This window comes from Saccopteryx leptura, chromosome 3, assembly GCF_036850995.1.
Source record: "Saccopteryx leptura isolate mSacLep1 chromosome 3, mSacLep1_pri_phased_curated, whole genome shotgun sequence".
Taxonomy (NCBI): Eukaryota; Metazoa; Chordata; class Mammalia; order Chiroptera; family Emballonuridae; genus Saccopteryx; species Saccopteryx leptura.
This window is the reverse complement of record NC_089505.1, coordinates 318,079,708-318,151,796: the sequence shown is the minus strand read 5'-3', so window position 1 is coordinate 318,151,796 and position 72,089 is coordinate 318,079,708. Positions and strand designations below refer to the sequence as shown.

The 72,089-nt window shown below is 40.8% G+C and overlaps 1 protein-coding gene and 2 non-coding genes across 3 annotated transcripts; all 3 read right to left on the bottom strand.

The window, feature by feature from the left end:
- Positions 1 to 9,922: 9,922 nt before the first annotated feature.
- Positions 9,923 to 10,055, bottom strand: LOC136401589 (small nucleolar RNA SNORA42/SNORA80 family). The gene has a single exon (XR_010750614.1). It is a non-coding gene; the product is annotated as a small nucleolar RNA SNORA42/SNORA80 family (small nucleolar RNA).
- Positions 10,056 to 35,656: 25,601 nt separating this feature from the next.
- On the bottom strand, positions 35,657 to 69,944 carry SDR16C5 (short chain dehydrogenase/reductase family 16C member 5). The gene is given in 6 exon segments (XM_066379026.1): positions 35,657 to 36,674; positions 40,246 to 40,375; positions 41,045 to 41,191; positions 54,189 to 54,282; positions 68,756 to 68,886; positions 68,889 to 69,944. Coding segments are annotated over 6 exon segments (870 nt in total). The 5' UTR covers positions 69,088 to 69,944; the 3' UTR covers positions 35,657 to 36,505.
- Positions 41,538 to 41,613, bottom strand: TRNAG-GCC (transfer RNA glycine (anticodon GCC)). The gene has a single exon. It is a non-coding gene; the product is annotated as a tRNA-Gly (tRNA).
- Positions 69,945 to 72,089: the final 2,145 nt, after the last annotated feature.

Below are 72,089 nucleotides of genomic sequence, written 5' to 3'. Positions count from 1 at the left end.
AAGGGAATATGGAAGAGCTCCCCAGAATTATCAGTATTACTTAAGTCTTAAGGAATAAAGAGAAATCAGGGCTGAGCTTCATTCCAGGTGGGGAGTGGTATGAGCAAAGGAATGGAGGTGAGGCACGTCCAGGTGTGTGGGTGCTTGTTGGAGCACCTCAACCTTTACGCTACCAGAAGTTCTCAATCCTGGCTGCTTGTTAGGTTCACCTGGGTACCTTCTAGAAAGTGCCAGTTCCTGGCTTCATTCCTAGATAGTCTTTAATTTTTCTGGAGATGCCTGGGTACTGGTTTTTAAAAACATTTTTTTCTAGGTGATTTCACAGGGGTAGGAAACTCTGCTTTTGTTGGTGAGCGAGGGAGTGACGGCACGTGAGCTTGGGGAGATAAAGCTCTGTCTCCACATTTTACATTTGAGATGCTTCTTAAATATGTAGCTGCTGGGCCCTCTCCCAGGAAATTTAGGAATTTCCAAACGAATCTGGTAAACTGGTCAGAAAGCCACATTTGAGAAACACCAGAATACATCAGGGACACTTTTAAGAATCGTGCTAAGGTGCTTGGGCCTGTTGTCAGTGTGGTCCCATCAGAGGTTTTATTTATTTATTTGTTTGTTTGTTTCCAAGGCACAGAGATGGTTTTGGAATTGCTTTTGAGAGAAGCCACTCCAGGGTCCTGTGGGAAAGAAGGATGGTATTTTCAGGAGACAAGGAGATAACAAAAAAAGCCTTTGTAAAATTCTGGGTGGAAGGAGAAGAGGCTGACGTGGGGGGCGGTTAAGGAGGAGGAGGGTTGGGGGGGCTGTGGGACAGTGGGAATGCCGGAGGTATTTAGAGTGCCAAATTGTCAGAACATGGTGACTAATGGGGCAAAGAGAGAAGGACAGGACTAGATTAAGCTCTTTAGGGACCCTAAGTATTAAAAATAATTATATTGCCTCATTATACATTTTTTTTAAAAAAAGCTATAAGGGACCGTATAATGAATATAAAAAAATTCAGCAAAGTTCTATTAAAATTTTTTTTTCCTGTAGTGAGTTTTATGTTTGTTTTGTGCAATTACAAATATTACTTTTTTTTTGGTGCCACTCTGTTGCTGGTGTCTTGAACACCAACTAGACCTGATGATGATTGGGAAATTCTGTAGTACTGAGGGAGAATCAAAGATTAATTGAGTGGCAGGTGGTTCCAGCAACTGCCACAGAGAATACAAGGGGAGGAAGGTTCTGTTTCCTTTGCAGGAATGCATTAGTGCAGAGCCCATTGGGCTTTTGAATATCCAAGCTTATGGGCAAGAGCTGTACCTCTGATGCTTACTTGGGAACTGTGGGCATCTTTATGGTTGCTAAAGAATAAGAAGGGATGATTTTTTTTGCTCTTTGTTTTATGAAATAGACTGGATTGTCTATCGAACCAAGGAAGGTGGCAAGAATGAAAACCACAGTGACATAGGGAGGAAACTTCGGGGGGCACTCACATTTCAGAAGTGGCGAAGAAGATGTGAAGAAGAACAAAGAAATATCAGAAAGGTGAAAGTAAAGATTTTTAACAGGAGGCCAGGTGTTAGAGGAGGTGATAAAGGAGACAATTTTACTAAGTAACAGACTTTAAAAAATGTTCACTGATGATAGTGTTATCATCATAGGATGGTGACGAAGGTATGGAAGGAACCTGCTAAAGTAGGAGACCAACATGTAAATGTGAGTGAGTTAGAGGGACAAGAGTTTGTAGTTAGAATGGGACACTGAAATTTAAGACACCAGGGGTGAGGGAAGCAGGTGGCTGAATGTCTTAGCTTGGGCTGCTATAAACAATATACCACAGGCCCTCTATCCTGGTTGGCTCAGTGGATAGAGCATCTGCCCAGTGTGCAGACATCCTGGTTTTGGTTCCTGGTTAGGGCACACAGAGAAGGGACCATCTGCTTCTCTACCTCTCCCTCTCCCCCTTCTCTCCCTCTTCGCCTCTTGCAACCAATGGCTTGATTAGTTTGAGAATTGGCCCCGGGTGCTGAGGAAAGCTTGGTTGATTCGAGCATTGGCCCCAGATTGGGGTTGCCAGGTAGATTCCGGCTGGGGTGCATTTGGGAGTCTGTCTTTCTATCTCCCCTCCTCCTCTCACTTAAAAAAATATATACCACAGGCAAGAGGCTTAAACAACAGAAATTTATTTCTCACAGCTCTGGAGTCTAGAAAATCTAAGACCAAGGCATCAGCAGATCCCATGTCTGGTGAGAGCCTTCTTTCTACTTTGTAAATGGTCATCTTCTTGTTTTATCTTCACATGGTAAAGTTGGAGGGGAGGGGCTCTCTTCCACTTTTTCTAAGGACACGAATCCTACTGTCACATGGGCTCTATTCTCACAACCTAATTAACTCCCAAAGGCCCCATCTTTGAATACCATTGCTTTGTGGGGGTTAAGGTTTCCTTATATAAATTTTGGAGGAACACAAACTTTCAGTCCATAACAGCAAGCTACAGGAAATCCACAGACTGGGGGACCCGCAAGGAACAGTGAGGCTGGAGTATTGGATTAGTGGTGAAGTATAATGACCTCATGAACGAGGGGGGGGGGGGGCTAGGCTGAGGAAGGTGGGCAGGGATGAAGCCATGAACCAGGAAACCACGTTCAAATTTTTCTGTGAATGAGGGAAAAGTTGTAGCCATTGTTCAATATCAGAAAAATAGAGGGTGGTTTACATGGAAGAGTTAACTTAGGAAAACATTTTAAAATATTTAAATATGAAGGAGTAATTGTCTAGAAACTTGTAAACTAATATTTGTTCAGTTCTTCCAAAATGCTTTAGGTATGTTAACTTATTTGGTAGCAATTTTACAGGGTAGGTACTACCATTACCTACATATTACAGATGAAATAAAAAAATAATTTCTCATGGTCACAAATCATGTAATTGGTGGAGCCTAGGTTTGAGTTCGAACCCTCTACTGTGCCCATTCTTCTACCCACTTTCCTGTGCACAAGTGGTGTCACTCTGAGCGTCTGTTTTTTCTTTTTTCTCTACTTTGACACTTCTGGATCTTCACATTCCTTTTGCTTTGATGTTTACTTTTTTGTAGATTACTCTTTCTTTGGTTAAGAAGATAGTCTCTTTTCTCAGTTTACTGCATTCATTTTTAAATTTGATTATTATCAAATACTTTTTCTGCATATATTGTGATAACCATATAATATTTTTCTACTTCATATTTGCTTTCCTGGAATAACTTCAAGTTGGTCTTGATTTTTAAAAATCCATGGTTGAGGCAGTTTGCTGCTATTTTTGCTAAAAATTTTTGCATCTGTGCTAATCAGTCATAGTGATAGGACACTCTTATTAAGTGAAAAGACAACCCAAAGAATAAGATAAAATATTTGCAGATCACATATCTGATGAGAGACTTGCACTTAACATATGTAAATAACTCTTACAACTCAATAATGAAAAGGAAACTCTTAATCTAATTAAAACATGGGCAAAGGATTATTTTTTCAAAGAAGACTATACAAATAATGTCCTTCATAAGCATATAGAAATCTGCCCAACATCATCAGTCATCATAGAAATACAAATCAAAAGCACAATGAGATACCCCTTTACACTCACTGGGGTAACTATAATAAAAAAGTCAGGTAATTACTGATGGCTGAGATGTGGAGAAATTGGAACACGAATATGTTTGCTGAAGGTGGTGCAGCTGCTTTGGTAAAGTCTGGCAGTTCCCCAAATGGTTAAACATAGAATTACCATTTGACCCAGAAACACAACTCTAGGTATACATCCAAGAGAAATAAAAACATAGTTCCACACAAAAATTTGTATGTGGACATTCATAGCATTTTTATTCATAATGGACAAAAGGTGAAAAGAACCCAAGTGACCATCAACTAATAAATGGATGAACAAAATGAGAAATATTATCTGACCTTAAAGATGAATAAAGAAAACTCTATAGCATGTATGGATCTTGAAAACATTATAGTAAGTGAAACAGGTCAGTCACAAATGACCCCATATTGTATGATTTTATTTATATGAAATGTCTGAAATAGGAAAATTTATAGCAACTGAATAGAGCTTATTTATTGCCTAAGGCTGGGGCTGGGGGATGGGCTAACTGGGAGTAATAACTAAAGGGAATGGGATACCTTTTGGGGGTAATGAAAATGTTTTGACATTGTAGAGGTGGTTGTACAATTCTGAGAATAGCGAATATACTAAAACCACTTAAATTATACACTTAAATAGGTGAATTAGATGGTATGTAAATTTTATATCAATAAAGCTATTAGAAAAAGAGAGAGGAGGAGAAAATAAAGACTGTGCCTTCCAACTTGGGTTCTGTCACTTGTTCTCTCTCTGTCAGTTCCCGTGCTGCAAGGGAAGCGAGCTGAGAGGTTAAAGAGGCCTATGTAGTGTGGAACTGGTCTCTGGCTTACAGACAGTGAGAAACCAAGTTCTTCCAAGAACCATGTACGTAAGTAGATTCTCCCTTAACCGAGTGAACAATTTGGCTGTAGCTTTAGGAGAGACCTGAGTTAGGACCACCAACTTAAGATGTTTCTGGATTCTTGAATCATGGAAACGGTGAGATGGTAAATGTTGTTATTTTAATCTGCTAAATTCTGGAGCAATTTTTAGTACAGCAATAGATACCCGATATACCACTTGTTGGTTGCAATGTTCTAGAAACATCTATTAGATTAAGTTTATTTATTTGCTAATACTGCTCTTTACATATGTAAACAAGAGGCTATTCCTAGAACAGTAATGATGTCAGAGAAGGGGCATTTCACTTTTAAATAGATACCCTACAGATAAAGATGTAATTGGTTTTAATGAAAGAGGTTATTAACCATGATATTGATTGAAAATATATTTCTTTGGTGCTTGGAATTAAGGCCATTTTTATACTGGCTTAATATAGATGAAGGCTTACATTTATTTTATCCTGCTACATAATAACTTGCTTGGGGAAATTGCCAGGCAATAATTCAATATTGTGAAACATGTAACCTGAAAGGTAGCTCATTCCCTACACTGTGATTCCAAGGCTCAGAGTTTTAAACACCAGTAAATTAGCAAAAGAAAAGAATTTAATTGAGGTATGGAAATGTTTTTAGCTTTTCATTTTGTCAGCTAAAGACATAAAACAAAAACAGAAGACCAAATTACTCTCATTATATAAACACATTTTAGCATACAAAAAGCAGCAAGAACGTAATCTCAAATAGGAATAGTCACTTAAATAAAGTTTGTTAGCTTTATGGAAAAAAAGAACAAAAAAACCAGTATTCTACTGTTTTCATCATTTTTTTTTGTAAAGCTAACTAACTTTATTCGATTTAAGTGACTACTATCAACCAAATCAATTATTGAATGGGGTGCATCAAAATCTCCTACTGTTGTTAATGTTCAGGGTTTCATGAATTTGTATATAATTACAAAGTTGTATATAATTTCTGTTAGTTCTGCCAATTATAGCTTTAAATATTAGCTTTACATACTACTGTGAGAATACATTATTAGGTAGATATAATATGGGTATATTGAGTTTTTCTAGTTCTGAGTTATGTTGTTTCTTTTTGTATTCTACTGTTTTCATCATGTTTTTGGCTCATTTTAAAACAGAAAGCTATTGTTTTGACCCATTCTATTGGCATCTATTCTGTATGCTTCCAGTCATTATCTTTTTTTTTTTTTTTTTTTTTGTATTTTTCTGAAGCTGGAAACGGGGAGAGACAGTCAGACAGACTCCCGCATGCGCCTGACCGGGATCCACCCGGCACACCCACCGGAGGCGATGCTCTGCCCACCAGGGGGCGATGTGCTGCCCCTCCGGGGCGTCGCTCTGCCGCGACCAGAGCCACTCTAGCGCCTGGGGCAGAGGCCAAGGAGCTATCCCCAGCGCCTGGGCCATCTTTGCTCCAATGGAGCCTCGGCTGCGGGAGGGGAAGAGAGAGACAGAGAGGAAGGAGGGGGGGAGGGGTGGAGAAGCAAATGGGCGCTTCTCCTGTGTGCCCTGGCCGGGAATCGAACCCGGGACTTCTGCACGCCAGGCCGACGCTCTACCACTGAGCCAACCCGCCAGGGCCTCCAGTCATTATCTTAAAGGCTGTTATTTTCCTTCCTTTTCTTTTTTCTTAAAATAACTTTGCATAATGTTTGACCTTACAGTTTCTGTTGTATTTTTTAAATAAGAAATTAGCTTTTAGTGTTTTTTTTTTGTGTGTGTGTGTTTTTTTTTTTTTTTAAATTAGAAGGTGATTTTGTTTAGGGTAGCTTTCCTAACTTCGTAAGTCTCCTTTCTTCCTGGCTCTCTTCCCTCTCCTCTCTTTCCTTCTTTTCTATTGGTCTTATGCTGCACAATTTTGATTTCACTCCCGGAAATTTCTCCGAAGGGTTGTGTCCTATCGTGGAAGACAGCCCTGGTGGGGCAGCTTGTAGCTTTGTTAGGAGCTAGGTTGCTGCCTCCCCTTCAGTCCTCACCATGTATACATTGAACTCACCTTCCATAAAAGTGGCAAACTCCTTCTACATCTGCTGCTGTTGCTGTTCTTGATATGACCTGACACACTTTTGCATGCTACATGCTGGCTCTTTGGGGTCTTCCTGCTCTAAGATCTGTCAACATGCCCTTGTTTCCCTGGGCAATCTCCCTTATAGGAGCTGGGTACCATGCAGGTCTTGATGGCTTATGCTCCTTTATTTGTTTTCCAATTTTGTGGAAAATGTTATCTATGGGTTTTGCTTTTGCTATTGGGGCTTTTTATTTCCTTGTAAGGATTTGGATAAATTGAAAAGCTAGGTCACAGACTGCCATCTTTCCACAATCCTCTGACTCTGTATTTCTTGATTTTTTTCTCATTCCTAGGACTTATAGAATATCTTTTTTCATTTCAAATTTTTCCCTTTGATTAGTTTGAAAGTTACATACTATATTCTACTTTTTCTTTTAAAAAAACAACTCAAGCTATGTTAGCATATACATTTAGTTCTTTAAAACCTAAAATGAATATCTCCTCTCAAATAGTACAAAGACTTCAGAACACTTTAAATCTGATCATCCCTCTCCTGATTTATTTGTCATGGTTTTGGATGTGTTAATCTTTTTTCAACCTTTTAAAAGAATATATTCACCACCACAAGTCTCCTTCTATCACTATCTATCCCCTTTTCTACACCCCCACCTCCTTTTCCTCTTATAACCAACATACTGTTGTCTGTGTCTATGAGGTTTTTCTTCTTGCTTAATCCCTTCACCTTTTTCACCCAGTTCTCCAACCCTTTCCCTCTGACAGCTGTCAGTCGGTTCTTTGAATCTATGAGTCTGTTTCAGTTTTGTTTGTTAGTTTATTTTGTTCATTAGATATCACATATACATGAAATCATATGGTACTTATTGTAAGGTCGGTGGATAGAGGGATAGTCATGTGGAGAACTCAGACCCGCCCACTTTGGCTAGGACCGCCCACAATCAAGCCGGCCAAAGGAAGCTTCCCAGGAACCATTTGGAAAGAAGCGATCGTCTGCCAGCCAGTGAAATTTCACCACGTTGAAGTAGCTCCACTTCCCTAGAGGGACCCTTTAAATATTTCCCACGTGGTTTAATCTTTGCAACTTCCCTGACCTCCATCTCTCCTCCATCTTTCTTTCTTCGGGGCCAGGGAACCTTGCCCGGCGGGATGTGCGCTCTGTACTCAATAAAGCCGTCGGCTATTCCACACTTTGTGGCTCTGGCCCATTCCTTCCTTCTTGGCCGGGAAAAATACCTTACACTTATCTTTCTTTGACTGGTTTATTTCACTTAGCCTAATACTCTTTAGTTCCATCCATGCTGTCACAAAGATTTCCTTTACTCATGGCTGAGTAGTATTCTATTGTTTATCCACTCATCTACTAATGGGTAGATGATGTATTATAGAATTGTAAACCAATATAGTTTTATTAATCAATGTCACCCCAATACATTAAAAATAAATAATATATTTACTAATGTTTTATATAGTTAATATTTGTTTAGGTATACTCATAATTTACCTCTTTCTTTGCTCATGAACCTCTCTGGGATCATATTCTCTCATGTCTTGGGCACAGTGCTTTAGAATTGATTATAGTGAGGGTTTGCTGGTGGCAACTGCCTTGTTTTTTTGTCTGAAACTGTTTCATTTCATTTTCATTTCTAAAAGATAAGCTGTTAAGAAGGTACTTTAAATAATATAATATAAAGATAATTTAGTTCCCTGTTATTTTTAAAAATCGTCTAGAAGATATTTCTAAAAGTACTTTTGTACAAAGATATTGTGTAGAGTTTTATGCTGATAGCTGATTTTTCTCTTGTTGGAGATATTATTGCCCTCTCGTTTGACTTTATTTATTGCTTTTGAGAGTTCAGCAGAACCCTAATCTAGGTGTAGATTTATTTTTACTTATGCTTGAGATTCTCTGAACCTCCTGAATCTGAGGGTTGGTGCTCTTTCACCAGTCCCACCAGTGCTGGAATATATTCAGCCATTTGTTCAAATATTGCATTTCTTCCATGTTCTCTCATTCTTTTGAAATTCTAACATGACATTTATATTAAAAGTCGTTCCTCTGTCCTCTGTTCCTCTCAGTCCTATTTTGCTTTACTTTGAGCTACATTCTGGAAGATTTCTTAAATTCTATTCTATACATCACTGAAACTTTATTCAGTTAAATCCATTTATTAATATCTTAATTTTTATTGTTTCTTGAAAAATGTCCATAAATTCTATTAAGTTATTTTCAAGTACCATAAGCTTGCTTTAAAAAACTTGTTATTCTGTTTTAATGTCTCTTATTCCTTGCAGGAATATTTTTAATCCATTCTTTTTTATATTTTTATCTGAAAATTCTAAAAATCTCATGTATTTAGAGGTCTATTTCTTCTGTTTATTTCTCATTTATAATGTTTTGTTTCTTTGCTTATGATTTCTAACTGTGAGGTCCAGCTTCTTGGAACTTTATCTGTGAGACTTAACTGAAACTTGATTCAAAGGTAGATTTCTCCCTTCCATCCCCTACCCCTTAAAAAAAGTTTTGCAGTTGCACTGGGAGTACTTAGGACTTGCATTATTTTCAGCTAAACTCTTGCCTTAATATTTTAAAAGATCTCTTATATTGGATGCATTTGGACAACAAAATTGTATGAGGGTTAGTTTGTAGTTACTAGTTCTCAGGGGTAATTTTTTCTTTTCCATAAACCAAGCTTCATAATACGATAATATCCTTCCTATATTTTGGGAAATATATAGGCAGGGCCAAGTATTGGGAGGAGGACCATGAGTGATTTGAAAGTCACCCTTAAGCTGAGAGCATAGCTTTATGAGAGCTGCCTGCCATTTGACTATCCAACTTGTGAAGACCCTAAGGACTTTATTCATGAAAACCCAAGTGCTCTGCCATTGAGTTCAGCAAGTGCTATCAAGGAAAATGCCAACTAATATCTTCGGATTTCTATTTTTACTTAGGTTTTGGATAATTAGGAATCTGTTTTGGTCAGCTGTTCTATACATATCAGAAGATATTTTTAAAAAGTTTTAGATTATTTTTAGTGATTTTCATTGGTTAGGTCTGGCAAGGAAACCAGCATACTAAACAAAGAATATTTTCTCATTTAAAAATTTGTTCATATTATATTAAAAATATCAAATAATATAAAAGTAAATATTTCCCCCCAATCTCCTAAATCCTTCTGTTACCATTTTCTGCATGTGAAAATTTCTAGAGGCATTCTTTGTATAAATATGTGAATCTGCCCAAACCTACCCACTCCCTCACACATATTTCTTAGAAGTGCTAGTGTGTTGTGTACACCCAATTTTTTTATTTAGAATCCATGCTGAAAATTGCACACAGCAATACACACAGATACATTTTTTTCATTCTTTTTTTTTTCTTTTCCCACTATGCAGCCCGCTTCAGTACCAGCAGCCTATGGGCAGAGGCCGGGCAATGGTTCAGGGCCACAGTTTGCTCTGGCATGGGGCACTATTAGCAACCTAGGGGGACGGGCCAGCTATAATCCAGACCCATGCATGATATGTCATTCTTTTTAATAATTGCACATTATTTCTTTGTGTAGATATGCTGTAATTTTATTCCTTATTAAAGATTATTTGTATCTTGCCTTTAACTACAACCATAATTTCTATAATAAATGATCTTCTACAGTAATTGCCTGATTATGTTAATATGTCAGCAGTCTAAATTTTTCCTGTGAAGACATTACTGGGTCTTTTATAATATTACAAAAATTTGTAATATTATAAAATATTACAAATTTTTATAATAACTGTTATTGACAAATTACCCTCCAGGGATATTATCCCAAGCTGTGTTCCACTGAAAAAGGATGGGAGCATCTCTTTCCCTATGCCCTTATTAACATGGAGTAAGACTTTTACTGAGAGGTAAAAATAGGAATCTCATTCAAATTTTGTCATTCTTGTGCCACTTTCCTTTTCAACATAATTTACTGCTTTGGACCATTTAATAGGTCTGTTTTTTTTTTTTTTTTTTTAACAACTTTCTCATTCAATTCTTTTCTTCTTTTTAGTATAGAAATTTAGACATTTTCCATAGTCTTGTTTTCTATTTTTTGTCTTTCTGTAGGTATTTCTATTATTTCAACTAACACATTCACCCAGATACCTCAAGTTGATACATTTAATTTCCTGCTGACTTTTAAGTGTCCCAACATGGATATTGTATTAGTAAAGGTCTCTGCTCCCATGGCAGGTCAGTTCCTTTTTCTGACTTTTTATTTTCATTAATGATACCATCTCTCTTCAGGTTACTGAATACCTTACCTCCTTTCCAGTTAGAAATTTTAACTAAAGACTTCTGGGGGGCTTGAAGGAGAGAGAGCAGACAGTGACGAATTGCAATTTGATAGCTTGGTCCCCTTTGTGGTTGTGTGTTACCATGTGGCTAGGGAGTAGGAAGAGGGGTACAGTCAGTATAGGAGAAGAAATTATGGAGATATTGAGACTGAGGTATGTAGAAATGGTGACACTTTAAGACAGCAATTAAATATGTAGATTTGAAGTTAAATGTTTTTATCTTGGGCCGTTATAAATTAAATCATAATTGCAGCAATGAGACCACCCAGGGTCAATGTGTTATAGTGATACAAGAAAGGAGTTGAAGATGAGACACTGGAAACAACATGTAATAGACAGACTGATATGGACTGGACGTTTGTGTCACCTTTCCCCCCATTTATATGTTGACATTCTAACCCTCAATGTGATGGTGTTTAAGGGTGGGGCATTAGAAAGTAATTAGGTCATGAGAGTGCAGCCCTCATAAATGGGATTAGTGTCCTTATAAGAAGAAACACACGCCTGACCAGGCGGTGGCGCAGTGGATGCGGAAGACCCAGGTTCGAGACCCCGAGGTTGCCAGCTTGAGCAGGGGCTCATCTGGTTTGAGCAAAAATTCACCAGCTTGGACCCAAGGTCGCTGGCTCAAGCAAGGGCTTACTTGGTCTGCTGAAGGCCCATGGTCAAGGCACATATGAGAAAGCAATCAATGAACAACTAAGGTGTTGCAATGCGCAACAAAAAACTAATGATTGATGCTTCTCATCTCTCCATTCCTGTCTGTCTGTCCCTGTCTATCCCTCACTCTGACTCTCTCTCTGTCTCTGTAAAAAAAAAAAAAAGAAGAAACACACCAGCTCTCTCTCTCTCTCTCTTTCCCCTTCTCTGTCCCTTGTAAGGATACAGCAAGAAATTGGTTATCTGCAAGCCAGGAAACAGGTCTTCATCAGACACCAGATCTGCCAATCTACTTGCACTTTGATCTTGAACTTCTGAACCTTCAAAACTGTGGGAAATACATGTTCGTTTTTTAACCCTTTGAATAGTACGAATGTTCATGTACGTCCTCATGCCTCCTGATCATCCAGAGAACCATCATACATGTGTAAGGCAACATTAAAAAAAAGGAAAATGTATGTTTTTCTTGTTTCCATAAATTGATTATCAAACAAATATGATTTTAAGTTAATAAAACTTGAACTGGAACTAATTCCATTTTTTGAAAAAAAAAAACAAAAAACTCACTCCAAGAAGCCAGCAAGTATGAAAAAACTCACTACTCAAAGGGTTAAGTCACCTAGTCTATGGTATTTTTGTTACAACATCCAGAACTGACTAAGAAACAGGGTGAAGAAGTAAACTGGCATAGAAGACAGAGGAGGCTGTCAGAAAGATGAGAACATAAGGAAGAGTGATGTCCTAAAGGGATATGAAGAGCGATGAGTGGTTAACAGTCAAGAATTCAGCACTCGTGCAGGCTGCAGAAGAAATGTGCTTCACCTAGCAGAAGAGAATCTGGGGTAAAGCAGGAACATGGGAACTATCAAAAAACAAGCTACACTTAAAAAAAAAATGTTTTAAACTCTATTAAGCTCTCTTGGTTGTGTTTCTACATGACTCATCAATCGATCATTTCCAGGAAGTTTTTTTGTTATTTTGTTTGTTTTCTGAAGGAAGAAACACTTTACATGCTTCAGATTTCTGTATCCCAGGGATACAGAAATGTATCATTCTTAACGTATCCTCTCTTACTGTATCATGGATGGTTGCTAAGTGTGATTCTAGGCTATGAGGAATATTACAGAATATTGCCCAATTTACCTTGGCTCTTTCTTCTCTCAAGAGTCATACTTCTGCTCTTGGCAGCAGCAACCTTAGCTCATTCTTCTCTTTTGGGGAGTAACTGGCCACTTCCTGCATCCTCCTGGGGCTGATTTTATTTATATATTTTCAATTGGTCTTCTTTGGGCTAAAATATTCTTTCCTAATTGTTTCACAACTAGTGTCACATGCATATTGACATTGTGTTCATTACTTGGGTTGTGTTAGCAGGGGTCAGGAGCCTTTTTGGCTGAGAGAGCCATAAACGCCACATATTTTAAAATGTAATTCCATGAGAGACATACAATGACCTGTGTACATTAGGCATTATCCAATAAAAATTTTATGTTGTCCTGGAGGACAGCTGTGATTGGCTCCAGCCACCCGCAAGCATGAACATAAGCGGTAGGAAATGAATGGATTGTAATACATGAGGATGTTTTATATTTTTAGTGTTATTATTTTTTTTATTAAAGATTTGTCTGTGAGCCAGATGCAGCCATCAAAAAAGCCACATCTGGCTCATGAGCCATAGGTTCCTGACCCCTGTGTTAGGGGAAGAATATGGCTGTGGAACCCTTAAAGATGGAATTTGCTGGTGTTGGGCTGAAATGTTGCTGTAGATACCCTATAAGGCATAGAGTGAGGGCTAATCCATTCTTTAGGTTGTTCAGGTGTTCTGCACATGGCACATGGTAAATATCAAACTAAACAAATGATAATCTATGGAGCTTCAGTTTAAGAAGGGTCAATGTAACCTATAAAATTTTAGATTCATAAAACAGATTGTTTTCTAGGTGAATAATCTTGTTCAAGTCCTCCAGTGGGATTCTACATGTTTGGGTTTGACAGCTCACTAAGGTGAATGTCTTTTATCTGTAATTCTGATTAGATAATGTTGGTGATATTTGTAGTTGTCAGCTATTGCCCAATAATGCTGTACAACAAACTGCCCCAAAACTCAGCAGCTTACAAAGACAAGAATTTATTTTTTTCATATATATATTGCATATAAAGCTCTGTAGGTCAGTGAGGAACCTTTGCTTCAGGCTGTGAGACAGCCCAATGCCACGCCTCTTAGGCATCTACTCAGATCCACTGATAACATCATTTCTCTGTCCAAAACAAGATACAAGGCCAAGCTTAAGGTCAGAAGATCATACATGTGTACTCTGCCCCAAGTGGGAAGAGGAGGAAAGCCAAGATAAATTAATCCTTCTGAATTTATTTCTGATTAAAGAGTAATTGAATCTTTTACAGTGCCAGTGCTCAGATGAGGGACCTTTTTTGGTTTGAAATTTACCAGAATTTGTCCTTTAAACTTGTTTCAACTCTAAAGAGACCCCTGAGAAATCTCAAATCATTATTTTAAAAAAAGTGAATAGGTTATTTCTTACTTTTCACATCTAATAAAATGAGTAAACTGCTGGGAAAAAAGAAAAACCCAACCAAATACAAACGTAATCTAATTTATCAAAATTCTACTCACACAATTTTGCAATAATACAGTTACCAAGACTAGTGACATCTGTAACAATACAAAAATTATTTTTTTCTATTTGCGTGTTTTATGATATACTGGTGTTGCTTTCTAACCATCTGGGCTAGTCATGATGTACCACTGGCCTTGTCAAGATGAAAGAATCTAGTATAATTAGCTTGCCATCAAGTACCTGATTGGTTTTCTTAAAGGATAGTGCCATAAGTGTGAGCTAAAGGAGAAGAGCCATTGCAACAGGGGAGGATGACATGGGAGCCTGGGTGATCTGTGTGTGAACCTTTCTTGTGCTTTCTGGGCCTGCTAAAAGTTGATCCTGGATATAACACATTCATCTTTTGATAGATGGAAGTTGGATTTGCCTGATCTTATGTTTTGGTGAATCTGACAGTCCTCATCTCAAAGGGATATTCTAACAACCTAATTATTTGGTGCTCCACAGCCAGATGCTACCTCTGCCAGGGCCGAGACAGATGCCAGGAGCAGATTTTCTATTGCGCATAGTGTGATCTTGCTCCAGAAACCTTGAAGCATGCCTGCATCTCTCCTATTGGACTCTGGATCATGGGATCTTCTGGATCATGTGACCCAAGTAGTTGGACTGATTATACCTCAGCTTATACAGCTCTGCTGCAGAACCCTTTCTCATTTTGAGCCACTTAAAACTCCTAACCTTCCACATCACTCACTAAATGGGGCAGTTGCTACAAACTAGTCAGGCATGAGGGAAGCTTTATAGGGAAGAAGAAAGAACTCAGCTAGGGTATAGGCAAGTAAAATCTTGCTTTGACTGGACCTACAGAGGTGTAGGGGGCACTCTGCAGCTTAATTAATATCACTGAGTTGTTTCCCTCGTATTCTGAACCAACGAACACAGGCCTTTGGTGGGTGATCCAGTTAGGCAAGGAGGAGTCTGGGAAGAAGGGTAAGCAGTTGGCAGTCACACCAGCTGGGGTGGGTATATCAGAGAGTAAGGAGATCTGGATGGAGCACCAAGAGCATCTATGATATCACATCATCACCATTAGAAAGATATAAGAAAAAGAAGTAAAAAATAACCACCCTCATTTACATTACCATTGAGGCAATACCTAAGATATTTTTGGTGCATGTCCATAAGGTTTTCCCCAAATGACTTTAAGTGGTTTTAAGTTTCATTCATATAGTTTATTATACGTAATTTATTATTCTATTTTTAAATTCTTATTTCAATTGTCAGAGCACTTCTTAATCATCGCAAGAGTTTTAGAAATATAATTTTTAATACAATACGAATATTTAATCTCTTCTCATGACTTTGCAGTTAAGTTTAAAAGCAATAACAACCTCCAATCTCATAAGACATTTTCAAATATAAGGGTCTGGATAAGGCTTGTATGTGCATCAAGGGCGATAACTCTTACTGGTCAAGTCTGAGCAGATGGCATGGGTGCTGGACAGATAGGCCCATAAACTTCAGGACACGAAGCATCTGTGCACAGTGAGCATTACATTCCTGGGTGATGAGTTCATAATGACTGTGAAAGGACCATATTTACAGAAAATATTATACCTGGACCAAAAATTTGAATGTCTACATGAAAAGCAGATAACATAAATAGATGAGCATCAGGTGAAGGGAAAATGCGCTCGCCCAAAGGGGGTAATTGCTAGAGCGCATGGCCATGAAATACCTTCTGATTAGTCTAGCTAGAAAGCAGAAGTGTGTGTGTGTGTGTGTGTGTGTGTGTGTGTGTGTGTGTGTGCTTGCGCATGCACGTGTATAATCTGAATTTTAAAGGCTAGCTCACTTTCTTCAGACAGAGTTTAGGTCAAAGTCAGCAGTGAGTGATGGCTTCCAGTTGTGACACTGTACTAACTATCAGAGTCAGAATGCTGTCCTCATGTGGAGAGGCCTCATGTGCTGTTGTTGACGTGTTAAGAAATAAAATCGTACAATAACAGCCTCTAGCTCCCTAATCTCTTAATATCACCCCTCCTTTCTGAATTTCAAATATTTCTCACTTCAGTTTTTACCCTCAACCCAGCTTCAGATAGCCCTCCAGGCCTGACCAAGCTATTTGCTGGGGGGTGGGGTGGGGGAGCTCAACAGTGAACATTGTTATTTAAAAGGTGAGCTTGTTGCCAAATCCCAAGCTCTATTTATTTTTCTTTCTGAAATAAAAAATGTAGATGTTAAAATAAATACAGAAGCCTCCAATTCTAAGAAAGGCAATATGGTGTAGAAGAGAAGTGCTGGATTTGGTATTATTTATAATGCAGAAGGGAAAACAATTACAGAAAAAAGGATTTATAATTAATACAAGAGTATTATAAATAACTGAGAAAATCTGAATGAAGTGGCTATATTCCAAGAAAGAGATTTAATTTCAAAATTGATGTAAGAGGAAATAGAGAACTTGAATCAAGCAATAACAACTCAATATATGAAAATGATCAAAGATCCTCTCAAACCTGCAAACCCATGAAATCTTATGAGTACCTTTTATCAAATTTTCAAGGAAAAACTAATTTCAGTTTTGCACAAATTATATCAGAAATTCAGAAATTTGAAAGAATTCACACTTATTTATAATCTTAGTAATAAAAAACTTTTGGGAAATTAAAAATGCAAAGGAAAGCTGAGAGGTAATTACCATCAACTTATATGGAAAATTTTTTTGAGTGTTTCCAAACCCCCCAAATAACTTAACAAATCATATCAAATAACACATAAAACATAAAATAACACTAACATATAGCAAACGCAGGAATTATATAATAAATACATGGCCTATATAAAGTAGAAATATTGGATGTACAGTGAGGTTTCACTAAGCGGTGCTCACTGCAAAACAAACCCTACACGTCTTTCTCTCTCTCTCCTTCCCTCCCTCCTTTCCTTCCTTCCCTCTTTCCGGCCTTCCTTTCTTTATTTCCTTCATTTCTGAATTTTATTAGGATAATATTTATTAATTACATTTTATAAATTTAGATGTACAACTTTATAATATGACAACTCTGTGCTCTATTGTGTGCTCACCACATGAAGTCTGGTCTCCTGTCACCATTAATCCTTCTAACCCCAATAATCCTCTTCGACCTTTCCAAACTCCCTTTCCCCTCTCGTAACCATTATTCTGTTGTCTGTACCTATGAGCTTGTTGTTTTATTTGTTCATTTGTTGCTTTTTGTTTTATATCTCACAAATGAATGAAATCATACAGTTTTATCCTCTTCTGCCTTATACACTTAGCGTAATAGTCTCAAAATCCATCCATATTGTCACAAACAGCAATAGTTCATCTTGTTTATGGCTGAGTAGTATTGCATTGTATATATGTATGTACCACATCTTTTTACCCAATCCTAAGTAGAAGGACACTTAGACTGTTTCTAACTCTTGGCTATTGTGAATAATGCTGCAAGGAACATAGGGGTACATTATACCTTTACAAAAAAGTGTTTTCAAAATTTTTGGATAGCTACCCAGAAGAGAGATTGCTGAATCATATAGAAGCTTTATTTTAATTAATTAATTAATTAATTTAGTTTATCTTTCCAAAGTTAGAAACGGGGAAGCAGTCAGACAGACTCCCGCATGTGCCCAACCGGGATCCACCCCACATACCCACCAGGGGGCGATGCTCTGCCCATCTGGGGCATTACTCTGTTGTGGCCTGAGCCATTCTAGTGCCTGAAGTGGAGGCCATGGAGCCATTCTTAGTGCCTGGACCAACTTTGCTCCAATGGAGCCTTGGCTGCGGGAAGGGAAGAGAGAGATAGAGTGAAAGGAGAGGGGGAAGGGTGGGGAAGCAGATAGACGCATCTCCTGTGTGCCCTGGCTGGGAATCAAACCCAGGATTTCCACACACAGGGCTGATGTTCTACCACTGAGCCAACAAGCCAGGGCTCTATTTTTAATTTTTTGAGGAACCGCTATACTGTTTACCTGGAGAAAAGGTAATCCACATACACTGTTGGGACTGTAAATTGGCACAGTCACTATGGTAAACACAATTTTTGACTTTTGCCTTTTTCTGCAAAAGCAAAACTTTTCTTCAGATTTCTTTGGGTTAGTGAAAATAAGTACTAATATAGGTGTTTTGTAAAACAAAGTAGGATAAAGCAAACTTTTAAAAAGTGGTGGATGTCTGTATAAATTTTATACTTGTTTAAAAGACTTTATACTTATTTCTTTTAAAAAGAATATAAAAGATTTTTAATTTTTAATTATTTTTTACTACAAGAAAGATTTTTATATTTATATATGTATATTTAAACTTACTTTGAACTCCCTTTGAGACATTTTGTCATCCCTACTCCAAAATTCTAGTTGAGTTTTCTCATGGTTTTCTTCTAGTACATTTAAATCTTTTATTTATTTGGGTTTTATTCTACTATAGTGTAAGGTATCCAATTTGTTTTCTATTGTTTCAACACTTTAGTTAAAAAGCCGATTGCCCCTCTGCTTTGCTGCAGAGCTATTCCTTATTCTTGGCCATTTAAAACTTTCAGCATTCCACACCATTCAATAAATGGGTAGGTCACTCAATACCAACATATAATCCAATTAGATTTTTAAATGAAACTTTATACACTTGATCTAAAAATTTTATGTAGTAATTAACATCTAAGGTTTATGAAAATCTAAGTGGAACTTAAAAAGAATGCATCAAGGACTTTTCTACTAGACATTAAGAAAGCTAGAGGTTAATCGATTTTGTTGATCTCTTTTTCTGCCTTCTCTGGTTTTGAGCATTGTATATGATTCCATTTTATCTCCTCTCTTACCATATCACTTATTTTCTCTTTTGCTTTTCTATTCTCAATTTTATTGATTTCTACTCTAATTTTTACTATTACTTTTCTTTTTCTTTTTTCTTTTTGTGATAGAGACAGAGAGACAGAGAGAAGGATAGATAGGGACAGACAGACAGGAAGGGAGAGAGATGAGAAGCATCAATTCTTTGTTGTGGTTCCTTTGTCTCCTTAGTTTTTCATTGATTTGCTTTCACATATGTGCCTTGACTAGGGGGGCTCCAGTGGAGCGAGTGACCCTTTGCTCAAGCCAGTGACCTTGAGCTTAAGCCAGAGACCTTGGGCTTCAAGCCATTGACCTTTGGGCTCTAAGCCAGTGACCATGGGGTCATGTCTATGATCCCACACTCAAGTCTACGACCTCAGGGTTTTGAACTTGGGTCCTCTGGGTCCCAGTCCGACACTCTATCTACTATGCCACCACCTGGACAGGCTACTATTCCTTTTCTTCTGCTCGCTTTAGGCTTAAGTCGATCTTCTCTTTTTAGGTCTGCTAACGTGGAAGTTTAGGTTATTACCTTTGAGAGCTTTCATCTTTTCTTCTTAATTTTTTTTTTTTTAGTGCACGCACATGAGAGAGAGAGAGAGAGAGAGAGAGAGAGAGAGAGAGAGAGAGAGAATAACAGAGGAGACAGAGTTAGGAAGGGAGAGTGATGAGAAGCATCAAATCATAGTTGAGACACTTTAGTTGTTCACTGATTGCTTCTCATATGAGCCTTGACCAGGGGGCTCCAGCCAAGGCCTTGGGTTCATGTCTATGACCCCATGCTTATGCTGGCGACCTTGTGCTCAAGACAGATGACATGCTCATGCTCAGTCAGCAACCTTGGGGTTTCAAACCTGGGATCTTAGTGTCGGAGGTTGATGCTCTATCCATTACACCACCACCTGGTCAGGTAGTTTTCTTCTTTTCTGATAGATACATTTAATGACACAAATTTTCCTTTAAGCTTTGCTTTTCTTACATTTCATACATTTTAGTAAATTATATTCCCATTTCTATTCAGTTCAAAATATTTTTAAGTTACTCTTGGGACCTCTTCTTTGACTTATGAATTATTTAGAAATGTGTTGTTTAATTTCTGAATATTTGAGGGGTTTTCAGGTGTTTTTCTGTTAATAATATCCAATTTATACTGTTTTGGTCAGAGTGCATACTTTGTATAATTTCCATTATTGTAAATTTATTATGGTGTGTTTTATGGCCTAGTATGTTTATCTTGGTGCATGGTTCAGATGAGCTTGAGATGAATATATATCCTGTTGTTGTTCGATGGTGTATTTTATAAATGTCAATTAGATCAAGTAATAGTGCGGTCCAGATGATCTGTATCCTTACTGATTTTCTACTTGTCTTATGTGTATGTTACTGATGGAGGGCTATTAAAACCTCTGACTATAATAGTGGATTATCTATTTCTCCTTTCAGTTCTATTAGTTTTTGCCTTATGTGTTTTGACTTTGTTGTTAGAGGCATACATTTTTAAATTTGTTATGTCTTCAAAGAAAGTTGACCCTTGTATCATTAAGTAATCAAAAATCAAAAATCAAAAATCTCCTTATTCTCAAGTCTGTTTTTTCTGAAATCAATGTAGCTACTCCAGTTTTTGGATTAGTGTTAGTATAGTGTACCTTTTTCTACCCCTTTTAACCTGAGTTTTTATATTTAAATTTGGTTTCTTGTTTTATATAATTGAGTCTTGTTTTTTAAATCCACTTTGACAATCTCTCTTTTTTTAAATGGTGTATTTAACCATTCACATTTAAAGTGATTATTTATATCGATGAATTAAGCATTTCTTTTGCTTGTAATTTTTCTTTGTTTCTTTATTTGCCTTTTCTTGCCCTATCCAGTTTTAATCAAACATTTTATCTAATTATATTTTATCTCCTCTTTTACCATGTCATTATATTTAAATTTTTTTAATGGGTGCTCTTCTAGAGTTCACAATATATAGTTTTAAATAATGTAAGTCTATTCTTAAATAACACTGTACATTTCATGTGCCATGCAGTTAACTTACAACAGTATTATCAATTCCTACTCTTTGTGACATTGCTGTTATTCATTTAACTTATTTATATATTGTAATTATATAATATATTGTTGTTGTTAATACTTTAAACAAAGTTATCTTTTAGATCATTAAGAATAATAACAATAAAAGATTTTACTTTACCTTTATTTATTTTTAACACTTTTTCTTTATGTAGATCCAAATTTCAGAATTATATATAATTTTTTTTCTCTTTGGAAACCTTTTTAACATTTCTTGCTTATGGGGTAGGTCTACTGGTGGTGAATTCCTTTAATTTTCATTTCTTTGAGATGGTCTTTATTTCTCCTTTACTTTTGAGGAATAATTCTGCTAGATAGAGTTTAAGGTTAGTCATTTTCTTCCTTCAACACTTTAAATATTTAATTTTTACTCTCTTTTTTCTCACATTGTTTTTGATGAAATTTTCCATGAAGTTCTTATTTTTGTTCATCTTTATGTAAGGTATTTTTATTTTCTGGCTTCTTTAATGATTTTTCTCTTGTCTTTAATATTTTCAGCTTGAATATAATGTGTGTTTGTCCTGCCTGCTGTCCTCTGAGCTTCCTGAGTCTGTGGTTAAGTGTTTGTCATTAATTTTGAAAAGTTTTAAGCTATTATTACTTCAAATATTTTTCTTCTTCCTACTGTTTTTCTTTACCTTCTGGCATTAAAATTAAGCATGTGATATACCTTTTGAAATTGCCCCACCCTTGGCAGTTCTGGATTTCCCCCCCAATCTTTTTCTCTCTTTACATTTCAATTTAAGAAGTTTCTATTGATCTATTTTCAACTTCACTGGTTCTTTCTACTCTACTGATGATCTCATCAAAGGCATTCTTCATTTCTATTATGGTGTGTTTTATTTTGTCGCATTTCTTTTGATTATTTCTTGGAGTTTTCATCTTCTGTTTACTCTGATGTCTGCTTTCCAACACCACCAACTGAGTTGGAAACAGTCCTCTGTGTTTCTCCCTTACTCTCAGACTACTGTCATACAGCACTTCTCACACCAGATGTATGAGCTCTTCTTTTTCTACATCAAGCTATTTTTTAATTCTCAGCAGACACTGACTGGATGTCCTACAATTCTCTTAATTCTGGCACTATCTACCTGGAGTTAGCATCAGCTCCCACCTTTAAGGGCTCAGCTCCACAAGACTTTCCCCACTTCAGATGCTAATTACAAATTCAGGTGTTTTATCTGCTTTTGACCAACTAGCTATAAATTAAAGATTCCCAATAACCCTTTCTTCCAGTTTGATTAGTTTGCTAGAATGGCTCACAAAAGTTAGAAAAATAATTACTTAAATTTACCACTGTAGCCCTAGCTAGATTGGTTGAACAGAAGTTGCCAGTTCAATCCTTGGTCAGGGCACATACAGAAGTAGACTGATGTTTCTATCTCTTTCTATCTCCCTTCTTCTCCTCCCTTTAAAATCAATCAATAAATTAAAAATAAATAAGTTTACTAGTGTATTATAAAGGATATTATAAAAGATACAGGTGAATGTCCAAATGAAGAGGCACATAGGGTAGAATACAAAAGGGCTCTGACTGCAGGAGCTTCCCCCCCCATGGAACTGGGGTACACCAATCCTCCAGACATGTGGATGCATTTACCACCACGGAAACTCTCTGAATCCTATTCTTTTGCGTTTTTATGGAGGCTTCATCATAAAGGCATAATTGATTACATCATTGGCCATTAGAAACTGATTCACCTTCAGCCTTCCTGAAGGTTGGGGTTGGAGCTTAAAGTTCCAACCTCTAATTAGGTTTGGTTCCCCTGGCAACCAACACCCTTCCTTAGGGGTTTTCCAAAAGTCTTCTCTCATTAACATATACTTCTTAATATAAATCACAATATCACAATTACCCACTGGTCTGTGCATGTTCCTAATTATTTCCATTAGAACTCTTAATATATTAATCACACTTATTTTTAATTCTCTGTCTCGTAATTTGAACATCTATGTCATATCTGTTGATGTAAGAATGTCCAGAACATAGAGAATTTTTATAAGAGTTTACTTGAGTTTATTTGGGCCAAACTGATGACATAAGGGAGAAAATGCTCTAGCAAATAACAGTTTTGCAGTTCTTTTTTATACACTTTGAATGAGAGAGGGAACTTAACGTAGATTGCATGAAAGTAGGGCAGGGAAATCTCTATGGTTGTGTGGTAAGATAGTTATTAACATCATGTGCTCCATTAAGGATGGCTATACTTCCCAAGGCTAGGGGAAAGAGGCATTTCAAAGGTGTATTAACTAACCTAAATTCACAAGAGCAATGGACAGGATCTGCTAAGGCAAAGATAAACCTTTAACTAAAGAGGTGATAGGCCTAAGGTGTGACTACCTCCCATCATCTTCCCAGTTAGGAATTTATGATTGGATCACCCTGGTCATGAAAATTTGTCAGGTTTATTACATAGTTCCTTTTTTGTTCACATATCTGAGTCTGGTTCCGATGATTACTTTGTCTCTTCAGACTGTGTTTCTTCTTCTTGTTGCTATACTTTGCAATCTTTTGTTGAAAGCTGAACGTGTTTTACTGGGATGTAGGAATCCGGATAAAGGTTTTGATGTGTGAATCTGTCTAGGAGCTGAGCTATATTTAATGGCTGCTGTAGCTCTAAGTGTCAGAGGCTCTCTGTATTCCACTAGGGCCCTTGTTTCCGGTTTCCCTGTTGTCTTTAGGTTTCCCTAAGTATTTCTTTTCAGAGAGAGAGAGCCTGTGTCTGGCAGCTGTAATCCACTGTCGTTCTACTGGAGTTCTATTGGTGTGTGAGAAGGTGTGCTGAGAAGAGTCACATGCTATAACCTTCTGATTAAACCACAGCTTCTAGTAAACCTGCTTCTTAGAGCTGTAGCCTTCAGGGAGGTTTATCCAGGGGTGTAGCTTTTTCCCTGCTCCTTCTTTCTCACCTGGTTGCAGTGTTTTTAATTTATTTTCTTGAAGCCTTGTCCCATGTTGATGGGCTTTTTTCTCCTTATGAGAGACAGTAGGGCTGGAGGGAAGAGGGTGGAGAGAATTGCCTTCCCCCCAGTTGGCGTAAGGCTCTGGCAAAATCCTTTCCCCGGGAGAGTAGGCCTTGGAAATAGGGAAGGCTCTGAGCTTATTTCACAATGATTCATTTTTGCCAGAGCCTGGAGGGGAATCCTTGTCAGAGCTCCACTGTGAGAGCCTGCTGGGATTCCTGGAAGTGTGTGGGCCCTTCCTGGACTTTGATCCCAAGAGTTTCTCACTCTCAGGCTCATACTCAGAGTCCAGCAATTTGTCAAAACTTCCATTTAAATGTTCTTAACCAGTTCATAGCTCCAGTGACTTCTACTCCAGGTGATCAGATCTTGGCTGTGTCTCTCCAAATGATCTCATATCTCCAGGTTGTGAGATGGCAATTTGGCCTTAGTTCTCTGATGGGTCAATGAAAAGTAATTTATATATTTAATAATTTATTTTTTTTCAATTACCATTGATATACAATAATTAGTTTCAGGTATACAACATAGTGATAAGACATTTATATAAATTATGAAATGATCACCTCGATAAGTCTAGTACCCATCTGGCACTGTATATAGTTATTACAATATTATTTATCTTTTATTTATTCATTTTAAAGAGAAGAGAGATAGAGAAAGAAGTGGGGAGGAGCAGGAAGCATCAACTCCTACATGTGCCTTGACTAGGCAAGCCTGGGCTTTCAAATCGGCAACCTCAGCATTCTAGGTCGATGTTTTATCCACTGTGCCATCACAGGTCAGGCTACAATATTATTTACTATATTCCCTATACTGTCCTTTCAGTTTATCCAGATTTTTGTTGTTAAAGGTTAGAACGATGACTTCCATGTCTGATAGGAAGCCTGAAGTCTAGAACAGTGGTCCCCAACCCCCGGGCCGTGGACCGGTACTGGTCCACGGGCCATTTGGTGCCGGACTGCAGAGAAAGAATAAATAACACATTATTTTCGTTTTATTTATATTTAAGTCTGAACGATGTTTTATTTTTTTAAAATGACCAGATTCCCTCTGTTACATCCGTCTAAGACTCACTCTTGACGCTTGTCTTGGTCACATGATACATTTATCTGTCCCACCCTAAAGGACCGTCCGTGAAAATATTTTCTGACATTAAACCGGTCTGTGGCCCAAAAAAGGTTGGGGACCACTAGTCTAGAAATGCAGGTCTTGAAACCTGAATTTGTTTTCTATTAACTAGTCCTGCATGGATAAGTCTGGCGTTTTTTAAAAACAAACAAACAACTTAAAAATAATTGCCACCTAAGTTCTCAGCTTTGTAGACTCAGCCAAAATTTCAAGACATCAAGAAAATGTTCTTTTTTTCTTTTCTTTTTTTGTATTTTTCTGAAGCTGGAAACGGGGAGAGACAGACAGACTCCCGCATGCGCCCGACCGGGATCCACCCGGCACGCCCACCAGGGGCAACGCTCTGCCCACCAGGGGGGGATGCTCTGCCCCTCTGGGGCTTCGCTCTGCCTCGACCAGAGCCACCCTAGCACCTGGGGCAGAGGCCAAGGAGCCATCCCCAGCATCCGGGCCATCTTTGCTCCAATGGAGCCTTGGCTGCGGGAGGGGAAGAGAGAGACAGAGAGGAAGGAGGGGGGGTGGAGAAGCAAATGGGTGCTACTCCTATGTGTCCTGGCATCGAACCCAGGTCCCCCACATGCCAGGCCGACGCTCTACCGCTGAGCCAACCGGCCGGGGCAAGAAGATGTTCAATGTAACAGCCTATAACATATGTTTGTATTGCTAGTATGTAGTACTTTACAAAGTGACTAAAACACAATGGGCATTCATTATGAATATTTTTGTGAAAGAAAGAAATAGAGAAGTTAAAAAGGGGAAAGTGAGGAGGAAAGAGAAAACAAATAGAAACAATAAAGAACAAGAAAGCCTTGGCGGGTTGGCTCAGTGGTAGAGCGTCGGCCTGGCGTGTGCAAGTCCCGGCTAGGGCACGCAGGAGAGGCGCCCATCTGCTTCTCCACCCCTCCCCCTCTCCTTCCTCTCCGTCTCTCTCTTCCCCTCCCGCAGCCGAGGCTCCATTGGAGCAGAGGATGGCCCGGGCGCTGGGGATGGCTCCTTGGCCTCTGCCCCAGGCGCTCGAGTGGCTCTGGTCGCGACAGAGCTACGCCCTGGATGGGCAGAGCATCGCCCCCTGGCGAGCGTGCCCGGTGGATCCCGGTCGGGCACATGCGGGAGTCTGTCTGACTGCCTCCCGGTTTCCAGCTTCAGAAAAATCCAAAAACAAAACAAAACAAAACAAAACAAAAAAAACCCCATAAAACAAAAGAACAAGAAAGCCAGCATCCAAAATTTATCCAAAATTATATGAACATAAATGGCCTACATATACTAAATATTAACATAGGTAGAAATTCAAAGTAGAGCATTTTATTTTCTCTTTTTTGCTATACTCTCAAAGGCAAATGTTTTTAGATTACAAAAAATTGAAAGAATATTTGTTCTCTACAAATCTATAGCTCCAAATAATTCCACTTCCTATAGTGAAATATAAAAATATCCTTAACAAACAGGTTAAATATTCAACAAAAATGTGATATAAAGAGATTTCAAGTTGTATCAGACCAATCGACACAAAGTAGAAGTTCAAGGTCAAAGTATAGATAGGGGACATAATACAGACTGATGTTTACTGAGCATTTGTATGCACCAAACCATACATTAAGCATTTTGTAACTGGCAACTCAGTTAATTCTTGCAACAATTAGATAAAAGATGACAGTCATTTGCAAAATAGGAAAAGAGGCCTGACCTGTGGTGGCGCAGTGGATAAAGCGTTGACCTGGAAAGCTGAGGTTGCTGGTTCAAAACCATGAGCTTACCAGGTCAAGGTACATATGGGAGTTGATTCTTCCTGCTCCTCCCCCCCCCCCTTGTGTCTCCCTTATCTCTCTCTCTCTCTCTCTCCTCTTTCAAATGAATAAATAAAATCTAACAAAAACAAAAACAAAAAAAAAATAGAAAAAGATTCCAGAGACTTCAATCACTTTACCTAACTTGCATAGATCAGCCGATTTCAATATCTTTCTATGACTTGAGAGAGAGTCCTTGAGGCCTAAAGTACTAATACCCATTTTCCCCACTCTTAAAAACCTGTGCAGTTATCAGCTGGAGTCACAGCTGCTGTAATAAAAACTACAATTCTCAATCTCACTTGCATCTAATATGACAGTGTTTTGTGGCTGCTTCTAAAAATATTCATAAAAGGTGCCTTTATTCTTCCCACATCTGTTGCCTAGAAGGTGTCTGTAATAGCTTTCACCCTGATAATAATGACAGTGGCCACACTCTCAGAATGGCCAAATGAGGAGCTTCAGTTTCCGGGTCCCTGGAACTTCACTGAGAAGAACCAACATAGAAGATGTGGTCTAACTACCTCTAGACTTTCACATGACTCAGAGTACACATAGTTCTAAATGACTGTTATTGGGGAACATTGTTACAGTGAAAGCTTATTTTTAAGCTAATATAGAACTCAATAGTATGCTGTAGAGGAGTACTGCACATAGCAGAAATGAAAATGTTGGTATAACTAAGTTCAAGTTCTTAGCTAGCAAGTGGCAAAGTGCTCAGAATCTTAGACTAGAAATCTAATAGTACTTGTTTGGCAGTAGAAACATTTGGCTCAAATTGACCCTACTCTACCTTGAAAGGTAATTACCTACCAAGTAAGATTGTAGCATGAGAGGAAAAGGTTACGAGAAATTCAGAATTTTGCTCTGGTTTAGATATTTCCTCAGCTTTAAGCAGTGTCTCCCAGATTTGAACTCGGGCTGGAGAGCACCCATGTACAAGCAGAAGTGTGAGAGAGTACAGCAGGGGCAGGGGCCCTGTCTACCTGAAAGCTTGATGGACTGAGAGGGTGGCAATCTGGACCCTTGAATGGTTGAAGCAGCCAACCTTCTGTGCCCAGTGGAAAGCCCTTGGAAATGTGGATTCCAGAAAATGGCCTTAGCAGAACTTAGCAGAAGAGTGTGGTCCCAAGCCTTTTTCCAGCACCTTCTATTAAGGATTGTCTGTCAGATGTGAAATCCAGCACAGGAGCAAACCTTAAATGATGGGTGTGGCCTTCTCCTAAACCAGAGATTTTCAACTGGTGTGCCGCAAGAATTTTAAAAACATGCAATACCTGACTATTTAGTCTGGGGCATTGACTTCTTTCCCCTTAGATTGTCAAATACTGTAAAAAACAAAACAAAACAAAACAAAAACAATGAAAACAGCCAACATAATAACAGCCATCTGATATGAATGAATCAAAATTATACCTATTCTTTTTGTTATATTGGCAACAAACATAGTTTTGTTGTTGTGCTCCCCAATTTTAGTAATTAGGTTACGTGTGCCATGAGATGAAAGGGTTGAAAATTGTTGCCCTAAACCTTTGCTTCTAATAGTCCCAAGAGAGTCTCCACTACATGGAGGGGGGAGGTGATGGCAGAACACAGATGCCAATAACAGAGTACATACTTCAGTCTTAAAGCTTTGTCTAGACAAGATGTTTGGCAGGAGTTTAAATACCCAGCTAGTTGGATGAAATAAATATACTTGATGCCTACGGACTGAATTTTTGAGGGAATTATATTGCCAAAGCAAGGAGAGAATAAGGGTCAAAAGAGTTGGTAATTCTTCACACCTCTAGTTTGAGGCTATACACTCTATGTAGTCTTGAGGAAGGATATAATCTGCAAAGTTTACCTCAGATGTGGTCTTGGAAAAAATTAAACAAGAAACAGCCCTCCAAGGCCTTGGAGGGCAAAGTCAAGGAGACTACTACATGGTGGAGAACCAGGCAGGACCACCTGAGAAAGGGAGTCTTGTGATTCTTGTTCAGAATTCCACCTCCATGGACTGTTAACTGTTTTCTTTGCACTGCTCTTGCTTTTGAATGGGAAGTTCTTTTTTTTTTTCTTTTCATTTCCTCCCTCCCTCCCTCCCTCCCTCCCTCCCTCCCTCCCTCTTTTCTTCCTTCCTCCCTTCCTCCCTCCCTCTTTCTTTCTTTCTTTCTTTCTTTCTTTCTTTCTTTCTTTCTTTCTTTCTTTCTTTCTTTCTTTCTTTCTTTCTCTCTCTCTCTCTTTCTTTCTCTCTCTCTCTCTCTCTCTTTCTCCTTCTCTCTTTCTCTCTTTCTTTCTTCTTACCATGGCTAACCTGCTTCCACGCACCACTGTTTATCAAGTGTGATGGGGTAGATCAGCTATCTTTTACCTTCTCGGTCATCAGGCCACGAAGAAGCACACCTGGGTCTGATGGAGAGTGCGGCCAACACTAGAGATTCTGAGATTTGTGAAGTATGCAGTAACTGCTCAGGGCTGTAAGTGGAGAGGGTCTGTGGCTTCTATCTGTTAAGGAGATGATACATAGATATTTGGCAAAATAGACTGCAGCAGAAAATGTAAGTTGACACTCAACATTTGCTCTTATCTTTTCCCATAGTAAAAGAACCCCTGATCTTTAGCTGACTTGTGACAGTACAAAATGTAAACTATACCAGCATCCTTTGCAGGTTTGTTTAGTCATATGATTAATTCTGGCTAATAGCATGTAGTGTTCGTGGGGTGGGCAGTATTCTTGGATTGTCTTAAAGAATGTAGAGGTACCTTTTGCTCTCTGGATTCTTGCAGCTGGAACGTGGGCATAATTGCAGAAGTTTAAATGCTTATTGGACTATGCTCCTTACTTAGTGATGTTTGGGCTGTAAGCCATGCATGGCGAATGCATAGAGGAGCTTGGGTCCTTGACACTGGCATGCCTTAGTAGCCTGCACAGCTCTCCACAGGGTTTTTATTTTTTTTATTAAAACTTATTTTAAATTTTGTTAATTAAAAAATTTTCAATTATACTTTACATTCAATATTATCTTGTGTTAGTTTCAGGTGTATGACATAGTGGTTAGACAATCATATGTTTTATAAAGTGTTCCCTTGGTGTTTCCAGTACCCATTTGGCACCATACATAGTTATTACAGTATTATTGACTGTATTTCCTATGCTGTCCTTTATATCCCAGTGACTGTTTTATAACTACCAGTCTATACCTCTTAATCCCTCCACCTTTTTCACCCAGTCTCCCAACCCTCCTCCCCTCTGGCAATCCGCACTCTGTTCTATGTATATATTTAAGAGTTTGTTTCTGTTTTATTTGTTCATCAATATTGTTCTTTAGCTTTCATATATAAGGGAAATCTAATGGCACTTTTCTTTCTCTGACTTATCTCACTTAGCATGATGTTCTCCATGTCCATCCATGCTGTTGTAAATGATAACATTTCATATTTTTTATGGCTGAGTAATATTCTATTGTATATAAAGCAGTGAGCAAAAGTAGTTTTATAGTTGTTCATATAAATAAAGTCTCTGTTTCATATACTCATAACTACAAACCTGTTTTTGTGACTCCTGCATGTACCACAGCTTTTTAATTTTTATTTATTTATTTATTTATTTATTTATTTATTTATTTATTTATTTATTTTTTGTATTTTTCTAAAGTGAGAAGTGGAGGGAGGGGGGCAGACAGACAGACTCCTGCATGCACCTGACTGGGATCTACCCGGCATGCTCACCAGGGGGCGACGCTCGGCCCCTCTGGGGCATTGCTCAGCCACAACCGGAGCCATTCTAGCACCTGAGGAGGAGGCCATGGAGCCGTCCTCAGTGCCCAGGCCAACTTTGCTCCAGTGGAGCCTTGGCTGCAGGAGGGGAAGAGAATGATAGAGAGAAAGGAGAGAGGGAAGAGTGGAGAAGCAGTTGGGTGCTCCTTCTGTGTGCGCTGGCTGGGAATCGAACCCGGGATTTCCACACACTGGGCCGATGCTCTACCACTGAGCCAACTGGCCTGGGCCTACCATAGCTTTTTTAAAACTCAAAGAGAAATACACTTCCACTTTCTTTAAGCCCTTATTACATTGGAGTTTACAGGCACCCCAACTGATGTCATTCTCACAGAGTGAACAAGCCTTGATGCGGGAAGGCCAGTGAGGATACTATTGCAGTGGCAGGGGACAGACAAGAGCCTGAACTAAGGCAGTAGCAGTGGGGACAGTGAGGAAAGCCTGCTAGTGATGGTTGAGAGGCTGAGTGCACTGGATTTGATTACTAATGGGTGGGGAGGTAAGAGAGGAACTGACAGCAGAAGCAAGAGATGTGTACTTGGGTTTCTGGCTTAGACGTCTTGGAGGGAGCCTGTAGGAGGGGCCATGGACATGGTTAGGAGCTCCCCAGGAAATCTAAAAAGTGAGAAGTCCAAGGAGAAAACCTTTACTTATTTTATTTTTTTAGATTTATTCATTTTTAGAGAGAGAGAGAAGGAGGGAGGAGCAGGAAGCATTAACTTCCATATATGCCTTGACCTAGCAAGACCAGGGTTTTGAACCAGCGACCTCAACATTCCATGTTGATGCTTTATCCACTGCACGACCACAAGTCAGGCAAGGAGAGAACCTTTAAGAACACTAATAATTTAAGGAGTGAGCAGTGGAAAAGGCTGGTAGGAAGATGACACCAAGGCCAAGGGCAGAAAGTCAATAAAATCAGTCATGAGAAGTAAATTAAGATGAAGAATGAAATTCTCAGGGATCTTTTCATAAAAATCACCCTAATGTGATGTGTGTAGAAGATGGCCAGTGTAGGAGACAATATGAGGTGAGGAAATGACAAATTACTCTAGGCTGCATTTTAAATGATGGCACTCATGGAGAGGAGAGTTGTTACCAGAGTGGGATGGGTTTTTTTGTAGAGTTTATTTTTTTTTATTATTTTTAAGTTTCACACGGTCTGTAGGATGCTGATAGGAAGCGGTGAGCAGCAGAAGGTGGAGAGGGTGAGATGTGGGACAGCAGGCCTGTCAGGAGGCCCTGGAAGGCCCTGAGTGGAGGGCACAGGTGCAGGATCAGTCGGGGTGGGTTCACTGCTTCTTTTGAGGCTGTGAACAAGAAGGGAGGAGGAGGCAGAAATAAGTGCCTTTGAAGATAATGGTTTGGGGAACTAAGGGAGTTTATATTTTTCAGCTTCAATTTTCTTGGTGTGGAGGCGAGGAGGTTACCTTCAGGAAAGATGGGGTTGTGGTGGGCTTGAGGTCTGAAAGGCCACCATGGGGAAGAGGAGAAGGAACCAAGGGGAGATGAGTCTACCCGGCTTTGTGTGGAGAGTCAGTGTGATTTCAGTGGCAGCCTTTGTAAAATGCAACGATTAAGACCAACGTGAGGCAAACCAATAAAATACTGGCCTTGAAGCAAATAACAATGGTGCTGAGCTTTCTCACTTCCATCACTGCTTCACTAGTGCTGAGGCACAGTACGGATATGTTGGTGCACACATACTGCATGGGTGTGAAGCCAGTGGCCACGGCCACATCACAGCTGCCTGGCCCATGCAGGTTTGCATTAGATTTGGACAGTCAGTAAAGAAACAACGGAGCCAAGAACTGGTGGGCCATTAGCTTTAATCCTCACTTGCACCCGCGGGCAAGTAAAAACACACAGTAGGCTCCAAAACCCACTTATTCAGTGCTCACAAAGTCACTGACTTATCCGAGTTTCCTAGAATCAAAGGTTTCTAACCTCACCAGTCTCATTCACCTCTGTTCCTCATCTCCTCTCTGCTCAAACTCTGCACAAACTGGCTTCTCCTTCAACACTCCACCATCTTGGCTGCTTCTCCTGGCCTCCTCCATGTGGCCTTTCTCTGCTCTCTGCTCTCTAATGCTAATCTCAGAAACCAAGAGAGGGCAAGCTCCCAGTCTGCCCCACTTTATAGTGCAGAAATCAAAACCTTTAATCCAATATACAAAATAGGGAAGTCTCTAATACAAAGTCACTTATCTGAGGCATAATGGGATTGTACTACCTCATATCAAAAGAGGTGGGAAAGGCTTAGGCCTAAAACGAAGCCCCACAGCCCACCCCCAACACACATTAATATAATTATGCCCATTCCAAGCATAAGGGCAACTAATATCATCACCTGGGAGACAGGCTTCCACATGGGCAGCGCCATCTTTAGCAAAGTGAGCATAATATATTTTATCTGCCCAACAATGGGCTCAGATGACAGAGCCTTTACCAGTAACACCCTGAAAGCAGCACCCCAAAGGATGAGCACCAATGACTGGTACACTTGTTACTGCTTTGCCTCTAATTTAATAGCAAAGCTTATGGGGGGTCAGGGGAGAGGAATCCAGGCCACAGGTTCTACAGGCTCCTCAGTGGCCCAGCTATGACTTATTCAATGACAACAAAGGGAAACTTCTGTAGCTTGGAAGAAAAGTGAGCTGGGGGCACTTGGAGAAACCCAAAATCAGTTACTGCCTGGAAATGTTGAAGGTGCCTAGACTACCACTATATCTCTTCACACAACCATTTTGCATGGGGCGTCTTGCTTTACTTCAGATTTTGTTTGGTGGGCCAAATGCTGTCATGTTTCTATCAAGTGCTGACTCTTAGAGGTTGTAATTAGTTTTTTTCCGCCACCCAAACATCTCTGATTCACCCTACTTTCAAGATTCTAAATAATTTTATTTGACAAACTGTGATCACCTCAGCATTAGGACACTGAGGAGTAAGTATATAGACCATTTGTGACCTGGATTTTCTTTTCTAATTTGGCATTGTTTTGGATGGAGTGTTTGTATTCCACCTCCTCCCCCTCACCCCAACCCCCACATTCATCTTAAAGCCCTGACCTCCAGTATGATAGTATTTGGAGCTAGAGCTTTAGGGAGGTAATTAGGGTTACATTATATCATAAGGGTGAGGCCCTCATGATGGGATTAGTTGCCTATAGGAAAAGGAAGAGTCAGATCTCTCTCTCTATGCCCACACAACAAGGAAAGGCCATGTGAAGACACAGTGGAAAGAAGGTCATCTGCAATCTAGGAGGAGAGCTCTTGCCAGAAACTGAATCAGTTGGCACCTTGATGTTGGACTTCCAGCCTCCAGAACTGTGAGAAAATAAACTTCTGTTATTAAAGTTACTCAGTCTTGGTAATTTGTAATGGCAGCCAGAGCTGACTAATATAGCAGCACAATGTAAAAAGCAACCAACCAAATGTAAAAGAAAGAGCATGGTCACATACTTTTACCCAGCCAGATTCTTAATACTTTTTCTTAGTTCTTGTGCAGCATGGTGACTGCAGGATGCTATATGATGTCATCCTGAAGGGTAGAGTGCCCAATCCCGACAAACAGCCCTTGTCCTTCAGACTTTCATTTCTTTTTTTTTTTTTTTTCTGTATTTTTCTGAAGCCGGAAATGGGGAGAGACAGTCAGACAGACTCCCGCATGCGCCCGACCGGGATCCACCCAGCACGGCCACCAGGGGGCGACGCTCTGCCCACCAGGGGGCGATGCTCTGCCCCTCCGGGGCTGTTGCTACCAGAGCCACTCTAGCGCCTAGGGCAGAGGCCGAGGAGCCATCCCCAGCGCCCGGGCCATCTTTGTTCCAGTGGAGCCTCGGCTGCGGCTGCGGGAGGGGAAGAGAGAGACAGAGAGGGAGAGGGGGAGGGGTGGAGAAGCAGATGGGCGCTTCTCCTGTGTGCCCTGGCCGGGAATCGAACCCAGGACTTCTGCACGCCAGGCCGACGCTCTACCACTGAGCCAACCGGCCAGGGCAGACTTTTATTTCTTAAAGTTTATTTAGGCTCTTGACCAGAGCATCCTTAGGGTTAAATTTTAGGTAGAAAATTGTATGATGTACATGCTGAGAACACTTGCTCCAAGTGGTATTAAATCACCTTGTTATTTATAACCCTCTAGAATCCCCTAATTTACATGTGGTCTCTTCTCCTATGAGTACTTCAAGTAAATCTGAATTTGTTTAGACAATTTTATGGGTACTGTAAAACCACAATTGAATTTCAGGCCTTTGTAGTCGTGCAGCCAAGATGCTCTCTGATTAGAAATAATTGCTGTTAATGCTGTTATGAGTGGTGGATGGCCACCACACCCCAGACATTTGTTCTACTAAATCCCTTGAGTTTCTTCTTTATTTTTCAACTAAATAGACCAGCCCCTAGAATATACGCTTTTGGAATTGTAATATAGGAGCAATATTGTGCCTCTCTGTTAATTAACCTTGTTAACCAAGGATTTGGAACATCAGTTGGTTAGTATAAGAGGGCCTTTTGATTGTCTTAGTACATATCTACAGTGGAGGAGGACGTCACTCTTGTGAAATAAGATGCCTTTTATTCTTTGGCATACACCAAAGAGCTTTATTATTCTTTGAGTAATGACATAATATGCTTGTTTAATGAAATAATGTGTATAAAAGGGCTTAGCTTTTTGCCAGGCACAATAAATATTAGCTATCATTTTTGTTATCATAAAACAAGTTTTTGTTTTTTTTTTTAAAAAAAAGACTTTCTGAATGAAAAAGAAATACAGGAGCAGAGTTGTCAGAATTATAGACAGCTGGAGTAGATCAGTCCACAGTTGACTCTAGACTCCACATTCCTGTTGCTCCTTTAAGAGCAACTTACCCCCAAGATATTTAAAGTCTTTGACTCCCACAGGATCTTCCAAGGTACTTCTCATTCTTGCCTTCTCCCTGCACAAAAGAAAGTGAGAGACAAAGGCTGCTATTTTCCTTGCAGGGCAAGTACCCATCCCGCCTGGGAAGGAGTTCCAGGCTATGGTAATTAACACATTTTTCTTAACCTTGCTTTGATGGCGAATCTGCAAAGCATGAAAGCAGTTGGCCAGTTGATTACTGTGAGAAGACAATCAATCTGAGATGAAGGCAGCTCCGATGAATACAAATGCATAAAATTGTCCACACTGAAAAAGCACCTCAGCACGAAGTCCAACATGAAACATTAAGTTAAACACTTGAAATTAACCACACGAATGTGTTTTCTGAATTAATAAGTGGCAGTTCATCTAATTCAGTAGAATGTCATTTTCAGAGTAAGAAGCAACCATTCTTCAATCTGTTTTAGGAAAAAAAAAAAAAAGTAATCCCATTCAGAGTTCGATCTAGCCTAACTGACTACTTGGGATTTCAGAGACTGGACAGTAAGACTCCGTCACAGGGACACCTGATGCACTTTCAGCAGGACTGGCACTTACTCTGTGAGCATCGAGGGCATGTAAAAGTAAGCATTTGTGTGGCTTCTTTGGAAAGATTGACATGGGAGTTTTTTTTAAACCAGGGGGCCTACAAACATTCAAAAAGGCCAAGGCTGATGGCAAGTGATAGGAAATCCAGCGTTCTGTGTCCTCTGGAAACGGCACAAAACACTCATCATGTTGCAAGTTAAACTCTCTCACATATGTTGCAAGCTAAACTCTCTCACATATGTTGCAAGCAGAAATGACAAAATGAGCTATTTTTATTAATTAAAAAAGTATTCAACAAAAAAGCAGATAGCATTATTTTCAAAAGTACTGGTTAAAAATACTAGTTCAGATAGAAGAATCAGAATGATACTTAACGTCCCCAGATGTATATATTCTATCAGACAAAAATATTTTTCTTCATTGAAATAAGCAATATGTAATGTTGGCTATCAGATGACATCAACCATAAAGTGGGTCTTTTGCTCTTCTTTGGAAGGAAGCCATCCATGACATTGGGGATGCCCATATATCCAGTCACAAGCAGTGCCATCTTGATGTGCAGGATACTAAAGTGAACACAAGAGTAAACTTGCTCGTTATGATTCATAAAAGCATCTTTACCAGTGGAGCTGAAAAGCAGTAGCACTGACCTGTCGCAGGTGAATTCACACATACACACATTCATTAATACACATGCTTCAGGGTCACCTAGCTTGTCTACTATGTGGGAAGACACTAGCCCAGGGTCTCTGTATCTCTCCTTGCTTTATTTACATTATTCAACTCACTTCTCATGTCCATTTCCAAAGCTTGCCTACACTATGTAATGATTGACAGAAAGCAGTGAAGTCTGTGGATTACGACGAGACTAACTTGAAACCTAGCTCTGGTATTTACAATGTCATCTCAGGCAAGTTAATTTTCTTATGAACCTCAGTTTTTTTCCAGTGTAAAATTAGGCATCAATCTTTCTTTCTGGGCCTACTGTAAGGATTAGATGCAATAGTTCCTCAGATCTTTTGCAAGACCCAACTAAGACTGTTCATATTCTCTATCCCCGTGCGCCCCTCCTGACGAGCATTCTGACCCCGTGGATTCTGATGTTCACTCTGCAGAGAAAGGAGAGGCACAGTAAGCCTGAGATTGTACTAAGGGTGGGGCCAAGTAAAGGACCTGTGCTTGCAGACCCTCCTGGAGCACCCTAAGATGTCCAGGTGGTTCCTGCCCTCCCCAGCTTCAGGCTCAGTTCCTGAAAGAGCCTCTGGAGGAGTCAGGACCATGGGGCTAAAGGTGGTTATATTTTTAGTTTTTTTCCCCTAAGTTCTTTAATCCTCTTACAGCACAAATTTATCCTTTATTGCCAGTTTTACCCAAACCACAAACTCCTGAAATATTTGGCTTACTGTCTGGTCTTGACTTTGCGCCCTGTACTCAAACATGGACAGACTAGCTATCCTGTCACGATTATTCTATGACTAGCATAAGAAAAAGCATCTCTCCAAAAAAAACCAGAACACTTCAATTTGTCCACAGATCATTTAGTGAGTCCATTTTTTAATGTTAGTTCTATAATTTCATTTTCCAAATGATGCTTGTGTTTTTGACGTGTGGCTGGCAGAGCTATAGATAAGAAAACAGAGCTCAATGTTTTGTGACAATACTTTTACACATGACTTTTTAAAAATATGTATTTTTTGATTTCTTAACATGTGTGCCACAAAATATTGGCTCCTCTTTCATGCTGCTGTTTATTTCCCACATCGGCTATGAGTGTTGAGCACCTCTTCTTTGTTAGGCCCTTCCCTGGAGCTGAAAACACACGGCACTCAGCAGAAACCAACTGGCCTCTGATCTCAAGGAACTCATGGCCTGGTGGGGAGGTGGGTGATAATCCAAGGGTCTCACAAATAAATGCACAAAGCAGCTGTGGAATATTCCAAGGAGGCCAGGGTCAGGTGCTAGGAGAGTGTGCATTGGAGTCATTTGAGATATTCTGGGATGACAGGGAAGTATTGCTTAAGCTAAGAGGGGGCACAGCATGTGCAAATGCCCTGGACTGTTTCAAGAACCAAGGACTCTGCCAGCATGGCTGAGCAGAGGCGGGGTGGTGGTGGTGGTGGTGGTGGTGGTAGCAGACGAGACTGGAGAGGCCAGAGTCAGACCACATGGTTTTTATAAAATTAGAACCCAGGCCTCATCCACAAAGATTCTGATTCAGTTAGAGGACGGACTAGGCATAGGTATTTTTAAAAAGTCTCCCAGGTAAAGCAGCCAGGGTTGAGAATCATTAGCCTTGGTTATTTGAATGTTAATCTAAAGGCGATGGGAAAGTACACAATTGTTTCAGGATCAGATATACATCTTGTGTGGCTAGCATGCCTGCACATACATACACACCCAGTGAAGAAAAAAGGAAGCCTTCAATAAAAGTTTCTCCATAGCTTTCAACTTTTTCAAAGGTCAAAAATGACCTTTTTCTTTTCTTTTCTTCTTTAAAGATGAAAAGGTCAAGGCAATAATAGATGTGCATTTTTTTTCTAATGATACCCAGATAGTCATTAGAATCTCTGGCATTAGAAAATCAAATTTAAATAGAGTGGTGCCAATTTAAATTCCAAGTCTTCAAAGAATTCTCTATTTTCCCTCAGAAATCTCTCATCCTAAATCATGGGTGCTCCTTCCTTTAAAACAAAAAACTTATACTCCTCTAGGTTCTTTATTTTTAAAAAAATCTTTCTGTAGCCTGACCAGGCTGTGGCACAGTGGATAGAGCGTTGGCCTGGGATGCTGAAGACCCAGGTTTAAAACCCTGAGGTTGCCAGCTTATGCGTAGGATCATAGACACGACCTCATGGTCGCTAGCTTGGGCCCAAAGGTCACTGGCATGAAGCCCAAGGTTGCTGGCTTGCGCAAGGGGTCACTCACTCTGCTAGAGCCCTTCAGTCAAAGCACAAATGAGAAAGCAATCAATGAACAACTAAGGTGTCTCAATGAAGAATTGATGCTTATCTTTCTCCCTTCCTGTCTGTCTGTCCCTCTCGCTTTCTCTCACTTAAAAAAAAAGTTCCCATGAAGGAACCACAGGTCACAGAAGTTTTTCTGATTTGAACACTTTTCTTATTTTTGCAATAGGGAATATGTGATGTTAGAATCCTGTGATCGCCTGACCTGTGGTGGCGCAGTGGATAAAGCGTCGACCTGGAAATGCTGAGGTCGCAGGTTCGAAACCCTGGGCTTGCCAGGTCAAGGCACATATGGGAGTTGATGCTTCCTGCTCCTCCCCCTTCTCTCTCTCTGTTTCTCTCTCTCTCTCCTCTCTAAAAATGAAAAAAAAAAAAAAAGAATCCTGTGATACATTCCCAAATTAATTGCCTTCCAAATAAATTTGCTGATATTTAAAGTGTTTCCACAATATCTTATTTGATCCTTTCAGTGATAGTTTGAGGAAAATGAGGAACAAAGACATTAATCATTCCTTCAAGGTCAAAGAGAAGTTAGTAGCCTGACCAGACGGTGGCGCAGTGACGGCACATTGGAGTGGGATGCGGAGGACCAGGTTTGGGACCCCGAGGTCGCTGGCTTTGGTGCGGGCTCATCTGGTTTGAGCAAAAGCTTGCCAGCTTGGACCCGGGGTTGCTGGCTCGAGCAGGGGGTTGCTCGGTCTCCTGAAGGCCTGCGGTCGGGGCACTTGTGAGAGGGCGGTCGGCGAGCAGCTGGAGAGGCTAGTGATTGATGCTTCTCGTCTCTCTCCATTCCTGTCTGTCTGTCCCTGTCTATCCCTCTCTCTGTCTCTGTAAAAAAAAAAAAAAAAAAAAGAGAAGTTAGTAGCCAAACCAGAACAATGTCTCAGTTCTCCTGACTTCCGGCTTTATGGCCTCCCACCCCTCACTCCTCATGCATGAATCCACCTCTTTTTGCCAATAATGCTAAGATGGCTGACAGGATCCAGCTCCACTTTCTAGACTCCAGGGAGGCACTGCAGCTACGCAAATTTGCAATGATGTTAGCAAATCAGCACAAAGGAGGTATCAGAGTTCATTCATTCAACAGATATTTTTTAAGTGGCTTCTCCTGGTAGGATTTGGAATAAGCCGGTAATTGGTACATTAGAAAAGTCATAAAAGTGAATATTGTTACCTTTTTAAAAACACTAAAAAGTATAAAAACCTTGGTATATACAAGTATGTTTTTTCTTGCAGGATAGTATCTACTATCTTTCTGACTGCATATTCTGGTTCCACAATTGGTAACAGAGAAGGGCAGGTAGGAGGTAAAAAAACGAAAGCAAAAACAAAAACAAAAAAAATCTAAAATTAACAAATTAATACAAACAAGTCTTACAAATTAAGGATAAAAAAGGTTATAAGATATTATTGTCTATTTGCTTCTTTCCCTTTCTGATTTGATCTACTTCTATGTTTATTCCTTTATTATCAACATGGTAATAACTAGAATTTGAAGTGGAAAATGATGACTAATTAATACACCAATGTACAATATGCACACATATATAACAAAAGGTCTAAATAGTTTAAAGCAAGTCTTTGAAAACTAATTTACTGTCATCTCTATAAGATGTAGAAAGTTGCATTTGTGTCCCCTTACTGATGTCTAGTCCTTCTGTGGATTCAGGGAAGAGGGAAGAAGGGAGTCGGGTAGCAGAAAGGGAATGTGACCAAGTGCTGGGGGATGGATGAGCAGATCCAGGTGACAATTGGGACACAGCTTTGCTAAACCATTTGCATTAAACTCAATATCTTAAATACAAATACATTTGAATAAAAAAATTCCAAAACCATTTATAAATCAGGCTAAATTAAAAAAATATATATATATCCTTTTAAATAATTCTTTTAAAAAGATAGAAAATAATAAAAGATGGTCAATCATTTTTTAAAATGTAGTTTCTTTGAAATTTCAGGACATAGTTACATTGTAGTACAACCTTCAAACATTCCAGTTTTTATAAAAAATGGGCACATAATAGTGGTTTTGATTTCCTTCATTTTTGGGGCAAATAGTTCTATAAATACAGATTTAGCAAATCAAAAGCTTGCAAATTTACTTGCACAATAATCTGAAAAAGACAAACAATAGTGATGTACATTTTATTATTATTATTATTATTATTATTTTTTTTTTTTTGTATTTTTCTGAAGTTGGAAACAGGGAAACAGTCAGATAGACTCCTGCATGCGCCCAACCGGGATCCACCCGGCATGCCCACCAGGGGGCGATGCTCTGCCCATCTGGGGCATCGCTCTGCTGCAACCAGAGCCATTCTAGTGCCTGAGGCAGAGGCCATGGAGCCATCCTTAGTGCCCGGGCCAACTTTGCTCCAATGGAGCCTTGGCTGCGGGAGGGGAAGAGAGAGACAGAGAGGAAGGAGAGGGGGAGGGGTGGAGAAGCAGATGGGTGCTTCTCCTGTGTGCCCTGGCTGGGAATCAAACCCAGGACTCCTGCACGGCAGGCCGACGCTCTACCACTGAGCCAACTGGCCAGGGCCAGTGATATACATTTTAAAGTTTTAAAAATAGCACTATGTCAAGGTCTCCTCCTAAGACTAACCAACAGAGACTTTGACAACAATTTCAGAGTTCTTATTTTGTGTGATCTTGGTCTCCCACTGGAAGAAGTGTGGAGTGAGTGGGAAGGGACATGGTCACATAAAGTTCAGTTGATAACAACCGAGTGCATGCTGTGGGGAGCCTCCTATGGTCACACTGCTAGACTTCCACATCAATGAATAGTCTGCTAGATGTTATATGGGCCACACGGTTTGTGCGTCCAGTCTCTGTGCCAAAGAACTTCAACCCAACTGGGGCAGGAAGACACACAAAAGAAGAAATATAATAAGTGATGCAGGGGGCCATGCAAGAGAGGGCACCATGGGTCGTGATACCCAGATCAAAGGTTCTTCTAACTGTTTCTTCTACTTCCAGAATAAAAACAAAGGACTCAGTAGCTTAAACCTCCACCTCTTAAATAACTTGAAAATTCAAGGAGAGTAGAAAGTGGCATCTATGTCAGTTTTGAGCTTGCTGTTTCAATCACTCTCAGTTTAAGTAAACACCTGAATATTCAATTCACTGAATGGAAAAGTTTGGAGTAGGAAAGTAGGTGTACTTCTCCTTCCCTTTGCCTCTCTAGTCAAACAAGGTAAACATATTTGCTCTGTTGAGAAGGAGCTACAACTGGCAAGAACTAGGCTATAAGTGCCAGGTGTGGGGCTGTCAGCCCCAATGCTGCCCAAGATGGTGAGTAAGACCAAAAGAGGGAAGAGGGAAAGTCCTGACTAGCTTTTAGGGTCATCTACGTCATTTGGTATAAATGAAGCTCACCGAGTCCCTCAAATCCCTAGATTAGGGTGAGCAGATATGACCCAGGACCAGGGAATCTATACTCTAAACAATACCCTTGGCGGTTCTGAGGCAGTGGAGGCCAGCCCCCCACTGTGGGAATTACAAAAAGCTTACATCTGTTTCTAAGGTCTAGTGTAGGTGGAAGTTTCCATCTGAAGACAGAGAGACACATACTGTGTTAGGAAAAGGGTTAATATTGTAGAAGCTATAAATATATCTGCATTATTTCAAAGTTTCATCCTTTATTATATGAGAGAGGTAATACTAATATGTGATGATGTCTAAGAATGAGAGAAGAAGGGAAGTCTAGGGTACAGAGAGATATGCATAGACTGGTAATATTTTGGGTGACTGGTCATTCTAAAAAACGTATTTACCTAACTGAGATGAACTTTGTTTAGACTGATATTGTGAATCTTGAACCAGGCTGCTCAGCTAAAAACTATAAGAAAGTGTCCAATGGGCAAGCTGGCCAAAGTCACCTGAGTGTCACAGTTAGGGTCCCTGATGCATGAGTTTCATGGATCTTTGTCAGCCACTGCATAAAATCTTGCTCCAGGGCATCCCCTGGTAGGAAAGGACAAGATGTCTGCTCCTTTTAAAGCCAGTTCCTTTGTTGGGCCACCTTCACTGTGGATCTTGGTGTGTTCTTTGCCCCCTCTCCACTGCTAATGTCAAGTCAGTTGCAAGGGAGATGGAAATGACAACCATTTTCTGCAAGTCTTCCAACCAGTGTGTTGGGCAAATGAGTTTGTAAAATCTGTATTTTCTGGTTTTGCTCACTTTTATTGTTAAAAATGGCCACTGGCCATGTGATTGTGTTGCCCCGGTGATACTGTTAATTACCTTCATGCTTGGGAAGGGGATTGGTTATGCTAATGTGTACTGGAGGAGGGGTTGTTGCACCAAGAAGTTTTAAGAAAAAGGAAGAGTTATGAGGCCATTGTTGCAGGGACCACATTGTTGCAGAAGAGAAGAAGCAGTCAAGATGGCAGGGTGCTGAAGGAGAAGCCAGTTTGTGCAGAGAGAAGGAGATGGGAACCAGAGGGGACTGAGCTATTGGGGCCTTTGATTCTAGGAAAACCGGGAAAAAGTCAGTGGCTTTGGGAGCCCTGAATGGAAAGGGAAGTGTTCTCCCACTGTGTGTATTTTCTCGCCAGTCAGTTGCGAGCTAGAATAAAGAGATGGCCCACCATTTCTTGGTTCTGTTGATTCTCTACCGTCTATCCGAATCAAATGGGAACCTGCACGTGTCAGGCAGCTGTGAGAGCCGTCGCTACTGGCCTTCCACAGTGGAAAGCCAAAAAAGTTTCTTGGGGTAGAGAAATTATCTCAAACTAAGCAGGGAGAGACTTTAGAAGGCAGAGTGATTCTTGGGCAAATGAGTTTGTAAAATTTGTATTTTCTGATTTTGCTCACTTTTATTGTTAAAAATGGCACTGCCCACGTGAATGACCACTGCCAGGTGGTACAGCTAATTACTTTCCTGTTTGGGAAGGGGCTTGGTTGTGTTAATGTGTGCTGGAGGAGGGGTTGTCCCAGGGAGAAGTTTTAAAATGAAGAGCTAGGAGGTCATTTTAAATGGAGAGAGACCACGTTGTTGCAGGAGAGAGAGGCCATGTGGTTGGAGAGGAGGCAGGGAGGCAAGATAGAGGCGTGCAGAGAGAAGGAGATGGGGAACACAGGTGAATAAGGCTGGTGAGGCCTTTGATTCTAGGAAAAACCAGAGAAAGTGGTTTTGGGAGCCCTGAATAGAAAGTGTAAGGTATTTTCTGCCAAGGAAGAAAGAAGGACATAGCCACCAAGTGTGGACAAGCAAAAGCTTTATTTAGAGTGCTCCTGGGCGAGGTTCACTGGTCCACAAGACAGGGGCCAAGGAAGTGGTGCAGCTTCTCCTGCCCGGGGGTAATTTATAGCATTGGTAGGGTGGGGGTGGTATGATAGGTCATGGCGAAATTTCATTGGCTGACAGACAGTTTCAAGATGCTCAGGGCCATTTCTTTTGGCGGTCATGGGCATGGGTGGTTCTGGCCAAAGTCCTCAGACCTGGTTCTCCATGTGACTTTCCCCCATTGCCAACTGACCTCACATTCCGACCTTTTGTGTTAGATAGGGGCGCCACTATTTGTCTGGCTACTTCCTGCTGGTTAGGGGCATTGTGGGGAAGGGAGGTTGGAAGGTGGTGGCTCTGAGGGGAGTCGTATACGTATATGGGTGTAGGAGCATCTGGTTGACCGTGATTTGAGAAACCTTGCAGATGCGGCCCTGTAAGAATCTAAGAAAAAGAGGAGCAAACATGAGTGATATGCTGATAATTAGAAGAGGACCTAGGCTATGGGCAGTCCAGGTGAGGATGGATGACTGCCACCAGGAGTTAAGTGGGTTGTAGAAAGAGAGGTCTTTGTGCAGTTTCTCTTGCAGATGGTTGAGGACATTGATGTTTTCTTCCACCAGGTCAGTCTCACTGATATAGTAACAGCATTGCTCCCTGCTTTAACTCACTCTGGTGGCAGGTTCCTGGTGGGAGGGACAGGAGTAACAGGAGGATCTGCAGGGTCCAACCTTTTGGTGAGCCGAAGACGGGTGGGGCCCAGTGGTTCCGACTGCCAGTGGTCCTGTACGGAGGCAAGCTTGAGGGGGGAAACATAGTACCAAGGTGTTTGCCCTAGGAGCTTGGCTGCAGTAGGAGTAGTCAATATTACTGCCTGGGATCCCGTCCACCTGGGCTGTAGGGAGCCGGGTTGGAGTTCCCTTAGAAGAACTTTGTCCCTGGTTGGAGGGGGACTGCTGGATGAGCTTCATTTGGACCCCCTATGGGAGGGAGAGTCCGGTCCATGTGTTCCCTAAAAAGGTGGTGGAGTAAAGACAGAAAGGGGAGGTATGTGGCAAGAGGAGGGGGGTTGACAGGTAAGTTGTGATTGATTAGAAATGTTCTACCATAAACCAGCTCAAGGGGGCTGAGTCCAGTGGGGTTTTGCAGGGTTGCTCTGATTCTGGTGAGTGCCAGGGGGAGGAGGTTTGGCCAGGAGAGTCTGGTCTCAATGGAAAGTTTGGTTAGCTGACCCTTTAGGATGCCATGGGCCCTTTCCACCTTACCCGACGATTGAGGGTGATAGGGTATGTGGAGCTTCCAGGTGATGTTGAGAGAGATGGCGACTTGCTGGACTATTTGGGCAGTGAAGGCCGGGCTGTAGTCTGACCGGATGGTAGTCGGCAGTCCGAATTACAGGATGATACATTCAACGAGAATGGAGGCAACGGTGCCTGTTGTTTCTTGAGAGGTGGGAAAGGCTTCTATGGACCCTGAAAAGGTATCAACAAAAGTTAGGAGATAGCGGAGTTTTTTGTGAGGGGGCATGTGAGTGAAGTCGATTTGCCAATCTTGGCCCGGTAAGTGCCCCCTCGGCTGATGAGTAGGGAAGCAGGGGCGAAGACTCCCTTGCATAGAGGTTTTGGAACGATAGCGTATTCTGTGTGTACCTTTTCAATAGTTTGCTGGAGGCCTGGGAAGAAAAAGAGTGGTTGCAAGAACCGATAGAGAGCTTTTGGCCTTAAATGTAAGGAACAGTGGATATCAGAAAGGAGAGTTTCAGCCTGTCCTTTTGGTAAGGCAATTCTATCTCCAGGAAATATCCATCCCTGGTTGCACATGTCTCCACCTTTTCTGAGGAGGGCCTGTTCTTCCTCAGGAGTGTAGGAAGGTTTCAAGGAGGTGGAGAGAAACATGAGAGGAGTGGGGGAGGTTCCCAGGGTGAGGTTTTGGGCCGCCGTGTTGGCCTGAGCATTTCCCAAGGCCAGCAGGTTCTGAGAGGTTTGATGGCCCCTACAATGTACCACGGCCACCTCAGTGGGTAGCTGTAATGCCTGCAAAAGTTTAGAAATGAGGGTAGCATTGATTATGGGGGAGCCCTTGGTAGTGAGGAAGCCCCTTTCCTTCCAGAGGGCAGAGTGGCTGTGGGTGATAAGAAAAGCGTATTTAGAGTCAGTATATATGGTTACACGTTTTCCCTGGACCAGAGTGAGTGCTCGCATGAGGGAAATTAGCTCTGCTTTCTGGGAGGTAGTACCCTCTGGCAGCTGTTGGGCTTCTAGGATGGAGGAGGTGGTGACCACTCTGTAGGCCGCCCATCATTGTCCGTCGGGTTCTGTACAGAGCTCCCATCTACAAAGAGTATTAGATCTGGATCTTTTAAAGGAGAATCTGATAATCCATCTTGGGGTCTGTTGAGGAAATCTATTAGCTCTGTACAAGAGTGGGTGGACCCGGAAGTGTCATTGGAGCTGGCAGTAGAGTGGCTGGGTTGAGTTGGGGAGAGGGCAAAAGAGTGACTGAAGGGTTTTTGATGAACAGGAGGTGAAATTCTTGTAGGCGGGAAGGGCACAATGGAGAAAAGGATTTGTGAAAAAGGAGGTCGGTGAGCCTGTGGGAGGAGAAGACAGTGATGGGCTGGGAAAGGGTGAGTTTAGTAGCCTCCTTGATGAGTTCAGCTGCCATGCCCAGTGCCCAGAGGCAGGGCTGCCAGCCTTTGATGGTGGTATCTAATTGTTTAGAGATATGCCACGGGGCGGTATGTAGGCCCCACAGGTTGAGTCAGTACTTCAATTATATTACTGAGATTTTCATCTGTGAAAAGGTGGAAAAGGCGTCTGGGGTCAGGTAAAGAGAGAGAGGGAGAGGAGAAGAGGGTGTCTCAAAGGGTAGAGAAAGCCCCTTTGATGGCATTGGGGATTTGAGAGGTCCCATGGGAGTCTCTTTTGCAGCCTCATAGAAGGGTTTAGCCAAAAGAGCAAAATTGGAAATCCAGTGTCTAAAGAAGCCTATTAGACATAGGAAAGAAAGAATCTGATCAGAGGTGGTAGGTCGTTGGAGACTGTGTAGGGCAGTGTTTCCCAACCTTTTTTGTGCCATGCCCCACCTTAACCTTTCTAAAATTTTTATGTTCCCCCCTATGTAACATACATAATTTTTAACATTAAAAAATTGATTTGTTCACTTAATAAACATAAATGATAGGTTCTAGGAAGAAATCACTATGAAATTGTTAACAAAACACAGTAAGTAAAATTTCAAAACATATAATGAAAAACAGAAATTTAAATTCCAAATAATTTTACTACAGATTTTTCTATATTAATTTATTATTTTAATTTAGTGTGATCCTTGCACTTGATGCTTGCTGCACAGAGATTATATTAGGTTCCAATTAGCTTTAGTCTCAAGTCTCCACATTGTGTTATATCCAGCCAATTTCTTTTTTTTACCAGTAAATCTTTTACAGCACTAAATCCACATTCAGCTAAAAATGAAGATGGAAACAGTAGCAATAGTTTTCTTGCACATTTGATTGAATTTGGGTATTTGATTTCTGTTTCCTCACAAAGCCATGCCATCGCTCCTTTGATATTAAATAAAGCTTTAACTGACTCATCATTTTGCAATTCTGCGAGTTCTTCTTGATACTGCATATTTGATATATCAGACAAATCCACTAACATTGGCTGCATCATCCATGTTGGGAAATCAATTTGTTTTAAATCATAAAATCTTTCTTTTAAATCAGCCGATAGAATATTCAAATGATTGACAATAACAAGTAAAGCAGTATCAGTTACTTCACATTTTTGGAGCCAATGAAACTGTTTAAAGTTTTTGTTGTTAATATGTTTCTGACATAACTCAATATTGGTAATGAAACCAAATATCTTTGCTTTTGCATCGACAAGAGTTTTATTTGTTCCTTGAAGTTGCTTATTTAATATATTTAGTTTTTCAAAGATATCAGCTAAATAACTCACAAATGCTTTACCATCTATTGTTAACAGATACTTCATTTCAGGTTTGTCGCTTAAAAAATCACTAAGAGTATCAAACAGTTCCATAAATCTTTTCAAACAGTTTCCTTTAGATAGCCATCTTACTTCAGTATGAAGTAAAAGTCTCACATGGTCTTCATTTTGTTCTTCACAAAATAGCTTGAAAAGACGCTCACATTTGGCACTAGCTTTAATAGCATTAACATACTTTATTACTGTATGTAATACTTCATTCAGAACAGGCGAGATATTTTTAGCTACCAAGTTTTCCCTATGAATAACACAATGCACAAGAATCATTTCTGGATTTGCATCTTTCATCAATTTTAAGCAGTCATTTTTCTTGCCCATCATATTGGGAGCACCATCTGCAGCACAAGATGTTGTATTTTTCATTGGTATATCATTGACATCTAAGTAGTTTTTTAGCTTATTATATATATCTTTGGAGGTAGTGGTGCTTTCTAATCTTTTACAGAACAACATTTCTTCAGCAAAATGTCCTTTATCAGTATATCTTACGTAAGTTATCAATACTGCCTCACTGTCTCTCAAAGTTGATTCATCCATTTGCAAGGAGAATTTTCTTGTTTTCAGCTTTTCAATAAGTTGTTTTTCAATATCCTCACTCATTTCGTCTATTCTTCTGCTAACAGTATTGTCACTGAGTGGCATAGCTTTTACATCTTTGTCTTCTTTTTCAAGAACCATTTTAAGAAATGCTGATATTGACAATTTTATTAAATTCTCTCCTATAGTGTGATTTTCTCCAGTTTTAGCGATGAATAAAGAAATTTGATAACTAGCCTCAAGAACACGATTATTAGTTGAAGTATGAGCAGTAAATAGAGACTTTAATGTTGTTCTTTTTTCAAAAATTTTCTTTAAAGTTTTAAAGTAACTCAAATCTGAATTAATATGAGCACTATGTTTCACCTTCAAATGCACCTCAAGACGACCTCGTTTCATTGATTCGTTGGTCAAGCACTGCTGGCATAAAAGACAAAAAGGAATCCGCTCATCGTGAACAGTGGGTATGAACCCAAATTTTAAATATTCCTCTGAATATTGACGAGTTCTTTTCTTGCTTGCACCACTCATTTTACTATGGGCTATAATAAAAATAAGATCAATTAAAAACTAATATTAAAATATGTGTTAAAATATATTCAATGTGACATAGAGTAAACGTATTCTAAAAATTCATATTTATTTAAATGTATATAACACATTTACTACACTACCACCACAAATCAAAAGGTATCTATATTTTTTCCACTTGACCAAATTTTCTGGAAAGTTATGCTTCTAAAATTAAAATTGTCGTGCATGCACTATTATAGCCCCAATAATATTTATAAAATATTAGTGCTTTCTAGCCCCAATGCAAGAAGTACTTAATAAAGAGTTTAATATTGATAAAAATAAAATCAAATACTTACCAATTATATCTATACAATATATATGTATATTTATTAAATCAATGAGCTTTTACAACAGTTTTGACTGACACTTATTTCAAATTAACACCAACTGAATGATGTGAAACACTACAGAAGTTGCGATGGGCCTATTAGGTGAGAATAACTGCGTTGTTTAGCGAGTTTTTAAAACATCCGGGGTTCCCTGCGGCAGACGGCACGCTCCGCGGTGAACCCAGGACGAAGTTTACTTGACGATGCCAGTCACTCAGTTGATATTTTGGTCTCTTCAAATGAAATTATTCTTAATAATTATTTACCGCAATTATTTAAGAATTGCATTTTTTGTTAAATTTGGCACCGATATCTAGCATTGCATTTAAATGGCCCGGGGCAAAAGAGTTAAAGTCGTGTCGAGTCCATTTTCAAATTGCCCCCCTTAACTATCGAATTGCCCCTCTGTGGGGCATGGGCCCCACGTTGGGAAACACCCGTGTAGGGTCTGAGTTTGATCTAGAGTGAGACTTTGAGTGGTGGGGGTTAAGGCAATGCCTAGATAGACTACGGACTGAGAGTGAAGTTGAGCCTTTGTAGAGGAGACCCGGATACCCCTTTGAAGCGAGGAAGTTGAGAAGGGTGGCGGTGTGTTCTCTGGAGGCGGACAGCGAAGGGCTGCAGAGGAGTAGGCCATCTACATATTGTAAGAGAGTACTAGTTTTGAGATTGCATGCAGCCAGATCTCAAGCTAGCACCTGCCCAAACAGGTGTGGACTGTCCCTAAATCCCTGGGGCAGGACAGTTCACATAAGTTGTTGGGCTGCGTTAGTGTCTGGGTCCGTCCAGGTGAAGGCAAACAGAAAGTAAGAGTCCGGGTGAGGAATGGTAAAGAAGGCATCCTTGAGGTCTATGACCGTGGAGTGAGTGGTGTTTGAGGGAATGTGTGACAGTAACCTGTAGAGATTAGGGACTACTGGATGGAGGGGAACTACCACCTCATTGATTAGGCATAAGTCTCGTACGAGGTGATAAACCCCTGAAGGTTTTTGAACAGGAAGGATGCGGGTATTGCAGGGAGAGTCCGTGGGGATGAGTAAGCCTTGGTTCAAGAGGTGGGTAATTATTGGTTTAAGGCCCTGGTGGTGACTTGCTGAAATAGGGAATTGAGGTCCAGATGGGAATTGGGAGGGATTCTTTAAGTGGATGTGAATGGGTTGGTGGTGGGCAGCTACTACAGGGGTAGAAGTGTCCCAGACTTGAGGGTTGACAATATCTGGTTGAATAGGGGGTGTGACTGGGTTAGGGTCATCTGTAGTAGTGGGACAGCCTTCACTAAGGTGTGGTAGAAGTAAGTGGGAAGATGTTGTCAGCCGGATAGTGGCTCTGAGACTTTGTAGAACGTCCCGACCCAGAAGGGGTACAGGGCATGATGGCATAGCTAAGAAAGAGTGCGAAAAGGGGAATCCATCCAAACTACGTGTCAGGGGTGGCGTGAGAAGGGGAATAAAAGAGGCCCATTCCACTCCCATAACCAAGACCTGTGAGGGAAATAAAGGTCCAGAGTGTGATGGCAAAACAGAGAAGGCAGCCCCTGTGTCCACAAGAAGTGAGATGGACTTCCCCGCTACCTGCAGCATTACCCTGGGCTTGGTGAGGGTGATGGGGGTCTTCAAGTCCGGGTCATGTCAGTCATCCATGAGACTGAGAAGTTTGAGCTATGGGCCCGCCTGGCTGGCTTGGCCCCCCATTTGGGTGACTTGTCCTCCATGTGGAGATGCTGAGAAAGAGCCTGTTACCCGAAGGGGACAATCTCTCTGCCAGTGACCAGGCTGCTTGCAGTCAGGGCAGGGCTTAGTGGGCGGCCTCGGGCAGGGGCACTGCCAAGCCCAGTGACCCTGTTTGCCACATTTAAGACAAGCTCCTGGTGGGGTTCCTCTTTGCAGCTTGGACTTGGGTTGGGCACCTTCTATGCATTGCCCCTGTTGATCTGCCGGCCTCAGGGCTGCCACAAGAGCCTGGGTTTGGAGAGTTACCTTTTGCTGCATGTGGGCCTGGCGAGCAGCCATGGCCTTTTCCTCCCGATCATCAAAAACTTTAAATGCCATGTTCATCAGGTCTTGGATAGGGGTTTGGGGCCCTTGGTATAGGCGGTAGGATTAGAAGAGTAGGAGCCTAAACACTTTTCGATTGCAGACAGATCAGAGAAGGAAAAAGGAGCATGAACTTAAACTCTTTCTGCTCTGGCCACCTCGCGGAGAGGGCAGAGAATGCTGTCTCCCTCTTGTGGCTTGGAGTGAGATCTGGTGTGAGCACTGACAGGGGAAGAGAAAGAGGGATGGGTATCTGCAGACAAATGAGAAACAGGATTCGGCGAAGGGAGAGGAGGATCCTGATAGGATGGAGGGGGTTGTGCAGGAGGGGAAGAGAGTTCCTCAAGGTTGTCGGTGAAGGAGGAAAGATCAGGAGCAGAGGGTTTAGCTGAGGTTTCTCTGGCTAAAAGGACCTATGCCATAGAGCAGGCAGCACAGAGATTAGGACGGGAGCGCAAATGCCAGAAGCCCTGAATGTAAGGGATCTCCGACCATTTCCCAGTTCTCTGGCAATAGTTCCGTAAATTGGTGAGGTGTTAAAGTCAAAAGTCCCTTCAGGAGGCCACCTGGTCTGGTTATCCAGTGGGTATCGTGGCCAGGCCGCAGTGGAGAAGATCAGTTTCTTCTTCTTTAGGGAGGGATCTATGTTTGAGAGATTCCAGATAAGGCACCCTAGGGGTGTTTTTGAGCCAGGTGTAGATTCCTGTGCCCCCATGGCCGCCCTCAGCCTTAGGGTGATCAGAGATGAGAATTGGTGTCCCACAGCTCAATCTCTGGTCACAGGACAGTCAGGCAGAGTGGGAATGTCCGGGACGTCTCCGTGGGCACACACACACTCGGAAAGGGTAGGAGTTCCCTGATGCAGCTACGATTACAGACAGGGAGTCTCGGATTCAGAAAGAACTGAGGGGAAGCTCTAGGCAGGGGACTTATTGCACCATGTGCTGAAGTGGGTGGGAGGTAGGAGATCTTGGTCTTCCTCAGAAGAGAAGGGGAGAGGAGCAGTCCTTGTGGACTCAAGCTCCTCCCGGGTTTCAGCACCGATTGTAAGGTATTTTCTACCAAGGAAAAAAGAAGGATGTAGACACCAAGTGTGGACAAGCAAAAGCTTTATTTAGAGTGCTCCTTGGCGAGGTCCACTGGTCCGCAAGACTGGGGCCAGGAAGGTCGTGCAGCTTCTCCTGCCTGGGGGTAATTTATAGCATTGGTAGGATGGTGGTGGTGTGATAGGTCATGGCAAAATTTCATTGGCTGACAGTTTCAAAATGCTCCTGGGCCATTTCTTTTGGTGGTCAAGGGCATAGATGGTTCCAGCCAAAGTCCCTGGACCTGGTTCTCCATGTGACTTTCCCCCATTGCCAACCAACCTCCCAGAAAGGGAAGTGTTTTCTGGCTGTGTGTATTTTCTCACCTGCTGGTTGTGAGCTGAAATAAAGGATGGCTCACCAGTTCTTGGCTCCATTGTTTCATTACGATCTATCCAAATTAAATGGAAATCTGCATGAGCCAGGCAGCTGTAATGGTGGCCACAGCTACTGGCCTTACAGAGGCCATCCTTACCATCCTGATGATAGTGCCAGGTGAATTTTGGGGGACAGTGATTATGCTAATCACTTGTGTAAAATCATTCATCAGTAAAGTCTATTTCTTTAAAACTAAGGGGATTGCATAAGACATAATGTTTCCAAAATGCATACTTCAACTTCAGCTAAGTATATCTGACAAGCAGTTTTCATGTACTATGTAGTTCCCGACCACTTCTCTTATTGAATATACTTTTTAATTTATTGTAGTACTCCAGTTTGCTGGGAACTACTGGTGTCGCATGGAAAAAACTTACTCAAGACACAAACTTATGTCAAGAGGAAGAGAGGAGGAGGCCTCCCAAGGGAGGCAAAGAAAGACCTCCTGAATCTCCTTCTCCCTTAGCTTTTATTGATTATAAACAAAACAGAGGTAACAGAATTACAAGGGAAGGAGATCAGGTGTCAAGGGGAGGAATGATTGATGGACTTTTTGCTGACATGGGGAAAGGGCTAATTTGGTCAGAATATTCTTTTTCTTTTGCTAATTGTAAGCACAAAGGAAGGGGTAATCTAGGACCTCTAGGATAACTTTCTAAAGCCTGTTCACATGCATTTCTTTGTGTCCACACAAAGGTTACCCACTCATACTTTCTTGGTGTTTGCATCCAAGAGACATTCACTCAGGGCTTTTATAGTAACTGACATTCCTCAATCTAAGTCAGAGGGTTCAAGGTTAGATGGGTGATTCCCTACAATTTATTATCTTTATTATTGGTGCATCAAGTCAATGCTAACTACTCAGAGCTATTATGTAAGTTAAAATTAGAAAACATGTGCAAATGTGAAATATTACATATTTCTTCTCTGTCAGCCCATTTACTCCAAATAATCCAGCTGCACTAAAAATGCAAGCTAAATGTCCATGGTTGTTAGCAATCATAGTGGGTAGAAAGGCTTTATAAGTCTAAGAAGAGCAAAGTAAAAGTTTTAATATTGTATACCATATTTTTTCAGATATTTATATGATCATGTGGTTAAAAAATTTTTTTAAGCTCATAAAAATAACTGAAGGCCATGGGATATAAAACCATAAACATCTGGACAGTAATCATCTTAATTTGTTTAACCTATTAAGTCAATATTTCCTCATGGCATTCCACTATTATTACAAACAATTTATTCAGACCTATATTTTGCTCATATTTGACTTTTAAAAACATGATATTAAGACAATAATTGAAGCAGTACAGGAGAGTCTTAGTTAGGACAGTCACAAACCAGAAAGGCGAAGATATGAATATTTATGGTTATAATCAAGAATAAGATTATTTAGATTTGTATTGCCTTTTTTCCTCCCTGGGGTCATATTTGAATTTCAAATTTTTCTGAACTTTGTTCACAGGCCATGCTGTTTTCAGTTAAAAATATTACTTTGTTTTTAAATTTATCTTTACTTCTTTGAATCAGTTTCTTAATTTTATTTCATGTCATAAAAGAGAATATCTGCTAGAAACAGAGGATGCGTGCTGTGTCTGAAGACCATAGAACACCTTCACCTTGATGGAGTGTAGGTCAAATAAGTTTGCAAATATGATGTATATGTTTGCTCACTTGTACAGTTTGCATTGGGTGTGAGAGACAGGCTGTGAGCTTGCAAGGTCCTTATAACCTAAAGCTTAGTTTTAAGACTAAGCCTTTCCCACCCTTTTAATACTAAGATCTTTTCAATATCCTTCTAACACTAAGACAGTGATGGGCAATCTTTTGAGCTTGGTGTGTCAAAATTCGCCAAAAAACCGAGTATAACTTGGGTGGTGTGTCACTTCAAGAAAAAAACCCATAATTTCATGATTGATATATATATATATATATATATATATATATATATATATATATATATATATATATCATGATATATATGTGTGTGTGTGTGTGTGTGTGTGTGTGTGTGTTTTTTATTTTTCTGAAGTTGGAAATGGGGAGGCAGTCAGACAGACCCCTGCATGTGCCCAACTGGGATCCACCCGGCATGCCCACCAGGGGGCGATGCTCTGCCCATCTGGGGCGTCGCTCTGCTGCAACCAGAGCCATTCTAGCGCCCGAGGCAGAGGCCACAGAGCCATCCTCAGCACCTGGGCCAACTTTGCTCCAATGGAGCCCTGGCTGTGGGAGGGGAAGAGAGAGACAGAGAGGAAGGAGAGGGGGAGGGGTGGAGAAGCAGATGGATGCTTCACCCGTGTGGCCTGGCCGGGAATCGAACCTGGGACTCCTGCACGCCAGGCCGATGCTCTATCACTGAGCCAACCAGCTAGGGCCGATATTTATAGTTTAAATAACAAAAAAGTATAATTGTAATATATAACCATTTAATAAACCAAAAACTATTTAACTTACCTGCTTAGTGACTTCTTTGTTCATCTGTCAGTTGGTTTCTTTTGTTGGTCTTGATATTATTTAACTTGTGTGGGGTGCCGTGAACTAAGATAAGTGAGGGGGAGGGGGAATTCTTTAACTAACCTGCCTATTAGTGACATTTTTGTTGCTGAATTTAATTGGCTAAATCTTCAATTGAAGGTTGGTATTTTGAACACTTCAAGCCCAAGCAAGTGGTACTAACTTTATCTGTCAATCTGTTTCTTTTGTTGGTTTTGATATTATTTAATGCTGAGCATAAGGTCTCACAAAAGTACGTAAAGGGAAAAGTTGTGAGTAAAGCCATTGCTATATTTTTTGGGGTGCTAAAAGTGTCTGGTAATCAGTTCCAGGCACTCCAAATTTCCTGTTTATAGTGTCACTCCTCTTGATTCTCCAAGCGGCACCTTTCCAGATTCTTAAGCTTTGACCTCAAGTCGACAAACACCTGAGCCCAGAGGCTGTCTTGAAATTCTGCAAGTTGCATCTTATGTAAATTAAGATGGCTGCCACTATTTCTAATGGCGGGAAATGGCACCCATAGCATAGGCCATCGCCTCTACCAGCCTTCCCATCAGTTATCTCAGTAATGATGGTCAATTAGAAATCCACGACACCCCAGAACAGTAAATTGGATGATGGTTGCTGTGGTTATGTGGTTGCTGGTAATGGCGATCACAGGGCTCCCAGAGATGCATCCCCCCACAGCATTCCACTATTCCCTGCTCCGCCAGTAGGAAGTGAGGTCAAAGATCCCCTAATGGCCCAACCGGAAGTCCCAGAACTAGATGCTCTGTGCTGGAGTTCTGTTGTTTTGGCCTACAGACCTCCTGCACAGAGTGTCTACACTAGAGCAAATGTTTTATCCTTGGCTACTGCACCTGGCTGTGCAGGAACCAAGGATGACACATCCTTCTCTGGTATGCAGCTGTATGCGGCCGCTTGTCATCGAAAATGGCTACGCATGTCAGTGCTGACATGCGTGCCATAGGTTCGCCATCATGGTACTAAGATTTTCTCAATACTAAGCTTTTCCCCACACTGTTGACTGTTGTATGATGTGGGGTGGTGCACTCTTATGAGGAATCCCATTTATGCCTCAGATAAGTGGCTTTGTATCAGAGACTTCCTTATTTATATATTGGCTTAAAGGCTTTAATTATTTATACTATAAAATGAAGCAGACTGGAGCTCTTGCTTGCTCAGTGTCTGCCATCAGCATTGCAGAGGAGAGGCAGCCAAGATGGTGGAGTGCTAATGAAGAAGCCAGTTTGTGCAGAGAGAAGGAGATGGGGATCAGAGGTGAATAAGGCTTGTGAGGTAGAAACCTTTGATTCTAGGAAACTTGGATAAGTCAGTGGCTTTGGGAGCCCTGAATGGAGAGGGAAGTGTTTTCCCACTGTGTGTATTTCTCGCCCACCGGGTGCGAGCTAGGATTAAAACTAATGGCCCACCAATTCTTGGCTCTGTTGTTTCATTGCTGTCTGTCCAAATCAAATGCAAACCTGCATGGTTCAGGCAGCTGTGATGGTGGCCATGGCTACTGGCTTTACATGGGGATTTCGGAGAAAAAAGATAAAGGAGAGGACACTGAGCTTTGGGAGAAGACATAGTCTGCAACAAAGGGGTAATTAACCAAGTAAGTGCAAATTATTCCATAAATTTATATTTGCTTCCTAATATAAATAAATAATGAGAAAAAGAATCTCTTATAATAAGTCAACCAACCTTTGTTTGTCTATATACCATAATGGGTTTCAGAGAGAACCTAACACTTGAGAGAGAAATGAAAAATCAAAACAAACAGCAGAATAAGATACCCTGGCTCCTGCTATGAGTCCCTTCGGTTCTCCCTGGGGACACTCCACTTGGGAGCCTTGACACCATGCACTCTCTGACCCTCTAGCAAATAAGTGCCTACTCTGTGCAAGTGCTCAAAGCACACACACAGACACGCCTAGAAAACGTGTACCGGGAGACCCAAGCGGGCAGCAGAGTAAGTGAAAGCTACACTCACGTCCTCCCAGGACCAAACTGGAATGACAACTAAATTAAAAAAAAAATCACCCTGAAGAACCAACTCAAGACTAAATAAAAAGGAGTCTTAGAACCAAGGATTCACAACAGAAGCCACATCAAGACTGGTAGGAAGGATGAAGATGCAAAAAGCGCTGATCGCGCTTCCATGAGCCACAGCTGAGGTTCAAGAAGGAAATCTCAGCTGTGGGGGGAGTTCCCCCTGAGGTGTGTGGCCTAAACCCTTAGCCAGGCTCTCAGGCTCTCAAGCCCAGAGCACCAAAACTGGAAAGAGGTGCCCACATAGCATCGGGCTGTGAAAAGCAGCAAGGTTGCGTCTGCTGGAAAGAGGCGAGAGTCTGCAGAGACTCAGGCGTTCTCCTAAAGGGCCAACACAAAAATCTCAACTGCAGTCACTAACCCTGGGCTCTGGTGGAGGGAAGGCTGAGTGGACTAGAGTCACAGGAGGAGAATCTACGGTTTGTGGCTCTGAGGAGAGACACAGGAAGACAGCTACCAAAATCTCTGTGCTGAGTGAGTCACTCTCCACTAATGCAGTCACGATCATCTTGGGCAGAGCACTCCCCTCTGTGCGGCATCAGCTTGGGGGAAAGAAATTTGCCCTACACTGTGGAGATTTAGGCCAGGTTTAGAAGTCAGCTGCTTTAGCCAGGAAGTAGAGGTATGGACAGACTCAGCGAGAGTGTCTTAGCTGCCTGGTTTCGAGGCAGGAGCCATTCCCTTGAATGACTGGCATTTCCCCTCACAGGAGATTCAACAGCACTACGCTAGTGGCTGCCTGGAGAGCCACACTCTGAGTTCTGAGGCTATACCTGCCAGACTCCTAGTGGGTCTGCACTGCTAAGGTCAGGGCAAAAACGGACAGACTGAGACCTAGGACTCTGGGGTTGTACACCTACCACCTTCCCTAACACTCATGGGAGATCCAGTTACCCCATCCTGATTCCACCAGAGGCCTTTTCTCCGACTGAGCCTAAGAAGCAGCCTGCAGGCAGAAGCAGCCAGAGATGGATCTCGGGGTGCCTTCGGACTTTGGCTGACCTGTCCCTGGGCCCGGAGCTGGTAAAAGCCAGTCTTGGTGTACAGCTTGGTCTTTCCCATGTGCACTTGAGTCCAGCAGTGGCTTCCATAAACTGTGGACCACTTGTAGCTCCAAACAGGTAGCTGAGGGCCAGTTATGGGAAGCATCTTACCTTGGTCTGCACCAGATTCTATCCCAAGAGGACCAGTATCAACACACACAGTGGTCAACTTTAGACAATATCACAGCAGGATCTGGTTAGCTTCACAAGCAGCATATCCAAAGGAGAGCTCATGAAGCACCAAACCCAGCTGAGGCAAATTCTGCCTCCTTGGTCAGCACCTGCACAGCAGCTGGCGTGCTTTGCTTGGGATAGAACCTCAGTCAGCCAGCCTGTGGGTCCATCCCACACACCATGGGCCAATAGCAATCAAGACTTAATTACAAGAGGGCCCACATAACCCACACAGGGGACATTCCTGGAGCACTGAGCTCATGTGATCTAGAAGACTGCATCACTGGACCCAAGAGAATACCTTCTACATAAGGCCACACCATAAAGACTGAGAAATGTAGCAGATCTATCTAATACATAGAAAGAAACACAAAGAGGCAGCCAAAATGGGGAGAAAAAGAAACAAGCCACAAATGAGCAAACAGGAGACATCTCCAAAAAAGAGCTAACTGAAATGGAGATAAGCAATTTATCAGAAATAGAATTCAAAGTAACCATTACACGAATGCTCAAGGAACAAAATAAGACCTTCAACAAAGAGATAGCAAGCATAAAAAAGAACACAGAAACCATAAAAAGGAATCAGTCATAAATGAAAACTATATGCCTGCTTTTGCTCTCAAAAGATCTCCACCTTAGGTAAATGATAAAGTCACTCTGGTCATGTTTAAGTGCTGCAACATGTGAGTAGCCTTGAGCAAGTCTCTTAACTTCTGTGATTCCTTATCTCACTGAGCTGTTTTAAGGCTTATAGCTGAGGTGCCTAGGAGAGTGCGTGGCAGTGAAAAAATGATAGTAGTACCATGAGGAGAGTGTGTCTTTGTTGGATTCCCTGAGCAGAGACTCAGAACTGTGGGTGAAGTTAGATCAGGAGAAGATGTCTGTGTAGACCAGGGTAATCTAAAATTGAAAAGACTGTGCTTTATTTAGAGGCTAATATTTATTATGAGAAGAAAAAGTAATTACTCATAAATGTGCTTGGAAATTTATATCACGAGACTTTTCTATAAGCTCATCTGGACAGTCAAGGAGCTTCTTGACTGTTATGAAGCCAGCATTGCTGATTAGGATGGAAACATCACCAACTTCTTTTTTTAACCTGAATTGAGTACCAAGAGCAACACTACCAATGTAGTACATATATAACCTAGATCAGTGGTTTTCAAATGCTGGTTTGTGGACTGGTGCTGGTCTGCCAGAAATTTCTTGACAGCCTGAAAACACTGACTAGGTTTAGATTTTCCCCAATTTTATACACCTCTTATCCTTGTTTAACACAGACTGAGTTTATGCAGTCTGAAACAAAGTATGTTTTATTTCATTTGCTGAGTGTGCAGTGCATCAATGATCCAAGTCTGTGCTTATCTTCTGATTTCTTCCTTTCTTATGAGAATTTCAACATAGCAATGCTGCTTTCCTTCTATATTTAGAGCTATTCTTATACTCAGTGGAGAGTAATTTGTTCTATGCTCTAAGTAGCATATCATTTAAATCAATGTGATCAGACATATGCCATTATAGCCCTGTCATATAAATCAAGACCTAGTACACATAGAGAAGATTCACATTCATGCTTTAAACACACAGCATCATTCAGAACCTGTCTGTCCTGTTTTCTTTAACTGATTGGTTTTCCTCTCCCTCCCACAAATGTTTAAGCATAATATCTGTAAAGGGAGGAACAGAGTAGACACTGTTTGCTGCTGTAACACTGGCTAGAATAGGTATTCAATAACTTTTATTTAAGAAATAAAAATTCTGAGTAGAAAATTGGAGCCTTCCCCTTAGGGCAGTGGTTCTCAAAGTATGTGCCAGGGTGCACTGGTGCACCCTGAAAGATTTCCAGGTGTGCCCTATGGTATTCCAAAGAAATATGTGCCTGCTGGGGACCAAAAAACCAATAGAGTTTTTGGAGTTTAGATTTTGGGGGACAGAGGTGTGGGGAATTGGCTGTAAACTGACAGACTGCCCAACCCCCTACCTCACTTGCCTGATTAGGCTGCAAAAGGCTGTTAAGCTGTGGTGCTGGAGTGTTTACACTACCCTCCATGCTCCCCGGAAAGACTGGAGGCAAGTTTCTTCTATCCTTTGTTTGGTGTCAAGTTAAGATGACATGTATGGTGGGGGTTTTCTGCACTTAACACAATTAAGAGTAAAAAGAGAGAAATTCTTCAATGTATTGATGAGGAAATGAGAGTTTGCCTTTCAAATATATGTCCAAATATTGAAGAAAATGCTAGGACACATCAGGCTCATGTTTCTCACAAACACAAGAATGAAAAAACTTAACACATTTGCTCTGGGACCTGCCGAATTTACTAAATCTTACTAAGAATGTATCTATCTATATATATAAAGATAACTTTTTGGTCTTCTTTTATTTTTTAACCCCTCTTTTTTATGAATTCTAAAAAGCATAACAAAAAATGTAACATAAAAATGTTTTTTAATGTCAGAATAAATTTAATTTTGAGGTATTTATTTTGTTTAATTACCATAAAAACACACTTGGACTTTATATTTTTTCTTTAATATTTGACTTAATTATTATAACATATTTCTCAGAAATTTGTATATAGTGCACCTACAATTATTTGTAGGATTTTAAATGTGCCCCGGCTTCAAAAAGTTTGAGAACTATTGCCTAAGGGCATATTTTCGATGTGTAGTCCTGACTCTTATGTTAGAAGTGAGCACAGGAGCCCTGGCTGGGCTGCTCAGTTGATTAGAGCATTATCCTGATATGCCAAGGTTGTGGGTTCAATTCCTGGTCAGGGCACATATAAGAATCAACCAATGTATGCATAAATAAGTGGAACAAATCAATGTTTGTCTCTCTCTTAAAAACAAAAATGAGCAGAGGATTTTCCAGGATCAACAACAGGATATGGTGCTGTCCCATTGCTCTTCTTCTTTTTTTTTTTCTCTTCTTCTTCTTTCCCAAGTGAGAGGAGGGAAGATAGACAGACAGACTCCCACATGCACCCTGACTGAGATCCACTTGGCAACCCCCATCTGTGGCCGATGCTCTGCCCATCTGGGGCTGTGCACACAATTAAGCCATTTTCAGTGCTCAGGGCCAATGTGCTTGGACCAATTGAGCCATGGCTGTGAGAGAGGAAGAGAGAGGAAAAGAAAGAGGAAGGAGAAGGAGAAGGAGAAGGAGAAGGAGAAGGAGAAGAAGAAGAAGAAGAAGAAGAAGAAGAAGAAGAAGAAGAAGAAGAAGAAGGAGGAGGAGGAGGAGGAAGAGAGAAAAAAAAGAGGGAGGAGTTCCTTTTTCTTTATTTTGCATTCATTATTTTCCTTACTGTAAGTATGTAGCAACAGTCTATTCAGCCTTGGGGTCACAACTCTAGAAGGACTCACATATAAACTGTAAACACCTGTTGGGAGGCAGAGGCAGATTAAGGTTGGTTGAGGCCCTGGGTGCAGAAGAAAAATATTGGGCCCTTTATCATTAGAAAAAAGTGTCAAGTTGGGGTTTTACAGGGCCCTTCACAAGTTGGGGTCCAGGGCATGCACCTGGTGCACCCTCTGTTAAATCTGCCTCTGTTGTGAGGGATTTCTCTGTGAACATCCATTCTGTGACAAGAACTGCAGGAAGGCTGTGCATATCAGTTTCTGATTCCATACTGCCTGGGATAGCTGGTTTGAATTTCCCAACCACTACTTAGTGGGCAACAGGTGAAAGTTTACTTCTGCCAGTGACCACGTGGTTTAAAAGATGAGATCTGAAGTTTGACCTTGGAAATCAGGATTCAGTTATAAACCTTAAAAATTTTTCACAGATGCTACAAATATATATATAAACATTCCTCATTTGTACAAATAAGGTAAGACGCTCCACCAGCAAAAAGATTTTAACTTGCCCTTCTGTGATACGTTATTGTGGTAGTCTGAAAGTGAACCCTCAACATCTCAGGTATGTCTGTGATAAGGTGGTTGTTGTTTTTTTTCTTTTTCTGTTGAACCAATGCAGTCAATTAGAGGTATACCAAGCAAAATCAATTATGATTTGGCTTGTCTAAGGGATCACAGTCATTAAATATATAGTTAGGACACTTCTACATGCCACATCAAGGATAAACGATAACTACATAGCTTTAGTTTGGTCTGTGCTTATTGTTCAAAATGACTTCTCATCCAGGATGCCAGGTATCAAGGCTGAACATTCAGTGCTAATCTATGACCAAGGAACACAAGTTTTCAAAGTTATTGAGGTCTCGGTGGAAATAAAACACTAGCATACTGCTCTGACAATTTGCATCTTGATTACTCCTCTGTGGAATACTTCATAAAAATGCTCTGGTACCTTCTCTCCATCCAGAACAAACAGTGGAAATACTTGTTTTTTATAAGGATGGAAAGGAGTTTGCTTCTCCTGAATTCAGAAGAGCATATAATTAATTCTCTGCAAGACCCAGAAGAAAAGTTGAACAATAGGTTACAGTGGTCGGCAAACTCATTAGTCAACAGAGCCAAATATCAACAGTACAACAACTGAAATTTCTTTTGAGAGCCAAATTTTTTAAACTTAAACTATATAGGTAGGTACATTTTTATTAACTTAATTAGGGGACTCCTAAGCTGGCCTTTGCTAAAAATGTCCTCAATCTGATTGAGCCACATGTGGCTCGTGAGCCGCAGTTTGCCGACCACTGGAACCGTTAGTAGTAGTATGTCATATTTGACCATTTCTGAAACTGAGCTTCTTGGGCAGAACTAAACTATAGATATGGAGAAGAAGTAAGTATTTATGGAGCACCCCATATTATCTTGTTCCATATTTGAAGGTGTTAAGTGTTTGAATATGAGCCAGTTTTCACTTAAGAGTGGCCAGAGTAGTTGTTTGTAGTCCGCGTAAGTCAGTGTGCCAGGTGATTGGTGCGAAGAGCTGAATTTGTAAGGTTGGCTCCGGCAAAGTCAACTGTACTTTGCAGTGTGGTCCCAGCACGAGTCCATGCAAGCTTTTCAGGCTTGGCTCTCCTGACTGTTCTGGGAAGCCTGTGATTAGAGAAGGTAGAATGAATGTGTAAAATGCAAAGAAAAACACAAGTCACAAACTCACTGGCCAGTGGCCCCTGCAATCCTTTCCACTAGGAAGTGAGGTGGGAAGTAGCCGGGGATTTGAGTTAGAGAGAGAAGCTGTGCAAGAACTTTCCAGTGTGATGGGCTGCTTGTCACAGGCTAGTCTAGCTCCTCCCTTCTCACTAAATGGGAGAACTCTGGAAGCTACAAAAAAAAGTGGCCCTGGAGAGTGATGTGTGGGGTACTCATGCCAGTGTGAAGACAGAGAAATCTTTAACAAGGAAAGGAGGCTGACAGCAAATAAATACCGTATTTCCCCGTGTATAAGACGCACCTTAAATTTGAAATTTGAATAAAAATGTATTACATGAAGTTATTGAATTCAAGTTTTATTCATTATAAAATTTATACAACTCCTCATCACTGTCAAAACTCCCATCCATTAACTTGTCCTCATCTGTGTCTGATGATAAATCACTGTCTTCAACAATGAGTGCAAAAACAAGTATGAAAAAGTGGGAAATGCAAATAAAAAATCTACAACCACTGTATAAGACACACCCAGTTGTTGTTTTTTTTTAATAATTTTATTTTTTTAATGGGGTGACATCAATAAATCAGGATACATATATTCAAAGATAACATGTCCAGGTTATCTTGTCAATCAATTATGTTGCATACCCACCACCCAAAGTCAGATTGTCCTCTGTCACCTTCTATCTTGTTTTCTTTGTGCCCCTCCCCACCCCCTTTCCCTCTCCCATTCCCCCCTCCCCCCCCCCCCGTAACCACCACACTCTTATCAATGTCTCTTAGTTTCACTATTATGTCCCACCTACGTATGGAATAATACAGTTCCTGGTTTTTTCTGATTTACTTATTTCACTTCGTATCATGTTATCAAGATCCCACCATTTTGCTGTAAATGTTCCGATGTCATCATTTCTTATGGCTGAGTAGTATTCCATAGTGTATATGTGCCACATCTTCTTTATCCAGTCATCTATTGATGGGCTTTTTGGTTGTTTCCATGTCCTGGCCACTGTGAACAATGCTGCAATAAACATGGGGCTGCATATGTCTTTATGTATCAATGTTTCTGAGTTTTTGGGATATATACCCAGTAGAGGGATTGCTGGGTCATAAAGTAGTTCTATTTTCAGTTTTTTGAGGAACCACCATACTTTCTTCCATAATGGTTGTACTACTTTACATTCCCACCAACAGTGTATGAGGGTTCCTTTTTCTCCACAGCCTCTCCAACATTTGCTATTACCTGTCTTGCTAATGACAGCTAATCGAACAGGCGTGAGGTGGTATCTCATTGCCGTTTTGATTTGCATTTCTCTAATAGCTAAAGATGAGCATCTTTTCATATATCTGTTGGCCATTTGTATTTCTTCCTGGGAGAAGTGTCTATTCATATCCTCTTCTCATTTTTTTATTGGATTGTTTGTTTGTTTGTTGTTGAGTTTTATGAGTTCTTTGTATATTTTGGATATTAGGCCCTTATCTGAGCTGTTGTTTGAAAATATCATTTCCCATTTAGTTGGCTTTCTGTTTATTTTGTTATCAGTTTCTCTTGCTGAGCAAAAACTTCTTAGTCTGATGTAGTCTCATTCATTAATTTTTGCCTTCACTTCTCTTGCCTGTGGAATCAAATTCATAAAATGCTCTTTAAAACCCAGGTCCATGAGTTGAGTACCTATGTCTTCTTCTATGTACTTAATTGTTTCAGGTCTTATGTTTAGATCTTTGATCCATTTTGAGTTAATTTTTGTACAGGGGGAGAGACTGTAGTCCAGTTTCATTCTTTTGCATGTGGCTTTCCAGTTTTCCCAGCACCATTTATTGAAGAGGCTTTCTTTTCTCCATTGTGTGTTGTTGGCCCCTTTATCAAAAATTATTTGACTATATATATGTGGTTTTATTTCTGGACTTTCTATTCTGTTCCATTGGTCTGAGTGTCTATTTTTCTGCCAATACCATGCTGTTTTGATTGTCGTGGCCCTATAATAGAGTTTGAAGTCCGGTATTGAAATGCCCCCAGCTTCATTCTTTTTCTTTAGGATTGCTTTGGCTATTCGGGGTTTTTTATAGTTCCATATAAATCTGATGATTTTTTGCTCTATTTCTTTAAAAAATGTCATTGGAAGTTTGATGGGAATTGCATTAAATTTGTATATTGCTTTGGGTAATATAGCCATCTTGATTATATTTATTCTTCCTAGCCAAGAACAAGGTATATTCTTCCATCTCATTATATCTTTTTCGATTTCCCTTAACAATGGTTTATAGTTTTCATTATATAAGTCCTTTACATTCTTTGTTATGTTTATTCCTAAGTATTTTATTTTTTTTGTTGCAATCGTGAAGGGGATTATTCTTTTGAGTTCCTTCTCAGTTGTTTCATTGTTGGCATATAGAAAGGCTATTGACTTCTGTACGTTAATTTTGTATCCTGCGACCTTACTGTATTGGCTTATTGTTTCTAGTAGTCTTTTTGTGGATTCTTTGGGGTTTTCGATGTATAGTATCATATCATCTGCAAAAAGTGATACCTTTACTTCTTCTTTTCCGATATGGATGCCTTTTATTTCTTTGTCTTGTCTGATTGCTCTGGCTAGAACCTCTAGTACCACATTAAATAAGAGTGGAGAGAGTGGACAACCCTGTCTTGTTCCTGATTTAAGGGGGAAAGCCTTCAGTTTAGTGCCATTTAATATGATGTTAGCTGATGGTTTATCATATATGGCCTTTATCATGTTGAGATATTTTCCTTCTATACCCATTTTGTTGAGAGTCTTAAACATAAAATTGTGTTGTATTTTATCGAAAGCCTTTTCTGCGTCTATTGATAAGATCATGTGGTTTTTGTCCTTTGTTTTGTTGATATGGTGTATTACGTTAACCGTTTTACGTATGTTGAACCATCCTTGAGATTCTGGGATGAATCCCACTTGATCATGATGTATTATTTTTTTAATATGTTGTTGTATTCGATTTGCTAGTATTTTGTTTAGTATTTTAGCATCTGTATTCATTAGAGATATTGGTCTGTAGTTTTCTTTTTTTGTGCCATCCTTGCCTGGTTTTGCACACCCAGTTTTTAGACCACAAATTTTTTGAAAAATGGTGCATCTTATATATGGGGAAATATGGTATGTGCCTTTATGAATAAGAAAACCCTTACTATTGGCATATTGGAGCGTTGGTTTCCCGAAAGCATTCTTTTTTATTTTTAAAAATTTTTCCAAAGTTAGAAGTGGAGAGGCAGACTCCTGCATGTGCTTGACAAGGATCCACCCAGCATGCCCACCAGGGGCAATGCTCTGCCCACCTGGGGCGTTGCTCCGTTGTGGCCAGAGCCATTTTAGCGTCTGAGGTGGAGGCCATAGAGCAGTCCTCAGTGCCCTGTCCAACTTTGCTCTAAAGGAGCCTTGACTGCATGAGGGAAAGAGAGAGACAGAGAGGAAGGAGAGGGGAAGGGGTGGAGAAGCAGATGGGCACCTCTCCTATGTGCCCTGACCGGGAATCGAACCCAGGACATACACACGCCAGGCCAATGCTCTACTGCTGAGCAAACCAGCCAGTGCCTGAAAGCATTCTTTACATGTGCATCTCCATCATCACCAATGGAACAACTGAGGTGAATGGTCCTTAGGATGAATAAAGTATTCTGATTTTCCTGTGATAACTTAAGAGAAATGCACATTCAAATGAAAGGCATTGTGGTGAGGCAAAAAGAGCTGGATTTAAAATCAGCCTAAATATGTGTTTACATCCTGACTTAATCATGCACTAGCTCTGGGACCCTGAGCTTCTTTATCTATCTCTGTGCTTCAGCTTCTTTATCCTCAAGGAAGGATGCTATCACCTACCTTAAACTGTGATAGGGGTATGTATACAGGGGTGATTAGAGTACCCACTCAGGAGTCAACAGACTCATGCCCCAGTTGGAGCTTTGCTAGTTACTAGTTGTTTTTTATTGTAAGTTACCTAACTGCCCTAATTCTTGGTTTTCTCATTTTATTTATTTAATTAAAAAAAATTCAGTGAGAGGAGAGGAGGCAGAGACAGACTCTCACATGTGCCCTGAACAGGAACCACCAGGCACCCACCGGGGGCGATGCTTTGCCCATCTGGGGCATTGCTCTGTTGCTCAGCAACTGAGCTCTTCTCAGCGCCTGAGGCAGAGGCTATGGAGCCATTCTCAATGCCCGGGGCCAACTCTCTCCAATCAAGCCCTGGCTACAGGAGGGGAAGAAAGAGAGAAAGAGAGAGAGAAAGAGAGATAAAGAGAGAGAGAGAGATGAAAGGGGGTGGGGTGGAGAAGAAGATGGGTAGATGGGCACTTCTCCTATGTGCTCTGACTGGGAGCCAAACCCAGGACATCCACATGCTGGGCCAACACTCAGTGGAGCCAACTGAGCAGGGCTGGTTTTCTCATTTATGAAATGGAGATAATAATAGACCTTACTTTATAGGATTATGATGCAATACACACAGGATGCTTAGCATGGTGTATTGCACACATTAAGAACTCAGAAATCCTAATTTCCACTCTCCAGTTAAATTAAATGAATGTTGGAGACAGACAAATCAGCACCGAAAAAGGCAAACAGGTAAAGAAACTGATGTATATACAAGTACTTACATAGCATTCTTACTACCCATAGCAAACAGTAAGCACCCAAGATTTACCTGATCAGCCACTTAGTACACTTCTTGCTTTTGGCTGCAGTCACAATTATAGGCATAGGTTCTTGTGGCTCCAGCATCCCGAGCCATCTTGTATGTCTCCTAATTCTTCTTCTCGTTGATATCCCGGAGAAAAGCTCAGCTTGAAGGCAGGTAAAATTGAAGGCCAAGAGCCTTCCAAGTCCACTCCCAGCACCTGTTATGAGTACAATTTCACCAGCAACAATCTCCCATGGCTTTGACATTAAGGTAAAAATCATGGTCTCCAGAATGGTAGACCATGATTTTCTGAAGAAAACAAATAATTCCTCCGTGGAATTCATGTTGGGAACCATATTCTGACTGACACCTACATGGAAAGACAGTCTTGTATAAAGATGTAGGTGCCATTCCCTCTGAGTTTGCTTATTACATGAAGCTCATACTTTCTGAAATAGTGACAGAAACCGAGAAGTGATTTAAACATCTTTCCTGGTAGCAGAATCTGAACTTAGAAAGAGAAGACCCATTGGGACTGTTTCAGCCAAATTTCACGTGTAGTAAGTACCATGCTCAAGCGCGGCACATATCTATGTGCCTGGTAAGCACTGTAGGTGACGCATATTCATTAACCAGGAACTCTAACTATGCCCAAATTCAACCCAAAGGGGATGGTCATTATTTCTCAGAGTTAACCTTTTTCCTAATAATCATGAGTCCTGTTGGCTGATTTATGTTCAAAGTCCTGACGATATCATGTTTATGACATAACTGCTATGTCTTTGGTTTTATTTCTGTTTCCCTTTAGGTTTGTGCTCTCATTTGCACTATTGTTCTTTAATTATGTGTCACTATTTAAAATCTGAGATTCAAGAGAAAAATGTAAGCTCCTATTGATGTCATATACTTTAAGAAATTAGATGTCTTAAACCTTTTCTGATGAAGTCTCCATCAACTCTGGATACCCCTTTCCCAACCCTGAATTCCTGTGCCAAATAACTTACCCCTCAGACCTATGATTTTAGGACACTAGTGAGAGACAGATCTGGATTCCTGTGCTGTCCCTGCCAAGCTGTGAAAACTGGGGCAGGCTCCATGGCCTCTCTGGGCCTAAAACCCCTCCTTATCTTTACTTACTGACCCTCATCTTTACTTACTGACCACCTACAGTAAGTGCTTTACAAACGTTACCATATGTCTCAGATGCATGGTGCTGCTCATTAACAAGGCACCCTATAGGTTTGTTGAAGAATAACAAATCTCCCCTTGACAAGCTCATTCTGGGCTCCATCCTATTATCAGTTACTCGTACTTCAGTAAGAATGAGTTTATAAGATGCTTTACTAACAATAAGGTGAGAAAAAAAGGGAAGGCCTTAATTCCTCCAGGATGAGAAGACATGTTTAGCAGGGCACATATTGTGCAGGGGTGGGAGGTTTCCCTGAGTGGGGTGTCCAATTGAGAAGCATAGAATAGGGAAGGTGAAGTTCATAAAGAACAACAGGTCCTCACTTTGCAGTTTGGTTGAGAACAGAAATGTTACTTCTATATTAATGACTGTGGGTGGATAGATTCATCTATAGGAGGGCTTGGAGCATAGTTGGACACTTCAGAAATTGTTGTGATCTAAACTGTTGTTTCTTGGGTAATTCTGCAGCTGAGGCTGAGGATCAGAGAGAATATGTATGCAATTTATCCAAGGTCCCTGCGCTTGCTAGTGCAGGGCCAGGTTTCATTTTTTTTATGTTTATTGAGCACTGACGCTAGGCACTGGAGCTGAGGGGATGGGCAGCTTCCTATATTCTCTGGCTGGGTGAGATAGACATTTAATGATCATCAGAAGCCATAGTATTATAAAGTGCAGGGTGTCAAAAGGAGTGTCAAAAGGAGATCTAAATTAGATTGTGGTCAAAGTAGGAAACAACAGGAGAGATTTGTTGGGAATTGACATTTGAGTGGATAGCTACATGATCAATGGGGAGAGGTAGACAGAGCTGGGAGTAGCTTGCCTGGCAGAGAGACAGAAGATTTCGAGCCTCCAGGTAGGTTTGACTTGTACATCCAGGACTGTCCAGGAAATAAGAATGCTGGCAGTGGGGGGCATAGATATTCTGGTTAAACAGGAGTGCTTTCTGCTTTGGAGCACTGGGTTTCACTGTACTTTGGTTGAAATGTCCTTTAAACTCTCTGGCATCTTTGTTTGAATTAATTTATGTTCAGAGACTTGTTTGGATAATTGCTTGGGCATCACAGACCTTGGAGGACTTGGAAAGAAGGTGCCTTGAAGTGTGAACAATCATATTCATACTATTATTTTAAATAGTCATGGGGTACCTGAAGACCTACAAGGATGGGGGTCAGATACCCCAGGCACTGCCAACACACCTTCCATGAGAATGCTCACACCAGGCCATCCATGCCTCTTTCAGGCATGCCACTATGTAAGGCCAAGCCAGGATAAAGGTCTACTTCTCTCCTCATGATGCAGGTGGCTAGGAGTCTTACCACTGACTTGGGTGACATCAAAGTTCTTAATGCCAGGGGTTTTAGGTTCCAGTGCTCCACAGTATCAATTCAGGCCGGATGCAAGACCTAGAACAGGTCCATTGTTTATCCCTGTCCTGGCAGATACTTTCTAGTTTCTTAAGAGCATGGCACGCTGAGGTCTCCCCCATTTGGGTTTTAGGATGTCTGCTGCGGATGTGCACAGGTAATGAGGTGTAGAGATTCAAGTTTTGGTTAGAATTCTGGATCTGTCACTCACCTCTAAACCTTGGTAATAATTATGTCATCTCTTTTGCCCCAGTTTCCTCCTCTAAATAGGGGGATGCCATTAGTACATACCAATACTTTTGAAATAAGGGAGCTGTGGGAATTACCTGAGTTAATGCAGGTAAAATATTAATGAGTGTCTGTTATATGATTATACGGTCAACACTACCACATATAAAACTTCTAAGCAAACTGAAAACAAAACAAAACAAAAAACGGTCCCCATTGGCTGCTTGCCCAGCCTTCTCTACAACGCACAAGGTAGAGGTGGGGCGATACTGGATTTCAGGGCCAACCAGGTTACAGGTCTTGCTAGAACAGTGCTAGACACACAATGACAGCAAGAATAAATCAGCTAGGGCTGTGATTGGTGTTACTGTTAGCACACAAATTAACGATCTGTGGCTATACCAATTAAAGATGGTTATAGTAAGTATACTTACAAACAAAAATAAATGTAAAGTTCCATTTTAGAGTAAAGCTTCTTCCTTACTTAGGGAGTGACTGCATATTACATTTAATCAGGCTAAAAACTTCTTTGGTGTCTCTATCCCATGTCCTCTAGCGTCCTCGTCCAAAAGCCGGA